This window comes from Lacerta agilis, chromosome 2 (assembly GCF_009819535.1).
Source record: "Lacerta agilis isolate rLacAgi1 chromosome 2, rLacAgi1.pri, whole genome shotgun sequence".
NCBI classification, from domain to species: domain Eukaryota; kingdom Metazoa; phylum Chordata; class Lepidosauria; order Squamata; family Lacertidae; genus Lacerta; species Lacerta agilis.
In genome coordinates this window covers 111,975,803-112,041,914 of record NC_046313.1, presented here as the reverse complement: position 1 = coordinate 112,041,914, position 66,112 = coordinate 111,975,803, and the positions used below count along the sequence as shown (strand labels likewise).

Below are 66,112 nucleotides of genomic sequence, written 5' to 3'. Positions count from 1 at the left end.
ATCACCACCGCATTATGCAACGAAAAGAATCTTAGGCAGCCGGCCTCTCTCAACTTCGCCTACGTCCCAGGTGATGAAGTCCAATGTAGGTAATCAAAAGCTCTTTAAAGGAAGGATGTGGCAGAATTTTTAAATAAGCCAGAATAACCTAAGATGAGCCCGGCTGGATCAGGCCAGCAGCCCATCTAGTCTCTTGGAGAGTGTGTGCTTTTAGGTTTAATAAAAGCTCAGCAGTGCATCCTGCATCACAGATGACGGCTTAGGGAGCTGGGTATGTTTAGCCTGGAGAATAGAAGGTTATGGGGTGATATGATAGCCATGTTCAAATATATAAAAGGATGTCATATAGAGGAGGGAGAAAGGTTGTTTTCTGCTGCTCCAGAGAAGCGGACACGGAGCAATGGATTCAAACTACAAGAAAGAAGATTCCACCTAAACATTAAGAAGAACTTCCTGACAGTAAGAGCTGTTGGACAGTGGAATTTGCTGCCAAGGAGTGTGGTGGAGTCTCCTTCTTTGGAGGTCTTTAAGCGGAGGCTTGACAGCCATCTGTCAGGAATGCTTTGATGGTGTTTCCTGCTTGGCAGGGGGTTGGACTGGATGGCCCTTATGGTCTCTTCCAACTCTATGATTCTATGACGCTGCACAACATCTGGGTATTATGTACTGGACTTTCTGTGTAACGTGATATGTATCAGGTTGTAAATCAGTCTCTCTTCGGCTTCCAGCCAGGATGGGAGTGTCTTCTCCTGGAGCGGAGCCCTTAATAAATCATCTTTTTAATGAGCCAAAGTTTGTTGTGAGTAATTGCCAGAGCTAAATACAGACGCTAGCTACTGCTTTCGTTTTCCGCTGCGAAAAAGCCCTGCTTTGAAGAAGAGAGGAAAAATACTTTTACACACGCAGCTCAAGTGTGCTGGACTTTGTGTCGCAGTAAGAATGCCAGTGGTCATGAAGGACCTTTGCATCTCATGGCTCTGCGATGCTGCGACGTTAACTTGAACGTTAACACAGGACAGTCCCCCATCCTGTTCTCACAGTGGCCAACTGGGTGCCATGTTGCAACCTCTCCAATTTCCTCTCAACCCTCCGAAGGGCACAGGAGGTTTGGTCTGCCCTCCATCTTGTTCCCCTTCCTCCAGTCCTGGGCAAGGGATGGTCAGTGAGGGGTCTCTGAAGTGTAAAACGACAACGGCTGCAATCCCGCTAACCGTGTCTCTCTTAAGTCTCAATTTGCTCAATGGGGGCTTACTTCACAGACTCGTGCTAAGCCCTGTGTTCGTGGAAGACAAACTTACCCAGCTACTAGTGATCGCCAAAGAAGAAGATTTGCAGGAAAATGAGGTTAAGAGGGCTGCAGCCGAAGGTCACAGGAGGACTGTCGGGAGGAATCCTTTGCAGCTTGAGAGTCAAAATGCAGTCAGTTATGGATCATTTTGCCCAGTGCAACAACAACAACAATGCCCAGGGCTTTTTTCCCCTAAAAAAATGTTAGGGGTACTCTCATTTCCCTACTCAAATTGAAAAAGTACACCTCAATGAGGCCAAACATAGATTCACATTATTTTAAAAAATGCTTTATTGGTTTCAGAATTGTACAACAAAAATCATCCTCAAATGGTATAAACAAAATATAAACAAACAGTTCTTCATTCTTTGTTTGATACTTGTTTGTCCACTATTTTGTAATTAAAGTTAACTTGACCTCTGACCTTCCCATTAAGTTCTCAAATTAAATTATTTAGACCCACACATTGACTTTGTTTCTCCTTGTTATTTAACTTACATTCAATTTTGTAAAATTGTCCTTCTCAAAGCACAACTCAATCAAAACCCTGCCAACAGATTTATCATTTGACAATATTCTTTAACATAGACTCTACAAATATCCCATTCGCTAGTAATTTTTTCATCTGAGATATATTGTAACGTCGTTGGAAGTCTCGCTAATTCAGCATATTCTCTTAATTTATTTTGCCAATCCGATTTGGTTGGGATATCCTCTTCCTTCCATCCTTTCGCAGCTAGAATTCTGGCAGCCTCTGTGGCGTACATAAGTACTCTTTTATTTCATTTCCCATTATTCCTAGCAGAATGGCCTCCGGTATTTTAGGGAGAGAGCATTTGAACATTTTCTTAAGTTAATTGCAGATCATTTCCCAGAACTGCCTGCTCTTATGACAGTTCCACTACATGTGGATGTATGTACCTTTAGCCTCCCTGCATTTCCAGCAAATATTTGTCCTAGATCTAAACATTTTTTTTGTTTCACAAAATGTTTAGGGGTATGCATACCCCCATGAGCCCTCAGAAAAAAACCCCACTGGTTGTACTGCAAGGGGTTTCCAACACACCTTTGGCTAGTGAACAACTCTCAGCTTCATCACCCACACAGGGATGTTGTGCCATGGAACTTTTCAGATATGGGCGGGGAGAATTCTCTTTGTCTGCCATCCTCATCCAACCTTGTAGAATTTGAAGATCGGGAATCATTTCCTTCACTTGCCGTTTCCCGCAAGCCCATCTTCCCTTCCTTCCCTCCACCTCTTCCCTTTTCACTCCGATGCAGAGCAAATTGACACCAAGGGAAGAGTCACCCCCACAATGGTGCTAGGGAATAGAATGGAGCATCTCCTGCTCCCCGCTGCCCCTTCACAAGTTACACGATACAAAGTCACTTTGTAAAAGACAGAACACTATTAAGCTCTTCTCCCCCCTTCTTTTTAATAAAATAAAAAAAATTCCTCCCACTAGCACCTTAAGAGACCAACTAAGTTTGTTGTTGGTATGAGCTTTCGTGTGCATGCACACTTCCTTTTTATTTATTTTTATTTTGTTTCGACTACGGCAGACCAACATTGCTACCTACCGGTATCCTTTTTAATAAATATTTTTTATTAATTTTCACAATTAAACAAGATCATCACAGATAAAGATAAAATAAAAAGGTTTCAAACAACTGTATTCACATAGTATTAAATTTACATTATGCGATTGACTCCCTCCCCCTGGTTCCTTGTGTTATCTCAATTTATGCATGTCAATCAAGTCTTTATCTCTGATTACCTCCAAGTAATTGCCACTTCATGAGAAGAGAAGACTCCCTGGAAAAGACCCTGATGTTGGGAAAGATGGAGGGCACAAGGAGAAGGGGACGACAGAGGATGAGATGGTTGGACAGTGCTCTCAAAGCGACTGGCATGAGTTTGGCCAAACTGCGATAGGCAGTGGAGGATAGGGGTGCCTGCTGTGATCTGGTCCATGGGGTCACGAAGTCGGACACGACTGAACAACAACAACACCTCCAAGTTTAAACATTCATCATCTTACAAGTGTTTTTAAAATCCTGCTAATATATTAGCTTCCTTACAATGTTTTTGTACATATGCAATAAACATTTCCCATCCTTTTTAATATTTGTGGTCATCTTGATTTGTAAGTTTCCTAGTTAATTTGGCAATTTCTGCATACTCCGTTAACTTCATTTGCCAGTTCTCTTTCCATTGTTGGGCTAACAATATCTGTGCGGCCGTTGAACAGATTCTTATATTCTTTAGGTATATCCATTCCTGTAATACCTAAAAGAAAAGCTTCTGTTTTTAAACAAAGGTTGTTTTTTAACATTTTTAAAATTCATTATATATCATTTCCCAAAAAGTTTTAATAACCTTGCATTGCCACCACATATGATAAAATGTACCCTCTGCTATGAAACTCTTAAGGTGGAGATGGGAGATGTAATGAAATTAAGATTGCTGGAAGAAATATCAACAACCTCAAATATGCAGATGACACAAGAAAGTGAGGAGGAATTAAAGAACCTCTTATTGAGGATGAAAGAGGATAGCACAAAATATGGTCTGAAGCTCAACATCAAAAAAACTAAGATCATGGCCACTGGTCCATCACCTCCTGGCTCCATGATCTCTGTAGATGGTGACCGCAGTCACGAAATTAGAAGACGCCTGCTTTTTGGAAGAAAAGCAATGACAAACCTAGACAGCATCGTAAAAAGCAGAAACATCACCATGCTGACAAAGGTCCGTACGTACTGTATAGTAAAAGGTATGGTTTTCCCAGCAGTGATGTATGGAAGTGAGAGCTGGACCACAAAGAAGGCTGATCGCCAAATAATTGATGTTTTTGAATTACGGTGCTGGAGGAGACCCTTGAGAGTCCCATGGACTGCAAAAAGATAAAAACTATCCATTCTTAAGGAAATCAGCCCTGAGTGCTCACTGGAAGGACAGATCCTGAAGCTGAGGCTCCAATACTTTGGCCACATCACTCCCTGGAAAAGACCCTGATGTTGGGAAAGACTGAGGGCACAAGGAGAAGGGGACGACAGAGGACGAGACGGTTGGACAGTGTTCTCGAAGATAATAATAATAATAATAATAATAATAATAATAATAATAATAATAATAATAATTTTATTATCCGTACCCCGCCCATCTGGCCGGGTCCCCCCAGCCTTCTGGGCGGCTTCCAACAAACACCAAAATACATTAAAATGTCACAGATTAAAAACTTCCCTAAACAGGGCTGCCTTCAGGTATTTTCTGAATGTCAAGTAGTTGCTAATCTCTTTGACCTCTGATGGGAGGGAGTTCCACAGGGCAGGCGCCACTACCGAGAAGGCCCTCTGCCTGGTTCCCTGTAGCTTTGCTTCTCGTAGTGAGCGAACTGCCAGAAGGCCCTCAGCGCTGGATCTCAGTGTCCGGGCTGAATGATGGGGGTGGAGATGCTCCCTCAGGTATACAGGACCGAGGCTGTTTCGGGCTTTAAAGGTCAGCACCAACACTTTGAATTGTGCTCAGAAACTTACTGGGAGCCAATGTAGATCTCTCAGGACTGGTGTTATGTGGTCCCGGCGGCCACTCCCAGTCACCAGTCCTGCTGCTCAATCTGTTAGCCGCCATCCATCCTCCAACCACCTCCAGGCACTACCAACATGAGTCTGACCAAACTGCAGGAGGCAGTGGAAGACAGGAGTGCTGGGCATGCTCTGGTCCATGGGGTCATGAAGAGAGATTGAATTGTTAATAAGATCAAGCACATTCCTTATGGAAAACATGTCACTGGGCATTCCAGTGACTGTTGGCATTTTCCTTGATGAGCAAATAAAAATGATTAGAGCAGAGTTTAATGAAATGGTGAATGAAAGCAGATTAGAGAAGGATGAAATGCCACATTTTTGTATGTATATTTTGTACAAATTGCTCTTGGAATGGCACACAAGAGACAAACTGGTCAAATCTGTCATGATACACTGAGCAAAGGACTTGGGAAAAGTTATAGAAAACGGATTTGAAATTTAGGGCTGAAAGAAAACGATATGAAAATGATGTACCGGTGGTAGTTGACTAAGCTAGCAAAAATGTATAGAACCAGTAGAAATATCTGCTGGAAATGTACTGGTAAAGAGAAAGAAGGTACCTTTTATCGTATGTGGTGGTTGTGTAAGGTAATAAAAGCTTTATGGGAGATGATAGATAATGAATTGGGGGGAAAATGTTTAAAATAAATTTTGTATATAAAAAGGAAGCTTTTTTATTAGTAATTGAAGGTACTGACATCCCAAAGGAGCAGGAAAGACTTTTTATGTATGTGACAAGAGCCACATGGATGCTACTAGCCCAGAGATGGAACAAAGACAGAATCCAGACCAGAGAAGAATGGCAAATCAAGCTGTTGGACTACGCGAAAATGGCAAAACTGACCGGAAAACTCAGGAACCAAGAAGACGAAAACTTCAAGAAAGAATGGGGGAAATTTATAATTTATTTAGGAGACTATTGTAAGCAGATGAAAACATTAGCAGGATTTTAATCTCACTTGTAATGTAACAAATTCTATGTATAATATGGATAGATATAAAATATACTGTAGATTTGATATAATATGCAGTTGAAAACACTGACATTAGGAGCCATGGAGGGCATGGGGGGGTCTCAAGATTAAGAGAAAACTCTGTACATGGAAATGTATTTGGTTTTGTTGTAAATCTATATTTGAAAAATCAAATAAAAACAGAGACTTCAGGGAGCAATTTCGGTAAAGATTGCCAGAAAATGGTGTTTAGAGGAATGAAAAAGTAGAATTGTGGTGTTGGAGGAGTGGAATGAAGCTAAGGATGGAGAAATGAAGAGACAACCTGAGCCGGCAGAGATAGAGTTGAGAGAGAAAGGTCTTTGTCTACAATTTGGAAATTCAATTAATGAATACACAATATGAAAATGATTGTGGAATGCTGTTTTAATATATAAATAGAAGAAACTCTTGTGTGGGCGAAGATGGAAAGACACTTTAACATTTAATATGGAGGAATGGTTGTTGAAGAATAGAGGCAAAGTTCATATGTTTGTTTAGAGAAAAATGATTGCTGAAATTTATTAATAGCAATAATTAGAGAACCCCTTTTGGACTTTTTGTATATAAAGGAATATGAATTAATCAGATACATTTGGGATAGAAGACTAGGAAAATATTGCCTAACAGAAAGTAGATCTGTTGGATGTCATTCTAGGGTGAATATTTTGAATAATTTATTTTATGTAACAGATAGCCGGGAGAATCAAAAGTCCTTTTCTCTTTTATTTTCTTCTGTATTGTTGTTTTCCTTTGGTATTTTCTCTTATCCGTCTCTCTTTGTTTCTGTTTTTTTTTTAATTTAGATTTGTTTCTTTTATCTTATTATATTATGAAAAATCTGTAACAAAATCTTATTAAAACGTTTCCCGCACTCCCAACATTTATGTGCTTTCTATTCCTTATGGAGTCTCTGGTGTTCTTTAAGGTTCCTCTGTGAGAAACATTTCCCACACTCTACACACTGGTAAGGCCTCTCTCCTGTGTGGACTCTCTTGGGTATAAGAAGCCCTGACTTTTCAGTAAAACATTTTTCACTCTCCAAGCATTTGTAGGGCTTGTCTCCTGTATTGATTGCCCTAGGGATGATGAGATATGCTTTCTAGGGTTCCGATTTAGTATGAATTTTCTGGTGTCTACGAAACTTCTTATTATCAGGAAAGGATTTTCCACATTCCATACATTTGTAGGGCTCTTCTGCATGGCTCTTCTGATGCATGATAAGCCGCCATTCGCTAGCAAAACATTCCTCACACTCTGTGCATTTATGGAATATCGTTCCTGTGTGGATTCTCCGATGTTTCAGAAGACTGTCTCTCCTCGAAAAGAATTTCCCACATTCTAAGCATTTGTAGGGCTTCTCCCCTGTGTGGGTTCTCTGATGAAGCCTAAGACAGTGTTTCCTAGAAAAACATTTCCCACATTCCAAGCATTTGTGGCATCTATCTACTGTATGTTTTTTCTGGTGCCCCTTAAGGGTATGTGAATGAGAAAATATCATTCCACATTCCAAACATTTATATGGCTTTCTTGGGTGGACTCTCTTATGTCTCATAAGACGTGGTGAAGTAGAAAAACGTTTCCCACAATCTTCACATTTATAAGGCCCCTCTCCTATGTGCACTCTCTGGTGTTCATCAAGGTCTGCTGGGCTGGCAAATAATTTTCTACATTGCACACATTTGTAGCGTTCCGGTTTAGTATGAGTTTTCTGGTGTCTACGAAACTTCATATTATTAGGAAAGGATTTTCCACATTCCATACATTTGTAAGGCTCTTCTGCATGGCTCTTCTGATGGATGATAAACCGTGATTCACTAGTAAAACATTCCTCACACTCTGTGCATTTATAGGATATCTCTCCTGTGTGGACTCTCTGATGTTTTGCAAGACCGTCTCTCCTTGAAAAGCATTCCCCACATTCTAAGCATTTGTAGGGCCTCTCCCCTGTGTGGATTCTCTGATGAAGCATAAGACTGTATTTCCTAGGAAAACATTTTCCACATTCCAAGCATTCATGGCATCTCTCTGCTGTATGTTTTTTCTGGTGCCCCTTAAGGGTATGTGAATGAGAAAATACCTTTCCACAGTCCAAACATTTATATGGCTCTCCTGGGTGGGCTTTCTTATGTCTATTAAGATGTGATGAAGTAGAAAAACATTTCCCACAATCTCTACATTCATAAGGCCCCTCTCTGATGTGCACTCTCTGGTGTTCATCAAGGTCTGCTAGGCCGGCAAAACATTTTCCACATTCCACGCATTTGTAGGGTTTCTCTCCTGTGTGGATTCCCTGATGGATTTCAAGTTCTTCCGGCGAAACAAATCTTTCCCCACACTCGGCACATTTATGGGGACTCTCTCCATTGTGAACCATCTGATGGCTCAAAAGGGCAGGTTTATCGAAAAAACATTTCCTACACTCTGTGCATTGATAGGGTTTCTTTCCTGGGTGGATTATCTGGTGTTGAACAAGATCTGATTTTGTGGGGAAGCATTTCCCACACTCCAAGCACATATGAGGCTTTTCTCCTGAATGGGTTCGCTGATGAATAACAAGTTGTGGCCTACAGGAGAAGTATGACTCACACTCATTGCATTTGTGGCATTTCTCTCCTTTGGGGATTTTCTGGTGTACAATAAGCTGTGATCTCCAGAGAAAACGTTTCCCACACCCATCACATTGGTGGAATCCTGTGTGGATTCTCTGATGTTTCACAAAAAATGATTGGCTAGGAAAATATTTCCAACACTCCAAGCATTTATATAGTTTCTTTGCTGAGTGGCCCTTCCGATGGATTGCAAGGGCAGTGCGCTGAGCAAACGACTTGCCACATTTAATGCACTTGTAGGGTTTCCCCCCCTTATAGATCTGCTGGCGTCTCACCAGTTGCCGCCGTCTAGAGAAGCTCGTCTCAGACTGTAAGTATTTGTGTAGTTTCTTTCCTGTGTGGACTCTCTGGTGTTCACAAAGCTGCGAATTCTGGGGGAAACATTTCCCACACTCCAAGCATTTGTATGGTTTTATTCTTGCGTGGGCTCTGAGATGCTTCACAAAATCCGAGAGTCGGGAATGTTTCGCTCCACACTCCCAGCAGTGATAGGAGTTGTCTCCTGCATGGACATTCTGATGGAGCCGAAGGACGGATCGATGAGTAAACGTTTTCCCACACTTTGCACACTTATAGGGTTTTTCTCTTTGACAGGTTCTTTGGTGGCTCGAAAGCCCTGAACTCTGACCAAAACATTCCCCACTCTCACTGGTCTTCTGGGGCTTCTCTCCTGTGTGGATTCTCTGGTGTCCGGCAATAGCCAACGTGGAGGCAAAGCACTCGCCACAGATCGGGCAGGTATATTTTCTACTGGTGTCACCTGCTTAGAGAGAAGGTGAAAAAGTTATTCTGAGTCTGGAAGAGAAGGAACCACACAATACAAACTGAATGATGGTTGTGCTATGATATGCAAGATATGAAGCTTGAACCTGTGGAAGCTCTCGCAGCCACCCATACACAAATTGCATTAAGGGGTAGGCCCAGATTTGGGCAAAATGCCCACAGCCCCTCTGTTCTTCACACAAAGTGGCCTCACTTTAGTCATCATCATCACTTTTAATTTGTATACAGTCTTTCTATCTTACAATACCCAAGGCGGTTTACAGGCTGAATAAACAATGTACACCTTATTACACTCTAATGCAATACAAAAATGTGATAATAAAACATAACTTTAAAATAAGCAACCTACATCTAATAAAGTAGCATTCAACAATCACTAGAATAGTATAGTATAGAATAATATTAAATACCAGCATATAAACATTAAACAGAAACCCACTCCTAACAATTACAATAACTTCCAAACTACAATCAATAACACAACAGCAAGCCACAGTGCATAACATAATAGAAAGACAAATTGAGAAGCAGAGACTGGGGGGTGGGGAAAGGCAGGTGGAATAAGGCCTTGCCTGATGGAGTCTCTCCCTCACAGAAGTGGCTTTTCGAGATGTGCAAGTGAGTGTACAAGGCTGCCATCCTATATCATTGGGGTCAGGTTCTCAGCAGCTTTTTTATGTTCCTTGCTGGGATTCCTTGTCATGATGTAGTGGTTGTTGTCGTTTAGTCGTGTCTGACTCTTCGTGACCCCATGGACTGTTACAATCCCACCCCCCACCTTGAAAGCTACATTGAGCCGCCCAAGGAAGGTGCGAGTGCATGGCAGACTTTGGGCTTTGAAATTCCAACACCGCCCTGTGAAATGCTGAAATTCGGTGCCCCAAACAACTCTCCCCTTTCAATGTTCCTCTTTGTTGTGGTGCCCTCAGCGGCTCCCTCTTGGCTTGGTGTTCCCCATAACCTGCCTTTGGTGAGTGTGACACTCTCCTCTGGCACAGTCTGTGGCATAATGTCACTGTCTGCATAAATTGCTCCTTATTTTTCCTTTCCAGAAGATTCCCTGATGCACAGTGACCTCTGGATTCTTCTTTAACAACAACAACAACAACAACAACAAATTTATTACTTATACCCTGCCCATCTGGCTGGGTTTCCCCAGCCGCTCTGGTTGGCTCCCAACAGAGGACTAAAAACAGAATAAAACATCAAACATTAATAACTTCCCTAAACAGGGCTGCCTTCAGATCATAGAATCATAGAGTTGGAAGAGACCACAAGGGCCATCCAGTCCAACCCCCTGCCAAGCAGGAAACACCATCAAAGCATTCCTGACAGGTGGCTGTCAAGCCTCCGCTTAAAGACCTCCAAAGAAGGCCACTCCACCACACTCCTTGGATGTCTTCTAAAAGTCAGATAGTTGCTTATTTCCTTTATATTGATGGGAAGGCGTTCCACAGGGCATACGCCTGTGAAAACCATTTAGTTGCTGACCTACCTGGACTGGGTGGGAGAGAGTAGGAGTGCTCCAGCAACAACATTGCTCCCAGGGAAAGGCACTTCTGCATCGTTCTCCTTGGCTTTCAACTGACGGCTTGGCAGAGGATCACGGTGGACATGGGGCTGCCTCTTTTTACTGCCCTGTATGAAAATAAAACTTTAGCAGTGGCCCTTCATTGGCCTATGGGATAATAATAATAATAATAATAATAATAATAATAATAATAATAATTTATTCATTCATTCATTCATTCATTCCCCAGCCACTCTGGGCGGCTCCCAACAGAATTAAAAGCGCAAGAAAATATCAAACATTAAACACTTCCCTAAACAGGGCTACCTTCAGGTGTCTTCTAAAAGTCAGATAGTTGTTTATTTCCTTGTCATCTGATGGGAGGGCATTCCACAGGGCGAGCGCCCAACATTTGAATTGTGCTCGGAAACCTACTGGTATTGACTGACCAGCAAGAATACCTTGGGGTCATAGTGAACAGCTCAAAGATTTTGGCCCAGTGTGTGTACAGAGTCTGTGAAAAAGGCAAATTCCCCATACAATATCATAGTGTCATTATACAAATCTAGGGTGCAAGTGCATTTGGAATAATCCTGGTCACCTCACATCAAAAAGCATTTGGGGCTTTTCTGAAAAGCAAAGTGAGAGGTGACACGATAGAAATTTTTAAAATTATGCATGGCAGGACGAAAGTGGAAAGGATGAAGTTTCTCCTCCACTCTCAAAACACTTGAATTTGAGGACCTTCAATGAAGCTGCATGTTGGATGATTCAAGACAAGAGAGCACCTTCGGCCCCTCCATTGTTTAAACTTGTCCAGACCTTAGTGTGTCTGACCAATCCTTTTTTTAAAAAAAAAATTCTTTTTATTGTTCATTTTCCATTTTCCAAAGAAAAAAACCAACAAGGAACTACAAACAATAGCCACGACAACAACAAAAAAACACAAAACAACAACAACACAACAACAATCATATTTAACATACAGACCGACACACTCAATATCATCGTACATAAAAGAAAAACATTACACACAGTTTATAATAAAACCAAATAGTTTCCTAGTGAACAAGACTTTGTCTATCCATTATAGTGTAGGAACAAATATAGATTTAAACTAATTTTGTTTTATCTCCTGCATCTTTTCTTTATGTCAGGTCTTGTACACATTCGGTGCTTAAATCGACTTCCCTCTTCCTATACTCCGCCACTTCCAAATATAACATATAAATAGTCCAGTTGAACACTGAAACTTCAATTAATATATCATTATATTCGTATCTACTTCACAGAAATCATTACCTTGTCCATTTGCTTTTTTTCCACAAGAGCTATTACAAAGCGAAATCCATGCTAGGGTCGCATCTCATTTTTAAATACCTCAACAACCCATCCCATTCCTCCATCACTCTATTCCTAGGGTTATCTTTTATTTTTTCAGATAGGACTGTGTTTGTCTGACCGATCCTTAGTGTTGCCATATTTCAAAAAGTGAAAATCTGGACACAAATGTTTTTGAACTTTTTTTTTGGGGGGGGGGGGCAAGTTAATGGAAATTAACCAAATTCTACACTTCTGACATGGGTTGCCGTACGTCTGGATTTTTCCGGACATTACAGCAATTTCCACCAGGACACCATTTCCGACAGCTGGCTCCTGGCTATTTCTTGGAAGTTCCAGAGCATGGCAACCCTACCCCATCCTGTCTGCCAATCTACCCACCGCCCCGCACAACCAGAAACTTCTTATGGGAAGTCTGTTATGTCCCGAAAATCCCTATTGTTTTCCTGCCACCACCAGTGCAGGATTAAACCCTGTGGAGGCCCCTAGGCAGTCAAAATCTAAGGGGTGCCTCTTGTAAATGGTATCCTAATAAGTTTTTTTTCTTTTACCAACTAACAATTTAAATAAGCCAATTTTGATCCACCACCAATTATTTCCAATTATACTGCTGCAGTCTAATAGAGCATCCACCGATTTTAGGAACAATATCCAAGGGGGCTTCACCTCCCCCTTTTCTCTCACATACACACCTCACTTTTCATGAAGGTTTTCAAGCAGAGGTTGTAATGTAATGTACGATTTAGTTGAGTTTGGCATTACAATCGGAATTCTATGGCAAAATAAAATACAAAAGAAGAAACAAAACAACAACACCAGAAATACTATTATCTGACTTCGGGAGGTTGGAGCGAGGGCTTCGGGATGGTGCCAGAGACCTGGCAACGTCTTTTATTTAATTAAAAATCCAGACAATTATTTGTGCCTTTTCCCATTACAAGTTTCCATGTTCCATTCAATTAACTCACACAATCATGGTCATCGACTTCCCTCCCCCCCCCTTCCATGGTTCCATATATTTACCCATTACAACTGCATATTCTAATTACTCAATTGCAGGGGGTTGGACTAGATGACCTGCAGATCCCCTTCCAATTCTCCAATTCTACCTCTCTCCTCTCTTTCCCTCACACATCCACTTGGAAAGCACGTGTCTGAGCAGTTTCCCCCTTGCCCCACTCCTTTCCAAGGGGAAACTTGCTATTTAGGGATAGGTTGGATCAAAGGCCAATATGGGGGGAATCTGAATTGCTGCTTGCTCCTCTAAATGAGCACCAAAGAGCAGTTTTGGGGGTGGGGTGGGGGGCCAATAGTTAATGTGGATAAGCCCATAGACGCATACCTCCCCTCTCCTGCTTCTCACCCACATTCACACTTTACATGAGTCAGCTGCAGCTTTACTTCCATGATGAACTCCCAAAGGAAATCCTGCAAGTGACCTCTGTCTTACTCCAATGTGCTTCTCCTTATCACAACAATCCTGTTCTGCCTCTTCTCCTTCCTGCCAGGAAGAATACCTGAGGGCTGACAGAAGAAAGTGCTTGTGGGGCTTCTCAAGCCTTCTTTCTTATCCAGACCCAAAGTCTTCTGGGAGATGTAGTTTCTTCCAGTGTTTCTCAAATTTGGATACCTGCCCCACAAAGTCCCATCATTCCTGACCACTGCTCCTGCAAGAAGAGGATGATGGGAGTTGTAGTCCAACAACACCTGGGGACTCAAATTTGATATACAGTACAATACAATATAAGGAGATTCCCTTTAGACATATGGAAGAACTTTCTGATAATAAGAGCTGTTCAACAGTGGGAACTGTCTCCCTCGGGAAGCTGCAGAATCTCCTTCCTTGGAAGTTTTTAAGCAGAGGTTGGATGGCCATCTGTCATGGATGCGTTAGCTGAGATTCCTGCATTGCAGGGGGTTGGACAAGATGAACCTTGGGGCCCCTTCCAGTCCAAATGTTCTATGATTCTATTAAACAAAAGAAGCGCAAGAAATATAATTATCTGGCTAAAGGAAGGCCGAGTGAGGGGCTCTGGGATGCTACCAAAGCCCTTGCACCACTCGGTCATTCATTCCTATACAGTGGTACTTCAGGTTAAGAACTTAATTCGTTCTGGAGGTCCATTCTTAACTTGAAACTGTTCTTAACCTGAAGCACCACTTTAGCTAATGGGGTCTCCCTCTGCCGCTGCGCCGCCAGAGCACGATTTCTGTTCTTATCCTGAAGCAAAGTTCTTAATCTGAAGCGTTATTTCTGGGTTAGCGGAGTCTGTAACCTGAAGCATATGTAACCTCAGGTACCACTGTATACATTACAGTCACACCTCGGGTTACAGACGCTTCATGTTGTGCGTTTTCGGGTTGTGCACCGCGCCGAACCCAGAAGTACCGGAACAGGTTGCTTCTGGGTTTCAGCACTTGTGCACGCGCAGAAGCACTAAATTGTGCTTTGTGCATGCTCAGAAGAGCCGAATCGCAACCTGCGCATGCACAGACATGGTACTGCAGGTTGTGAATCCTGCGGGTTGTGAATGTGCCTCCCGCATGGATCATGTTCGCAACACGAGCGTCCACTGTATATATAACATTACACATGTTGGCTGCAGCTTCTCTTCCCAAAACTCCCTAAGGGCACCCTGCATGTGACCCCCCCAATGTGCTTTTCCTTATCACAACAATCTTGTTCTGCCTCCTCCCATTCCCACCAAGAAGATTCATTGAAAAGGAGGGCATTATGGGGCTCCCCAGTCCTTGCCTTCTTTCTTATCCAGACCCAAAGCCTTCTGGGAGATGTAGTCTCTTCCAGTATTTATCAAACTTAGGTCCCCACCTACCCAATGTTAGACTACAAACTCCCATCATTCCTGACCACTGGAGCTGCTAGCTAAGGACGATGGGAGTTGTAGTCCAAAAACAACTGGGGATCCAAGTTTGAGAAATAATGCTTTGAGCTGAGCCCCAGGTGAGCTGCCATTTATGGGATCTGGGATGGGTGGGTGTTTTTTTGTTTTTGTTTTTTTAAACACAACTTAAAACTGTATACTGTTGAAAATTATCAATTCAATTGCACTTTAATTGCTTATTTTATTTCTTAGATTGAATCTTATTTTTTATATTGCATTTTATTGGTATTATAATTGGAATTCCATGGCACAAGAAAAGACAATCTAAGAAGCAAAAGAAACACCAGAATTACAATTATCTGGTTTTGAGGAGGGCAGAGCAAGGGCTCTGGTATCGTGCTAGAGCCCTGGCACTGCATTCTCTTAAAAAAAATTATGCTTTTTTCCATTACAAGTTTTCATATTCCATTCAATTTACTCACAGAATCATAGTCATCAGCTTCCCTTCCCCCACTTCCATGGTTCTAGATAGCTACCCATTACAACTGCATATTCCAATGGCTCCATTGCAGGGGGTTGGACTAGATGGCCCTCAGATCCCCTTCCAACTCTACACTTCTTTGATTCTACAATTCAGCCTCTCCCCACTCTTTCCCTCACACATCCGCTTAGGAAAGCACATGTCTGGGCAATTTCCCCCTTGCCCCACTCCTTTCCAATGGAAAAAAATCTGCTCTTTAGGGATAGGTTGGATCAAAGGCCAATCTGGGTAAAATCTGAATTGTTGCTTGCTCCTCTAAATGAGCACTAAATAGCAGTTTTGGGGGCGGGGTGGGGGATTCAAGAGTAAGTGCGGATAAGCCCTTAGACCCGTATCTCCCCTTTCCTGCTTCTCACCCGCATTCACCCGTTACAAGAGTCAGCAGCAGCCTCTCTTCCTTGATGAGTTGCCAAAGCGACCTGCAATGCGGGAAATGCTTCTACCAGAGAGCCCGTTGCATTGTGGGGCTTCCCACGCCTGGCGGTCTTCCTTATCCAGACCCAAAGCCTTCTGGGGGATGTAGTATCTTCCAGTGTTTCTCAATCTTGCCCCTCCCTGGATTTTTTGGGACTACAATTCCCATCATCCCTGACCACTGGACCTGCTAGCTAGGGATTGTGGGAGTTGTAGTCTAACAACGCCTGGGGACTAAAGTTTGAGTAAAAATGCTACGTGTTGAGACCCAGGTAAGCTGCTGTTTATGAGGATCTGGAAAAGTGCTTTTTAAAAAAACTACTTAAAACTGTAGTGTTGAAAAACACCCCAAATCACCATATCATTGGGCAACAAAAAGGAATCAAACCACTCCAAGATAAGATAAGATAAAACACAACAACCAATTGTGTAGGCAGGTGGGGTGAGTGGGTGTCTGTGTGTGGGGTGAGGCTCAAGTAATTTTTTTGTGTTCCGTGTTCAAAGCCAGGCTTAAAACAGGAGGGCAAAGCTGTGACCACAATCCAGGCAGAAAACTTTGCTCCTGGCATTGTCTGTTCACAGAGGAAGAGAAAGGGGAAGACAGGGTTTGCTTCTGAATCCAGCACTGTAGAAACCTCAGAACAAAGGAACATAGGATTCTGCCTTATCCAGATTCACACAGTTGTGTCACTTGAAACCAGGTCACGTGAAAATTGCTGGTGGCCTTGGAGGATCACTTAATGCCTTTTTCATCTGTTGTAAGCGGGGATGTTTTGCTTGGTGTCTGGGCAGCTGGTGAAAGAACTGAGGATTATTTATTGAGGTTTTAAATAATTTTTAATGGCTCCTTTTCCTGATTTTATTCTCTTGTATTCCACTTGAAAATCAGTGCCTTTTCCATAATTAAATTCTGGACACTTTCTTGAAGCTCATTTGAGATAATTTATTAAGGAACAAAACGCCATCGCACCAACCAGCTGTTAGAACAAACCAACCCAAAACTAAACATCACACACAAACACAGGGCTGAGCGGAATACATTTTCAATTCATTATGGTGTCACTCACCCATGCTTTCCCACAGTAGGGTAGGCATGTGTGTGTGTGTGTGTGTGTGTGTGAGAGAGAGAGAGAGAGAGAGAGAGAGAGAGAGAGAGAGAGAGAGAGAGAGATGATGGTGTAAGCCAGTGGTCGGCAACCTAAGGCCCATGGGCCGGTTCCAGCCCATGAGCTTCTTAGAACCGGCCCGTGACCTTTCCATGGATCGGCGTGGAGATTCCGTGTCTCTCACCACAGCACCTTTTTTTCCTCACTGTGGGGCCCGACTTCTGTGTTGGAAGAGCGCCGAAAATAGCTTGAGTGCACGCATTTGCGTGTGCGCACACTTCAGCCCACTGAGAGGTCTGCTGGGGAGTGGACCGGACTGGCCTCAAAAAACATTGCCGACCGCTGGTGTAAGCAGAGGTCACCTGGTGGAACAGCTTTTAGTTTTTCTAAGAAATGGAATATCTGTTCTCAGTGCTTTTTTTCTTTAAAAAAATGTATAGGGGTATTCTCATTTTGATTCAAGAAAGCCACGGTTTTATAATTCAAATCGGGGGAAATAAATACAGTAAATGGAGAAAAGTACAAAGATTCACAAAATGTTTAGGGGTATGCTTACCCCTGCGTCCCCCCTGTCTGTTCTTATCCAGAACTAGAGAACAACGCCAATTCAAAAGCAGAATTCAGAAACACGGTATATCTAATGAGGAAAAACAATGATCTAGTGACAAAAATCAGGACAGCACAAATACAACAATCTGGGACAAGGCTTCCCCCATCATTGAAAGAGGCAGAGGCAGGCCTAACATGAGACAGTTACTGGATGCCTTTGAGGGCTTCTCCAGATGTCCTTAAAGGACCTTCATGGGTCTGCACTGCAGGCCTTTAGCTACAAAGGCCTTGTCCCTCCTCAGTTTCTGCTTGTCTAAGGAAAATTTTGGATGAAGGCAGGAGGGAGAGGACCTCAACACCTGCGAATTACATGAACAGAGTAGCATGGGGAATACAGTGGTACCTCTGGTTACATACTTACTGTATTTTTCGCTCCATAAGACACACTTTTTTCCTCCTAAAAAGTAAGGGGAAATATCTGTGCGTCTTATGGAGCGAATGGTGGTCCCTGGAGCCGAATTGCCCAGGGGCCAAAAGCAGATAGTGCTTTTTATTTTACAAAGAGAAAAAGGGGTGTTGAAAGGACCCCACTCAGCAGCTGATCAGCAAGAGATCGGGAGAGAGATAAGAGTCCCGGCTCCCTTTCAGCCCCGCCCTCCACTGTTGAATGTGCTGCAGAGGGAGGTTGTTTGTTTCCCCAGACATGTGACTGGCTGATTAGATTATCTGTCTGGAAACTGTAGAAATGGCTCCCTTTCCTTCAGAAGCTGCAGAAATGTGAGTTGAACCCCATAAAAACGGGGCTTTTCCTCTTTGCTTCCCCCCCCCCTTTGCAAAAGGAGCTTTGCTTTTCCCCCTTTGCAAAAAAAGCTGCAAAACTTTTAGCTGATCCTCAAAAAACAGGGCTTTTGGAGGAGGAAAACCAGAAAAATATTTTTTTCTTGTTTCCTTCTCTAAAAACGAGGTGCGCCCTATGGTCCGGTGCGCCCTATGGAGTGAAAAATAACCTGAAACTGTTCTTCACCTGAAGCACCACTTTAACTAATGGGGCCTCCCGCTGCCCCTGTGTCGTCAGAGCACGATTTCTGTTCTTATCCTGAAGCAAAGTTCTTAACCTGAAGCGTTATTTCTGGGTTAGCAGAGTATGTAACCTGAAGGATATGTAATCCGAGGTACCACTGTAACTGTTTTAAGCAAGCTGCTAGGGTCTGACACGACTCGCTTTCAGTACTGCTCGCACCTGCAAAAGGGCAAACTGCTTTGCTCCCATTTTGCGCAGGCACCCACAGCTTCCTGCTGAAATCCGGTAACTGTCAGGTGAGGGGTTGCCCTGCTTTGGTTTACCATAATGCAAAAGCCTGTGTCCCCAACCCCACACCGAGGTATCTGGTTGCGCACTGTGAGAACAGGATGCTGGACTACATTATGTGCAAATAAAAGATAATGGAAGAGGAGATTGTGGGAGAGATACCCGATGTGAGGGGAGGGGGTGACAACAGGAGAAATACGTCTACAGTTTGCACATCCAACCTGCAAATGTCTACGTCCTAAGTGACATTTTACACTTATTTTCAGCTGCTTTTCGTTTTAATGTGAAAAGGAGTTCTGTCCCATGGGGATGAAGGGCCAGAGGGCCCCTGAACTCAGCAGGGATGGCTCACTGTGTTTTGAAGTAAATTCACATTCCCATCTAAGAAATGGAGGAGGGATATCTACCCAGAGACCAAAGTTACTTCACGGCACCGCTGATGAAAAGCTGCCCCTTGTTCCAAGATGCTTCAGAAAGGGCCCTTTTCTGTGTGGATTCTCTGATGTGTAAGAATGTTCTCCCAACCAATCAAGAGGATTCGAAAGGCGACTGTAATTACCTCAATGCCTCAATTTCAGGAGTATACAGCAGGTCTGGTTTGATCCAGCAAGACTCTGTTTTTCTCTTCTGCATTTATCCTTATATGTGAGAAGCCCCAAATTACAGCAGAAACCTTCTCCAACATCGGTCTCGAATGATTTTTAAACGTGATGTATTTTGCCCAAAACGTATTACACTTTGGGAGCAGGGTTTTGTTTGTTTGTTTTTTAAAGAGAGGAAACGTTCATAAGGTTTCAAGCCCTGCGTGGGTTTTCTGATGATGCATGAGCTTATCTTTCCGGGGAAAGGTTTTTTGGCACTCTGAGCATTTGTGCGGTTTTGATTCCGCATGGGTTCTCTGGTGTCTTGCCAGCTTCTCCTTCTGCAAGAAGCTTTTCCCACACTCAGAACACATGAATGGCTTCTCCCCCGTGTGGATCCGCTGGTGCCGGATCAACTGGGCACTCTGGTAGAAGCTTTTCCCGCACTCGGGGCACCCGTAAGGCTTCTCTCCTGTGTGCATCCGCAGGTGAATGTCAAGGTATGACTTCCTGCTGAAGTTTTTCCCGCACTGAAGGCACTCGTAAGGCTTCTCCCCTGTGTGCATCCTCTGGTGCCTGATCAGCTGCCCTCTCTGGCAGAAACTCTTCCCACACTGTAAGCAAGTGTAGGGCTTCTCTCCCGTGTGGATTCTCTGGTGTCTGATCAGCTGCCCGCTCTGGCAGAAGCTCTTCCTGCACTGCGGACACTCGTAAGGCTTCTCCCCGGTATGGATCCTCTGGTGGGTGACAAGTGAGGACTTGTTGCTGAAGCTCTTTGCGCAGTGCAGGCAATCGTACGGCTTCTCGCCCGTGTGGATTCTCTGGTGGGTGATAAGATGCGATCGCGTGCTGAAGCTCTTCCCGCACTGCGGGCACTCGTAAGGCCTCTCCCCCAAGTGGATTCTCTGGTGTGCAAGAAGGTTCTCCCTCCGGCAGAAGCTCTTCCCGCACTCAAGGCACTCGTAGGGCCTCTCGGCCGTGTGGATCATCTGGTGCACGATGAGCCCCGATTGGTGCTCGAATGCCTGCCCGCACTTTCGGCACATGTGGCACTCCTCTCCTGCGCGGATCGTGCCGGCGTTATCAGCCACGGCGGTTTCCACCTCCTGAATGGAGATGCCCCACTTCTTCATGGCCCGCTGCCAGTGCTGCCTGTCAGACTCGTAGCCCTGATCGAAGGCTTCGGACTTCACAGAAACGTCCCTGGGGGAACCCCCCGGGAACCTCCCATCAGAACTGGCTGACCTGGGGCCTTCATGATGCGTCCTGCCCATCTCACTCTCACTGGCAGTGCCATCGCCTGAAGAGATTAGAGAGACAAGAAAACACAGGCCGTGATATAGCTCCATCTGACAGGAGAGGAGGAAAACAGAAGCTACCATGGAGGCAGAACAATGGCCTCCACCCTACTGCTTCAAAACAAAGGTGGCAAGTTGTTAAGAAGCCTGAAGCTTTCTTACTAGGTATTGTAGGTACATACATTGAAAAAAAGGACATTAAACTTTTCCAATACGCAGTGACTACAGCTAGGATTTTGCTAGCACAAAGGTGGAAACAAGAAGAATTACCGACGAAAGAAGAATGGACAGTGAAACTGATGGAATATGCAGAACTGGACAAAATGACGGGAAGAATCTGGGAACAACGGGACCAGAAATTCATCAAAGACTGGTTAAAGTTTACGAATTATTTAAAAGACAATTTACAATTGAATACGCTAATAGGACTTCAAGAAGTTTTGTAGTTAATGTGTAGAAATATTATTGTAAATATGGTAGTTAGAGTAAGCAGGAATTTTATGATAATGTAAGCAATGGTTGATTAAAGAAGTATAATATTAAGATATAATTTTGAAAGCCATGTGGAAGGACTGAGGGTAGTCATGGCTATGTCAGCCAAAATTGAAAAATGTATGAGAATGTATGTTGGATTTGTTTTGTAGTAGTATAGTATAAAAAATAATAAAAATTATTTAAAAACAAAAACAAAGGTGGCAAGAGTTTTGAGGTGACAGGATGAAGCCCATTGCTTCTGATTAAAACATTTATTCTCTGAGGTTTGGGTTGTGAGTGTTGCTGCTTTTTAAGACAAAGCAGCACCATTTACACACAAGATATTAGGCTCAGGGGAACTGCAAGGTTTAGTGAGGTGTAGACACAGAGAAAAACTTTAGAAAAACAACCCAGAGGAGGCCCTAACCCAACGAACATCCACTGAGCTGTGGCACTCCTTCCTTTTGAATGCTTACTTTCACAGTACTCGGCTGCTGGGAAAATGTCATCCTGAGATCCCTCTGGGAAATCTTCGGCCGTGTCTTCCAGATGAGGGATCCCTTCTCCTGGAGGAGATTCTTCTTTGATCTCATTTGCAGCTGTGATGCAGGGAAAGAGAAAGACCAGGAGGGAAATAGGAGTCCCTCTGTCAGAAAAGGGAAGAAACTTCAGAAAATAGAGAGGTTTCTAGACTGCGCACAACCTATACTGTAGTGGAAACACCGAAAAATATATTGTAACTCTGGCTGGATCTAGAGACGTCAAAGAAGAGTTTCGGTTAAATGTGTTGTAAACTCATACAGGGAAATTGAGTTGGGAAAGACGGGACTCCACAACGTCATCTGGTGTCACCAGGGCCGTCTTAAGCATATCTGGCGCCGTGGTGCAAAGATCCCTCCGGCACACACACACACACACCATTTCCCCAGTGTTGTTGGCCTTTTTTAAGGGGGGGGAACCGATTCCTCAGGCTTGTTGTCCTTACGCATTATCTCTAACAAGCCCTTACAACAAAATAAAATGGAAGGGCAGAAGAAAATCTAATGAAGTCCTCAGTTCCAAAGCAAGACTCATTCAAGACTCAGCAGTTCTTCTAATTCATCCCCATTATTCAAATTACCACATATCAAACAGTTAAAGCAATCACCAGTTTGTTCTTTAAATAATTTGATAAAGACACAGAGGATGAAGTTCCCGGCCAATTTTTGTTTAAGTACAAAGCTGACGTTTTCAAATATTTCAAATTATAGATTTCTAAGGCATGTATGGTCCCATCACACAGGTGGGCAGTTACCTGCAAAACCTCCTTTTTCTGTTTCCTCAGGGTCTTGAGTGAATAAATCTTCTTTTCCTTCCTGCCAGGGGACGGAGTCTGGTTTGGGAATCAAAAGTCCTTTACAGAAGGGAAGAAAACACAGGAAGTTAAGGAGTGATTTCTGTCATCTCAAGTCATCTAAGCTAGAAAAACTTTCCCCTGACATGCTACTTTTCTAACTACGGGGAAATATTTCCCTGGTTTTTAAAAAGGTGAAGGAACACTTCAAAACACGCCACTGCAGAGCAGCAACTCCCAGAGTAGCTTAACTATCAGTCCCTCTCTACCAGGGATTTCTGGGACTTGTAGCCCTGTGAGGGGAAATAGGGGGGTCACCTGGCAACTCTCAGAACCCTTAACAAACTACATAGAATCATAGAGTTTGACGGGACCCCAAGGGTTGACTAGTCCAATCGCTGCAACGCAGGAATCTCAACTAAAGCATCCAAGACAGCCGGCTACCCAGCCTCTGCTTAAAAACCTCCAAGGAAGCAGAGTCCAGCACCTTCCGAGGAAGATCATTCCACTGTCAAACAGCTCTTTCGGCCAGAAAGTTCTTCCTGTTTGGTTGGAATCTCCTTCCTTGTAATAAGGATAATAATAATTCTTAAGATTTAGTGTCAGGAGTATAATGTATTCCTGGACACCGCAGAGTTAGACGCAGACTTTTCTGGAAGCTTCTGGCTGTTGTGAAATTGACTAGACAGCTCAACGCAGGAACTCAGCAACTCACTGGATAACTATATACAGTATTTATTGATTGAAGCAACTAGCATCCATAGGTTACTATTTACAGACTTTACAAATAAAAGAAACAAAACATAAAATCTTTCCTCTCTGTCTCTCTCTCTCTGCACTGACCACTTTCTCCACACACTAACCACACTAACCACAAAGCTCTCACACAGAGCTCAGTTCTTTAGGAACTCAATTGACCTATCACGGGTCGTTGCTAAGGGTATGAGAGAGAGCAGATCTGGGCTTTTTGCCAACTATTAATTGCTTGGAGATAAACAGCTGAAATTCTGCACGTAGGCAACTCTGAAATCTCTTATCAACAACAACAACAACAACAACAACAACAACAATATGCTGTTCATCTGAATATGTACCAAAGCCCCCCTACATTTTCCTATCTTTCAGTATACGTTGGAGGACAGAGTGGAAAGCTGAGCAGAAGGGGAAATGAAATGAGAGAAAAGAGGGTGCAGCCAGCCAGAATCCCAAACTGAAGTGCACTCTGCTGCAACCTTTTATCGCAGGTTCCACTTGTAAGCTAAGAAACAGAAGGGACATACAGTCGTACCTTGGTTTTTCAAACAGCTTAGTTCTCGAGCGTTTCGGCTCCCAAACGCCGCAAACCCGGAAGTGAGTGTTCCGGTTTGCGAACTATTTTTAGAAGCCGAACATCCGACAAGGCTTCCGCCGCTTCCAATTGGCTGCAGGAGCATCCTGCAGCCAATCAAAAGCTGCGCTTTGTTTCCAAATGTTTTGGAAGTTGAATGGACTTCCGGAATGGATTCCGTTCAACTTCCAATGTACGACTGTACTAGGGTCAATTCTATTTTTAAAGAATTGATAAATAGTCGTGGTTGACATACAGTCATACCTCATGTTATGATCGCTGCCGGTTACGTCTTTTCAGGTTGCGCTCCGTGCCAAACCTGGAAGTACCGGAACAGGTTACTTCCAGGTTTCGGTTGCCGCGCATGCGCAGAAGCGCTAAATCGCGCTTGCGCAAAAGCGCTGAATTACATCACGCGCGTACGCAGACGCGGCACTGCGTGATATGAACACTGCGGGTTGCGGACGTGCCTCCGTCACGGATTACGTCCACAACCCGAGCATCCACTGTACATGGAAGACACGAGCTGCTTTTTCCCTCCCCCTTGCTCCCTTACAGGCTACTGCAGAGGAGATTCTTACCCAGTGAGGCCATATTCCCATAATTCTCCAACGTGACCTCCTTGTACAGAACTCTTTGGTCCAGATCCAGCAAGGCCCATTCTTCCTCTGCAAAGTAAACCGCCACCTCCTCGAAAGCCAACAGTCCCTGAAACAAGGAAAATGTTCCTTCCTCAACGCTTGCTGTCTAGACATATTATCATTTATTGCCTTTATATCCCCTCAGGAGTTCAAGGGGATGTAATTGGTTCACCACCACTCCAGCTCATCTCCTGTTGTTATCACAGAATTATAGCATTGGAAGCGAATCCCAACCCCAGGCAACAGAGGGGGGTCATCATCTCAACAACTCTGTAAAGTGGGTTATAGGCTAAGAGACAGTGACAGGCCCAAGGTCGCCCAGTGAGGTTCATGGCTGGGATCCCCCAGGTTCTAGTCCGACACTCTAACCCAGGGGTCAGCAAACTTTTTCAGCAGGGGATCAGTCCACTGTCCCTCAGACCTTGTGGGGGGCGGGGCAGACTACATTTTGAAAAGAAGGGGGGGGGAAATGAACGAATTCCTATTCCCCACCAATAATCCAGAAGTGCATTTTAAATAAAAGGGCACATTCTACTCATGTAAAAACACACTGATTCCCGGACCATCTGTGGGCTAGATTTAGAAGGCGATTGGGCCAGATCTGGCCCCCAGGCCTTAGTTTGCCTACCCATACTCTAACCACTACATCACAACAACTTTCCCAGGAAGAAGAAGAAGAGTTTGGATTTGATATCCCGCTTTTCACTACCCGAAGGAGTCTCAAAGCGGCTAACATTCTCCTTTCCCTTCCTCCCCCACAACAAACACTCTGTGAGGTGAGTGGGGCTGAGAGACTTCAGAGAAGTGTGACTAGCCCAAGGTCACCCAGCAGCTGCATGTGGAGGAGCGGAGACACGAACCCGGTTCCCCAGATTACGAGTCTACCACTCTTAACCACTACACCACACTGGCAAGGATGCAAGAAGGATGCAAGAAGTCTCCTTGTTAGTTTACAAGAGAGGTGGGGGACCTTTTTTGACCCAATGGGACAGACCCTTATTAATCTCCACCCCGTTCCATTGGCCAACTTTGACAGGTGGGTGGGGCAACCCATCTGATGTCGTTGTGATGTCGGGTGGTTGACAGGTGGGTTGTCCCACCCACCAGCCCAAGACCCTTGGCACAGCTCCTCCCAAGCTCCTGGCAGTCAGCTGGGAACTGCAGTGCAAAGCGACTTTGCCAGTCTTCTTCTGGGGACTTCCCAGGCGCTGAACGGCGGGTTGGCAAGAGTCAGATCATGGAGGAACGTGGGACTTGAGCACAACAGCATTCTCCCCTCCTGTGCTCTCCCAGAACTGAGATTTAGAAGCATTCCTACAGTGGAGTTGTCAGGATGCTGTCAGTGGCTCCCAGCTGGTTGCCCAGGAAAGTATAAAGACAAGGAAAAGTTTCTTACTGTCCTTTTTTATTTCAGTATTACAGAGAGAGGCTATAGAACCCAGCCTCTTGGAGAATTGTGTTGTCCTGATTGAATCTCCACCCCCTGTCTCTCCCACTTCCTTGTCGCCATTCTCATCATCTCCTCTACAGGTGCTGCTGTGTGCCCTCTGTCTTTGAGCTCTTTGCTCTCCTACTTTTAAGGCTCACCGGGTTCTGGGAGATGGAGGTTCTGGGGTGCTTTCTATTGACACTGTGTCAGGATGGGGAGGCAGTCTCCACCATTCCTCCTCTGCCCAGTCCCCGACAGAAGGCAGAACATGGCCATCAGGGTTAGTAAGACGCTTTGAGATTTGTTTTACTGCAAAGTGACAAACAAATGCAATAGAGTCATATCTTGGATCCCGAATGCCTTGGAACTCAGACGTTTTGGCTCCCGAACACTACAAATCCGGAAGTGAGTGTTCCGGTTTGCGAACGTTCTTTGGAAACACCAAATGTCCGATGGGGCTTCCGTGACTTCTGATTGGCTGCAGGAGCTTCCTGCAGTCAATCAGAAGCTGCACTTTGGTTTCCAAACGTTTTGGAAGTTGAACGGACTTCTGGAATGGATTCCGTTTGACTTCCAAGGTACGAACCAGAAAAAAGCATGCGCATCCAACATCCGGCAAATTCTTAACCACATGGCAAACCACCTCAACTACATCTCTATTTCCTCTTCCTCATCTTCCCTCCCCAACCTCCACAACTCCCATTTTCAGGCCTCACCTGAGTTGGCTCCGGAGCAGGATGAAGAGATGAGCCACAGGAAATCAGAGGCCGCGTCCCACTGGCTACAAGGCAGGAAGGGATGGGAGAAGCAAAATGGGAGAAAGGCCACCATTACATTCATTTCATTTATTTCAAAAAATTATCAGGTCACCAGGCTACAATTCTACAATTATATTATTTCTACAATTAATTCTACAATTATATTATTCCATTATTGCTAAACCACTCTGAGAATCATGGCTCTGGGAGTAGAATAGGGGTCTCCCCAGGATCCATTGGGGAAGCCATGATGATATAAAGCAGCTTTAAATGTACCGGTAGGTTGTTTATGTTTAATGTTATACACATATACCTAGGTCTATGGAGGCAGTGAGAGATTTTACTTTCTTAGGTTCCATGATCACTGCAGGTGATGACAGCAGTCACAAAATTAAAAGATGCCTGCTTCTTGGGTGAAAAGCAATGACAAATCTGGACAGCATCTTAAAAAGCAGAGACATCACCTTGCTGACAAAGGTCCGTATAGTTAAAGCTATGGTTTTCCCAGTAGTGATGTATGGAAGTGAGAGCTGGACCATAAAGAAGGCTGATCACCAAATAATTGATGCTTTTGAATTATGGTGCTGGAGGAGACTCTTGAGAGTCCCATGGACTGCAAGAAGATCAAGCCTATCCATTCTTAAGGAAATCAGGCCTGAGTGCTCACTGGAAGGACAGATCCTGAAGTTGAGGCTCCAGTACTTTGGCCACCTCATGAGAAGAGAAGACTCCCTGGAAAAGACCCTGATGTTGGGGGAAATTGAGGGCACAAGGAGAAGGGGAGGACACAGGACGAGATGGTTGGACATTGTTCCTGAAGCTACCAACATGAGTCTGACCAAACTGCGGGAAGCAGTGGAAGACAGGAGTGCCGGGCGTGCTCTGGTCCATGGGGTCACGAAGAGTCGGACACGACTAAACGACTAAACAACAACATGCCCCTTTGAATTCATGACTGACGGAAACAAAACCTTTGTAAACAAGCCACTTTTGTAAAGTCTCATCCATCCCTTAACTCCTTACCAAGCAGACTGGCATCTTCATTCACTTCCTCCTCCTCCTCTTTGCATAAAGGTCCTGGCTGAATGCCCAAAATTGAGAGGAGACCCAGAGCAGTCTCCCTTTTTTCCTCCTCAGGTACCTGGAGCAACAGAGATGACATAAGAGCACCAGACGAGTATTTTGGATAAGACCAGTTGGCCCATCTAGTCCAGAATCCTGTTCCTACTAAATGCCTGTGGGGAAGGACCCCCTTGTTCAGGGCAGAGTGACGGAAGTTAGAGGGAGCACCAAAAGGAAACGGTACTATTCTAGCCAGGAGTGGGGAAACCTACAAGCATCTCCAGATATTGCTGGACTACAACTCCCATCATCCCAGACCATTGACCATGCTAGCTGCAAGGGCTGATGGGAGTTGGAGTCCATCAACACCCTAAAGGCACGAGGCTGGCAAAGCTTGATTTAGAGGAGTGGGGTGGGTTCTGTTGCCACTGATAATAAATGGGCAGTCAGAAAATGACATGAGTATTGAGTGAGCGGGATCCTGTTTAACGGGTTTTGATGTTTTGCTTCAATTGTTTAATTTGGCAGTTTTGTATACTGCTCTGCAAATGAAGAAGAAGAAGAAGAAGAAGAAGAAGAAGAAGAAGAAGAAGAAGAAGAAGTGCCCTTTTGGATATTCAGTGGCCTCACCTTCCGTTCCCATCCCTGAGGCTCATCCTCTTCCTGGCTCAGCAGGAAGTCCTCTGCCAGGGCCACTGCTTCAGCACAGCTCTCTGCGCCCCCTGCCTTGACCCAGTCCTGCATTTCCTGAGGTAGGACGGCCAAGAACTGCTCCAGGACCAGCATCTCAACCATCTGCTCTTTGGTGTGCTTCTCCGGCTTCAGCCACTGACAGCACAGCTCCCGGAGCCGCCTGCAAATATCTCGGGGTCCCTCCGTCTCCCGGTAGCAGAAATGTCTGAAGCGTTTACGCTGGATTTCGGCACTAATGTCACCCGGGACAGTTGCCCTTTCCACCTTGGCATCTCCCCGCCCTCTGGCATGCAGGCTCTTGGGGGCTTCCGCGTTGAGATATGGTGAGATTTGGGTCAACCTCTCCGCTCTAGGACACCAGTCACTTTGGCCTTCCTCTCCGATGGAGACCTTATCTCCCCATCGAAGCTGCGGATTATCCCATCCTGTTTGAGGCAGTTGCAGGCCCCTCAAAAAGTCATGCCACTGGATTTCCCAGTGTTGGGCCAAACCTTCCTCGGGTTCCTGTTTAATCTGTAGCTGTGGCGGACCTTTGGAAATGCCTTGAGCTGTCGCAGCTTGCACAAAATGGCAGCCTTTATCTCCTTGTTCTTCTCCAATTGAATAATCTGGTGCTTCTGCCTCTTCCAATTTAATTCCTACAGGCAACTCAGGAGCGAATAAAGGCTGGAATTGGAAGCCTACAGCTGCCATCCCTGATCCTCCAGACATCGAAGAGGCCTCTTTCTGTTTCACCTCAATGGAGCTGGATCTACAGATTTGGATCTACAGATAACTAGAAGGAGGCTGCTTCGGCCCTGTAAAAACGCAAAATCTTTAGGAAAGGCTGCAGGGCTAGATCTTTAGGGATCTTTAGAGGGTAGAGACGAGTCGCCTAGAAGGCGGATTCATTCTCAAGCCAGGGGGCAGGCTTCTCCCTAAAGAAAAGAAAACATAAGCATATCGGATGAAGAGTTCTGCTGGATCAGACCTGTCTTGTCCACCATCTTGGAAAATGCAACCTCCCTGGGATGGATGTAACTAGGAAGGCAGGCAGGTTGAGTCAGTCAGAGGTTTGTGGGGCAGTACCCCATTTGCCCTAGGGTAGGGATCAGCAAACTTTTTCAGCAGGTGGCCGGTCCGTTGTCCCTCAGACCTTGTGGGGGGCCGGACTATATTTTTTTCTTGGGGGGGGGTGAACGAATTCCTAGGCCCCACAAATAACCTAGAGATGCATTTTAAATAAAAGCACACATTCTACTCATGTAAAAACATGCTGATTCCAGGACCATCTGCAGGCCGGATTTAGAAGGCAATTGGGCCGGATCCGGCCCCCGGGCCTTAGTTTGCCTACCCATGCCCTAGGGCCAGCCTCCATTGCTCTTTCTTCTATACAACTATTAAAGGCGCGGGATCCCTGCCCTCTTTTTCATGGGGTAACTGTGCCCCTGAAGGACCAGGTGCACAGCCTGGGAGTCATTTTGGACTCACAGCTGTCCATGGAGGCACAGGTTAATTCTGTGTCCATGGCGGCTGTCTACCAGCTCCATCTGGTACGCAGGCTGAGACCCCACCTGCCTGTGGACTGTCTCACCAGAGTGGTGCATGCTCTGGTTATCTCCCGCTTGGACTACTGCAATGTGCTCTATGTGGAGCTACCTTTGAAGGTGACCCGGAAACTGCAATTAATCCAGAATGCGGCAGCTAGACTGGTGACTGGGAGTGGCCACTGGGACCACATAACACTGGTCCTGAGAGATCTACATTGGCTCCCAGTATGTTTCCGAGCACAATTCAAAGTGTTGCTGCTGACCTTTAAAGCCCTAAACGGCCTTGGTCCAGTATACCTGAAGGAGCGTCTCCACCCCCATCATTCAGCCCGGACACTGAGATCCAGCACCGAGGGCCTTCTGGCGGTTCCCTCACTGCGAGAAGCAAAGCTACAGGGAACCAGGCAGAGGGCCTTCTCGGTAGTGGCGCCCACCCTGTGGAACGCCCTCCCATCACAGGTCAAGGAAATAAACAACTACCTGACATTCAGAAAATACCTGAAGGCAGCCCTTTTTAGGGAAGTTTTTAATGTGTGATATTTTTGTATTTGATTTCTGTTGGAAGCCACCCAGAGTGGCTGGGGAAAACCAGCCAGATGGGTGGGGTACAAATAATAAATATTATTATTATTATTAGTATTATTATTATTATTATCCGGCTACCCCTCTCTCTCCCCTCCCTTTCTTTCATTTCAGGGGATCCCTGAAAGCAAAGTTGTGGAGAATTCCCTACAAGCTGCATTTGAGGTTAAAATTAGAACCTGCCTCCTCCTGGTGGTTTTACTTAGAAGAGGCAGATGGCTAAATAAGCACGTGTGGCTTATTCCACTGTGTACACATTAGAGAAGACTCTTACTTTGCTCCTGCTGAAAGGATCTAAAACTTGGGATAGCTCAGTCGGTAGAGCATGAGGCCCTTCATCTCAGGGTTGTGGGTTCGAGCCCCATGTTGTGCAAAAGAATCCTGCATTGCAGCGGGTTGTCCAAGACAACACTTGAGGTCCCTTCTAACTCTACAATTCAGCAACTCAGACCCTTACAACCACACCTGACAACCCCCCCCCCCAAAAAAAACTGCTACCAGAATTGTAGAAACAGCATTAGGTGGCCACCTTCCCTCCCTCTGTCATGTTCCTGTGCAGCCTGAGAGACACAGAAATTAAGCAAAGGGACATTTTTTACTGACACCACCCCCTAAATTTTGCCTTATAATGTGCGTTAATATTATTGCTGCCACCTTTTCACCCCGTCTCACTCCTGTACCTATTACAGCAGCCAGGGACACCGAAAATAAGCAAAGGGGACATTTGTTTCCTGACACCCCTTACCCCAAATTTCCCCACCTGAACTGCTGAAACAACATTAGGTTGCCACCTTTCTGCATCTACCATGCTCCTGTGTTCATTACAGCAGCCAGAGGCACGGAAAATACACATTTTCTCCTGACATTCACACTCCGCACAGTTGCCGCCTGTGTTGTGGGGGGACAACATTGAGTTGCCACATTTCCTCCCTGTGTCAAGCTCCTGTGCTTTTTGCACCAGCAGCCTGAGACGACAAGAAATAAACAAGAGAGTCTCCCCTGTCTTCGTGGTGGTGGTGGTTTGTGTGGCTTGCCTGATTTTTTTAAATAAAAACGACGAAAGCAAACCGTAATCATAAATCTTTGCACCATAGCTGTCAACTTTTCCCTTTTTTAAGGGAAATTCACTTATTCCGAATGGGATTCCTCGCAAGAAAAGGGAAAAGTTGACAGCTATGCTTTGCACCCCAGTGGAGTTTCTTCCTCTCATTCTGTTTATTTCAGACGCAGCTCCCAAACGTGAGCAATTGATGCAAACGATATTATTAATAATAATGACTGCATCCTTGCAACCTCATGCAAGGACCTGGGTGAGAGAGCATCTTCGCTGCTCCTTGCAGGCCCCTGTTCAGATGCCTTTTCTCCCTCTTTTTACTCCTCCATCCCTTGCAGGGACAAATATTCCCTTTGTCCAAAAACAGCCACCCGCCTTCCCCACCCTTTTCTTTCAACTCACCCCTCCAGCACGCCCTGCAAGCAGCACCTCTACCCCCTTCCCAAAGATCTCTCTGTGTGTGTCTCTGAGCAAAGGAGGCCTCTGCATCCCCAGAAGGGAGGGAGAGAAGGAGGGAGAATAAGAAAAATAGCAATAATAAACACAGGAAGGTCCTTTTGGCATCCCTCCTTCTCGGGAGCCTTTCTAGGAAGCTGGGCACCATCTTCTCCTTTTCCTTAACCCTTTCCAAAGGCAGAGTAGGAAGCAACCGCTGGAGGGAGAAGGAATCGATTTCACATCATGGTTCAAAACCGCACCAGGGACATTAGGAACCTGCCTTACTTAGGCCAAGTCAGACTGTTGGTCCGTCTAGCTCAGGATGTCTGCACTGACTGGCAACAGCTCTCCAGGACAGGAGACTGTTTTAATATCAGGGTTGTGGGTTCGAGCCCCAGGTTGGGCAAAATGATTCCTGCATTGCTAGGGGGTAGGTCTAGGTGACCCTCGGGGTCCCTTCTAATTCTTGTTGTTGTTCAGTCGTTCAGTCATGTCCGACTCTTCGTGACCCCATGGACCAGAGCATGCCAGGCACGCCTATCCTTCACTGCCTCTCACAGTTTGGCCAAACTCATGCCAGTCTCTTCGAGAACACTGTCCAACCATCTCATCCTCTGTCGTCCCCTTCTCCTTGTGCCCTCCATCTTTCCCAACATCTTTTCCAGGGAGTCTTCTCTTCTCATGAGGTGGCCAAAGTACTGGAGCCTCAACTTCAGGATCTGTCCTTCTAGTGAGCACTCAGGGCTGATTTCTTTGAGAATGGATAGGTTTGATCTTCTTGCAGTCCATGGGACTCTCAAGAGTCTCCTCCAGCACCATAATTCAAAAGCATCAATTTTTCGGCGATCAGCCTTCTTTATGGTCCAGCTCTCACTTCCGTACATTACTACTGGGAAAACCATAGCTTTAACTATACGGACCTTTGTCGGCAAGGTGATGTCTTTGCTTTTTAAGATGCTGTCTAGGTTTGTCATTGCTTTTCTCCCAAGAAGCAGGCGTCTTCTAATTTCGTAACTGCTGTCACCATCTGCAGTGATCATGGAGCCCAAGAAAGTGAAATCTCTCACTGCCTCCATTTCCTCCCCTTCTATTTGCCAGGAGGTGATGGGACCAGTGGCCATGATCTTAGTTTTTTTTATGTTGAGCTTCAGACCATATTTTGCGCTCTCCTCTTTCACCCTCATTAAAAGGTTCTTTAATTCCTCCTCACTTTCTGCCATCAAGGTTGTATCATCAGCATATCTGAGGTTGTTGATATTTTTTTCGGCAATCTTAATTCCGGTTTGGGATTCATCCAGCCCAGCCTTTCGCATGATGAATTCTGCATATAAGTTAAATAAGCAGGGAGACAATATACAGCCTTGTCGTACTCCTTTCCCAATTTTGAACCAACCAGTTATTCCATATCCAGTTCTAACTGTAGCTTCTTGTCCCACATAGAGATTTCTCAGGAGACGGATGAGGTGATCAGGCACTCCCATTTCTTTAAGCACTTGCCATAGTTTGCTGTGGTCGACACAGTCTAATTCTACAATTCTATTATTATTTGTTCTTACCCTCCCAGGGCTATGGTTCCCACAGAGATTTAGTAAGCCATGACTGTTTAAAGTGGCATTAAGTTGTTTTCATATGATCAGAATTGCAGAGTTGGAAGGGACCCCCAGCGGTCCTGTAGTCCAACCCTCTGCGATGCAGGAATCTCAACTGAATAATACGTGACAGGTGGCCCTCCAACCTCTGCTTTAAAACTTCCAAGAAAGGAGACTCCATCATCTTCTGAGGAAGTCCGTTCCACTGTTGAACAGCTTTTACCATCCAGTTCTGAGCACAATTTAAGGAGGATATTGACAAACCGGAACGGGTGCAGAGGAAGGCAACCAAGATGATCAAGGGTTTGGAAACCAAGCCTTATGAGGCATGTTTGAAGGAGCTGGGTGTGTTTAGGCAGGAAAAGAGGAGACTGAGAGGAGATAGAATCATAGAATCACAGAGTTGGAAGAGACCACAAGGGCCATCCAGTCCAACCCCCTGCCAAGCAGATATGAGAGCCATCTTCAAAGATCTCAAGGGCTGTCACATGGAGGAAGGAGCATGCTTGTTTTCTCCTGCTCTGGATGGCGGGACTCGAACCCATGGCTTCAAGTTGCAAGAAAGGGGATTCTTCCAAATAAACTTCAGGAAGAACTTTCTGGTGCAGATGAGGCCTAGCATATAGCGCAGGCTGAGAACTAATGATTTCCTAGAAACTAGTGACTTTTCAGAATAAACATCATGGCTTTTAAATCAGGGACATACTGGAAAACAGGGTAAACAAATGCACGTTCATCACTGAATCACAGAGTTGGAAGGGAGGGACCCAAGGGTCATCTAGTCCAACCCCCTGCAACGCAGGAATCTCAGAGAAAGCATCCCTGACAGAGGGCCATCCAACCTTCAAGGAAGGCCCACAACCTCCCGAGGTAGACCTTTCCACTGTCAAACTGGGGGAGGAAGGGAAAGGAGAATGTTAGCCGCTTTGAGACTCCTTCAGGTAGTGAAAAGCGGGATATCAAATCCAAACTCTTCTTCAAACAGCTCTTACCGCCAGAAAGTTTTCCTGATGTTTAGTCGGAATCTTATTTCTTGTAACTTGAAGCCATTGGTTCGAGTCCTACCCTCCAGAGCAGGAGAAAACAAGCATGCGCCCTCTTCCATGGGACAGCCCTTGAGATCTTTGAAGATGGCTATCGTCTCTTTAGTCTTTAGTACTGAAGGAGGAAAATGAGTGACTCCATCTGTACATTAACAGGGGAGTGTGTATTGCTGTTATTTGTTAAGGGTGCTGAGCGTGGTCAGGAGACACTCCCCTTCCCCCCAATTCCCCTCACAGAGCTACAATTCCCAAGAGTTTCTTGGGAAGAGGGACCGACGGTTAAGCCACCCAGGGAATTATGACTCTGGGCAGGGAATAGGGCATCACCCTAAGCTCTCTGCACCCTTAACAAATGACAGCACCCAGAATTCTTTGACGGAAGCTGTGACTATATAAAATGGCACCATAGCACTTTAAATGAATGCAAATGTGGCAAAGTGGTTTCATAGGTATGCCATATATCAAAGAGTGAAAATCCATACACAAAAGTGTTTTGTTTTTTTAGTTTTGCCCAAAGTTGTTGATCGCAAATCGCAAAAAAGACATTTTTGAGCTCTTTTAAGGAAAATCGGCAGAAATGGCACTGCCGACGGGTGTTGCCATACGTCCGGATTTTCCCATTTTGACGATTTCCACCCGGACACTGCTTCCGACTGCAATATTCTGGGTATGTCCAGACGTACGGCAACCCTAGTTTAAAAATATGGTGTGAAAGTGGCCGCAACCTGAGCCTTGGAAAGCACATGGAGCTGAAAGAGGAAGTGGGAAAGAATGCCCATCTTCAAACTTCCTTCTTCAACTCCATGTGCTTTTCAAGGTATAGAAGGGTAACCACTCTCTCCCCCCACCTTCTGACCAAGGGGGCAGAGGTGGACTTCATGGGTGCCAGAGGAAGACTTAAAGGGCAACATTGCACCCAGGGGGTGAGCCTTAAATTTGATTCTGCAGGACTCTCCTTATATCACACTGAAATCTTTGTTGATATTATTATTTGAGGAAACATGGAAGCTCTTGAGTAACAAAAAGCGAAAGGACACAATGAGTTACTAGAACCGAGGCTGCATTTCGCACTAACTTTTTATTTAAATAACGGATGAGAACACGACAGTTATTTTCTACTTGCAAAAACAATGATGTGGGATATCGGTTTTGCTCAACAGAAAAAGGAAGCTTATTTATATAGAAAAAAGGCTTAAAACAAACATAGCCATCCAAAGGTTCCAGAAGCGAGGAACTTTCTCCAATGTTATATATGGGTTAAAACCAGAATTATAGAGGGCCATATGAGGTATGTGTCCCAGGGGGTTGCCAACACTATCAGGCCATGTGGGCACATTTGGTTTTTTTTTGTAGTGAGCATAACTCTCACTGGTCAACTCTATCTTCAACTTCCCCACCCTGGCACCCAAAAGACTGATAGTCATCTGCTTTGTCTCACTTTCCCAAGGGATCTGAGCAAAGGTCTTGTCAAGGAGAAGTTATCCGAGCACAAAGAAATGAAAGAGGAACTGGGAAAGAGCGTCACTTTTCCAACTTCCTCAGAGGGTTTGTGGGCACAAGGGGACGACTTCAAGGGTGTCACTGCGCCCCCTGGCCCCTTGTTGGCAACCGCCAATGTATCCCAACCATGCTCAGTGGGGGACCTGCAATGCAAGATGCAGCTGCAGCATTCCAGCCTCTGCTTACAAACCTGCAGCGTCTCCTGAGGCAGTGAGTTCCACTGGTGATCATCTTCCAAGCTCAACCCCTGGCATCACCAGGAAGAGCTGAGAAAGACCCCTGCCTGAAAGCAGAGCTTCTGTCAGCCAGCATGGACAATACTGAGCTGGAAAAACCAACCAATGGTATAGTCTTTTGCATGTATGGCAGCTGTGCTGTCCCCTTCCCCAAACCTCTGGAGTGCAACATTTTTTTTAAAACGTTCAATCAAAGGCATGTGTCTCTCTCTTAAGAGCCAAAATTAAGAGAGAAACCAGTTTGAACGTGAAATAATAACAATCAGCATGGCTAATAATCTTCTGTAATAAACACGATTCTCTGTGATCCTCCCAGGTGTATCAAAGAATCTAATGAGGTCTTACTATATGTTTCCTCTCAGATGATATGGAACAAATTTCCATATTTTTGTAACCATTAAAATAACACTGTCACTTTGGAGGCATCGCCGCCTGCGGTACTGTGGTCCTGCCTGCCTTTCTGCTTAGCAGAGAAACGGGGCTGCCCCAAAAATCTATTTATTTTTATTGATTTAATAACATGTGCATACCACTTAAGTTTAAGAAATAGAGGCCGCGGGGGTTCCCGGCCCTCACCCCCAGTTCACCGTGCAATCTTCCTAAGTGTGCAGAAGCACATTAATTTGTAAGCTAAAAGAAAAAGGACATTAATAATAAAAATGAAAACCTGCGAGCTTCCAGGCCCTATGGAATGTTGAGGGTGTCTGCTGAGGGTTTGGAAATGGGGGGAAATGTGGCCTGCAAGATTCCCTAATGGATTATCTTATATATTGCCTCCGACGGCGGGCAGCAGTCACGGATAGCCTTACCCTCAGTGGATTTGCTCCACCCCCTTTTTAAAGCCACCCCAATTGGTGGCCACCTTGTGGCAGTGAGTTCCACAGTTTTTAACTATGTGCTGTCTGAAGAAGTGCCTCCTGAACCTTCTAACGTTCAGCTTTATCCGATGTCCCCGGTGTGATGAGAGAGGGAGAAAAACTCCTGTTTGCTTACTCTATATAGCATACATAATTTTATACGTCTCCATCTTGTCCCCCCCCTCCCTTCCTTACGCACCTTTTCCCTAAACCAAAAAGCCCTTAACACTGCAACCTCCCATTTTTGTACTTTTCCCAGCTGTACAACATCCTTTTGGAGGGGGGGAAAAGAGAACAGGACATTTCTTTCCTACGCTTTCCAACTGCCCCGAGTAGGAATGAAGTGCTCATGCTCAACGTTGGCAAGTTAACTTTCCCCTCCTGGCAGTCCTTGGACAAGGCTAAAAGTCCCCTCTTGAAGCATGGAATAGGAGCAGACCTCCGTCTCCAATTGTTATTGCTTCGTTTAGTAAAAGTATTTTTCACCCTGCTCTTTAGCTTAAAAAGGGGGCTCCCTGAGCAGGTTTAGCACAATCGTCCTTGCTCTTTGATCTGCAATTTTTCTATTAAAAAAACAACATGAAAGGAAAAAGGATTGGGAGGGACAAGGAAAACGAGCAGCCCAGGTACCAGTTCTTCGTTTGCAAAGTTCTTCTAAGTGTTCTTTCTAGGAGGGTGAAGCTGGTTGGCAGACACAGCCAGGTTACCTTGATGTTCTCATTTCATTTCCACTTCCCAACAGCCCTTGGCTCATAGCCCAGGCTTGTGCAGGCTGCCCAAATGGTGCTTCGCAAACCACAAGAGGGCCGGTCCCTGCCTCGAGGAGCTTACAATCTTATATCCCATACGGGTGAAACCGCAGATGGGAGAGGGAGGAAAGAACAATGGAAGTTGCATTCGTTTAATGTATTTAAGACTTAGTTGCTCTAGGCAGGGTGTAGGGACTGTGGGTGGCGCTGTGGGTTAAACCACTTAGCCTAGGGCTTGCTGATCAGAAGGTCGGTGGTTCGAATCCCCATGACAGGGTGAGCTCCCGTTGCTTGGTCCCAGCTCCTGCCCACCTAGCAGTTGGAAAGCACGTCAAAGTGCAAGTAGATAAATAGGTACCGCTCCAGCGGGAAGGTAAACGGCATTTCCGTGTGCTGCTCTGGTTCGCCAGAAGCGGCTTAGTCATGCTGGCCACATGACCTGGAAGCTGTATGCCTGCTCCCTTGGCTAATAAAGTGAGATGAGCGCCGTAACCCCAGAGTCATCTGCGACTGGACCTAACAGTCAGGGGTCACTTTACCACTTTACTTTACCTGCAGAAAGAGGTGTGGAACCGGTCTACAGAAGAGGTGTGGAACCGGTGACCAGACGCTGCTGAACTACAACTCCCATAATCCCTAACTGTCAGCCGTGCTGCAATTTTTCTTAAAAACAAACAACACGGCACGAAAGGAAAAAGGATTGGGAGGGAGAAGGAAAACTACAAACCCAGGAGCTGATGGGAGATGGAGTCCAATGATATCTGAAGAGCCAGAGGCTCACCCTCTGGACTAAGGGGCTGTTTCAAAGGCTATGCACACACTACACATTCAAAGAAAAGGATGCCTCTACAAAGAATTGTGGGAAGTGTAGTTTACCCCTCACAGACCTACAATTCCCAGCACCTTTAGCAGCCTACAGTTCCCAGGGTTCTTTGGGGGAAGCCTGTGTGCTTCAAACATGTTTTCCATGTATGGTGTGTATGCAAACTTCAAAGCACATTCTCCCTGCCTCAAGGAATTCTGGGCACTGTAGTTTTCTTCAGCGCTGCTGCGGACTGCTTCTCTGTGAGCAGGGAACTACAGTGCCCAGAATTCCTTGAGGCAGGGAGAATGTGCTTCAAACTTGTTTCAAAGGTATACGTAGCATGTATACAGCCCCAAACTCCATGGAAAACCTTTTCCAAGAACAAAGCCTAACGTTACAGATATGGAGGCCTCCTTTGTCCTATCCTTACTCGCTACATCGAAGTGCTAGTGATGCAAGACACTCAACCGAGATATTGTGTAAACAGAGATACTGCAACTTCCTTCGCACGAAGATCAGGTAGCTTCCCGTCTTCATTTTTCTTCTTTTATTTCTGATTCCATTTTCAACTGTAAAAAAAGAATGCCCTATATAAGAATTATATTAATACCATCAACAGGTAAAAGAAAACCATGCATGAGTATGTCATTTTAGGGGGTGAAATATAATTTTTGCTAGTTGCTTCAGAGACGGTCTTTTAAAATATATTTTTGGGTGTGAGGCATACAAATATGCTATTATTTTTGTGACTGGACTACATTTAGCTTGGTAAGCATCTCTTTGATGAAGAAGCCCACAAGCTGCTTTCAGAAAAGCAAAGGATTTTAATTTTACCTTCTGGACATTCTATATTGTTGTTGTTGTTGTTGTTGTTGTTGTTGTTAAACTGCAAGTATTTGGCTATGATTTTTAATTATTTCTATGCAATTTTACACACATTTTACTTTTCAGGCAAAACTAAATTGTATTAATTGAACCAATATATCTATCAAATTCCCAAGTCATGTTAAAACTTTTAAGTGCCCCTCATTTTTGGAATTTGAACGTTCTAACACACGAATCATTGAAGCACATGCCTCATACGAGCAAGGTTAACAGGCCAACCTGTTGAACTATAGAAACCAGCCATCTGTCAGGAATGCTTTGATGGTGTTTCCTGCTTGGCAGGGGGTTGGACTGGATGGCCCTTGTGGTCTCTTCCAACTCTATGATTCTATGACTCTATGATTCTAAGATACATTTTACCTACAAAGGTTTGGAGAATGCAGACGGGGGTAAGCCAGTGTGGTGTGAGAGCCAGTGTGGTGTAGTGGTTAAGAGCGGTAGACTCGTTATCTGGGGAACCGGGTTCGTGTCTCCACTCCTCCACATGCAGCTGCTGGGTGACCTTGGGCTAGTCACACTTCTCTGAAGTCTCTCAGCCCCACTCACCTCACAGAGTGTTTGTTGTGGGGGAGGAAGGGAAAGGAGAATGTTAGCCGCTTTGAGACTCCTTCGGGTAGTGAAAAGCGGGATATCAAATCCAAACTCTTCTTTCTCTTCTTCTTCTTCTTCTTCTTCTTCTTCTTCTTCTTCTTCTTCTTCTTCTTCTTCTTCTTCTTCTTTTTCTTCCCTCTCTCATAATACGAGAACTTCGGGACATTCAACGAAGAAGGAAGAAGAAGAAGAAGAAGAAGAAGAGGAGGAGGAGTTTGGATTTGATATCCCGCTTTTCACTACCCGAAGGAGTCTTGAAGCGGCTAACATTCTCCTTTCCCTTCCTCCCCCACAACAAACACTCTGTGAGGTGAGTGGGGCTGAGAGACTTCAGAGAAGTGTGACTAGCCCAAGGTCACCCAGCAGCTGCATGTGGAGGAGTGGAGACACGAACCCGGTTCCCCAGATTACGAGTCTACCGCTCTTAACCACTACACCACACTGGCTCTCAAAGCTGAGTGTTGGAATATTTGGGACGTACAAAAGGGAACAATTTGTTCCCACAAGAGGCAATGATGGCCACCGACTCTGGACGGCTTTGACAAGAGGACTGGACCAGGGAAACCTTTGGCTTTCAAGAGGTTTCTGAACTACAACTCCCACCAACCCCCGCCATTTGGCATGCTCGCTGGGGCTGGCGGGAGTTGCAGTTCAGCGGCGTCTGGAGGGGCAAAATGGCTCCCCACACCTGGATTAAGGCAAATTCACGGAGTATAAATCCATCAATGGCTACCAGCCATGAGGGCCGTGCTTCACCTCCACAGTCGGGAACCACATGCCTCTGAATGCCAGTTGCTGCGGGCCGCAAGGGAGGAGAGCGCTGTGGCCCTCGGGCCCTGATTTCAAGCTTCCCACTGGGGCATCTGGCAGTGCCGGATTTCCAAATTGGCAGAGTATGTCTATGGGCCCTTTTAGGGGCCCTGCGACAACGGATCAAAATAATATCGATGTGATCTTGAAAGAAAATTGCAATCAAGCTTTCTTAGTTCAAGGTTATACCACCAGAGCCTGCGCATGAGAAGGGCCCGAGATTTCGACTACGCAGGGTTTAATCCGGCACTGGCATCTGGTTAACCATTTCGAAAGCAGGACAAGGTGGGCCTCTGGCCTGATCCAGCAGGCGGGCTCTTCTTATAGACATGTGGGGCTGGACAGAGATATGTGAGTGGGGTTTCTAAGTGGTCTTGGCCACACTGGCTGGTGATCCCCAGCCTCAATGTCACCCGCAAGGGCTAGAGAATGTGCCTTCAGATATCAGGGACTGGGCTGAGGAGGAATGGGGGAGACGGCCCCCTCCTCAGAAAGTATTGATCTGATATGTATATGTAGAGATCTTTCCTATTCTACTTAATTCAAGAGGGTTCTGGAAGCTTCCAGAAGTTTCTCTGTGTGAAAGAAACAAGCAGAAGGTTCATAATGTTTGGGTTATTCCTTCAAAGAAGCTGAGTAGAGCTGACTTAAACTGGTCCTGTTATCTCTTCTGTCAAGGTCATACTGACTATAATAATAAGGCCAGAAAGAGCCTGGGTCTCTCTCTTTCTTTCTGGTGTGGTGTTCTGTACAAAGTATGCTTAGTGTTAAGTTTTGGTCTTATTATAAGTTATTGTACGTTTAACTTAAGTCTGTTGCAACGGGATTTCTTATGGACAGTGCCAATCCTGAAAATATTGGCTTTGTGACCATGATGCTCATTTGTCTTCAGTAGCAGTAAAGCTCTACTGGATGAAATATATTCATTGCCTCTCATCTATTTTGGGGGGAATCCCGCAATGTATTTAAGTTTTTACTCTGCTAACTATACACTGGAATCTGCTCGGGATCAATATTGAGTAGAATTCCATGACAGATCAACCGGCGCAGGGATGATGTATGATAGGAGAGATGGAAGGGGTGGGACTTTACTCGGAGCAACGCCATTACTGGAAAGGAGAGGCACTTTTCAAAGCCTCTCTCTGTGAATACTGAATAAAAGACTTGGTAAGAGCTCTTCTTGTCATCTGCTTCTTGGCTGCCCACTGTGGGAGAAGCTGGATTCCCTGAATCCTGACACCAATGCCCTGTCTTAAGAGCCAGGCTCCTCACTTGCCTTGAGATAGAAAGAGCAGCTCTCGTGATGAATAGGGTGCTGCACCACCGGGATGCCATGGATCCTGGAAAGTGGCCGCTTTGGTGCAAAACACACCCCGCACTCGAGACACTTGAAGCGTTCCTCTCCTGTGTGCGTCCCCTGGTGGTAAACAAAGGACGACCTGTCGGAATAAGACTTCCCGCACTCCAGGCACTGGTAAGGTTTCTCTCCCGTGTGGGACCTTTCGTGGCAAACGAGGGACGACCGGAAGGAGTACGATTTCCCACACTCCAGGCAGGTGTACGGCTTCTCCCCTGTGTGGACCCTCTCATGGCATATGAGGCCCGACTTGTCGGCGAAGCTTATCAGGCACTCCACACACTGGTAAGGCTTCTCCCCGGTGTGGGTCCTCCGGTGGCAAACCAGGGACGACCGACTGGCAAAGCTCCTCCCGCACTCGAAGCAGTTGTACGGCTTCTCTCCCGTGTGGCCTCTCTCGTGGTACTGGAGCGATGAGCGGTCGGCGAAATCCTTCCCGCACTCCAGGCACTTGAAGGGCTTCTCTCCGGTGTGGCCTCGGTAGTGGTAGGTGAGGGACGAGCGGCCCGCGAAACACATCCCGCACACTGAGCACTTGTATGGCTTCTCCCCCGTGTGGATTCTCTGGTGATCGTCAAGGTTCGACTTCCGGGAAAAGTACTTCCCGCAGGCCAAGCACTTGAAAGGCTTTTCTCCCGTGTGGACCCGCTGGTGTTCGATGAGGAGGCCCTTGTGAGGGAAACACTTCCCGCACTCGAAGCACTTGAAAAGCTCCTCGTGGACTCTCTGGTGACCGACGAGCTTCGACTGCTGAGCAAAGGACATCCCGCACTCCATGCATTTGTGAGGCTTCTCGGTCATGTGGAGTCTCCGGTGACCGGAAAGGTTCCCTTTCCGAGCGAACGACTTCCCGCACTCCAAGCACTTGTAAGGCTTTTCCCCCGTGTGGATGCGCATGTGCGTCGCCAGGGTGGACTTGAAATCAAAAGACTTCCCGCACTCCGAGCATTTGTGAGGTTTCTCTCCCGCGTGGATTCCCTGGTGGCCGACGATGACTGTTTTGATGTCAAAACTTTCCTCAGACTCGGAGGACTGAGAAGCTTTCTCGGCCACGTGGACTCTGTGGTGCGTCAAAAGCTCTGAAAACCCAGGGAAACATTTCCCGCAATCCACGCATTTATACGGTCTCCATGTTGAGTGGCATCTCCGATGTTCAAGAAGGACGGACATGTCAGAGAAGCATCTTCCGCACTCCGGACACACGTTTTTCTTCTTCGAGTCTCCTGTTGGGAGAAAACACACCAGCAAAATTTACTCTTTGAGTCTGGAAGGAAATGCTTCACCTAAGGATGATTAGTATTTAGCTAATTAGTATAATTAGATTAGTATTTATTATATATTATATTATATTATATTATATTATATTATATTATATTATATTATATTATATTAATTAGTATTTATTATATTAGCTAATTAGATTAGTATTTAGTATTCAGATGAGTATCTGAAGAAGTGTGCATGCACACGAAAGCTCATACCAAGAACAAACTTAGTTGGTCTCTAAGGTGCTACTGGAAAGAATTTTTTATTTTATTTTGTTTTGACTATGGCAGACCAACACGGCTACCCACCTGTAACTAGTATTTAGCTGAAATCCTTGGCACACCTAACATAACCCGCTGAATTCCCTGAGGCTTCCTTCTCAGCAGTGGTGCTAGTAAGTAACTTTTTGTTATGGACTTAATCTAGATCAGGGTTTCCAGATCAGGTCTCCAGCTGTTTTTGGACTCCAATGCCCATCATCCCTGACCACTAGCCCTGCTAGCTAGGGATGATGGGTGTACTAACGTGAGAGGCCTTTTTTTCAGATGACAAATAAAAAGGGCAGTGTTGAGAATGGATTAAATACAAGCACAGCATCCTGATTTGGTATTTTGTTTCCCTGCCGCTTTTTTTTCAAAATGGCTGGGGGGGGGGGAGAGATTACTGACATTATTGCAGATCTCTGAGCAGAGGTGTTCATGCAGGCCGGGTCTCGCTCCTGCCACCCACTTGGATGCTGCCTTGTTGGCCCATTCCAGCCGTCTCACCTGAAGTTGCCTTGAGCGCCTCTTCGCCCAGGCGCCGAAGATTAGCCACCCACGGCTCTTTCCCTCGCTCCAGCTGGCAAATCAAGGGCGGCTTGGGGTCTTCAGATCCTCCTTGGGAAATCAGAAGAAGGGGAAAAAACAAGAGGGATTTGCCTTAACTCCCATACCTATTTCTGTTTTTGTTTTTTTTAATTTCATTCATTTGCTATGTTCACGCAGGTCAGGGGTGGGGACCTGACATTCCCAAGGCCACATGCCTCTGGTGGGCATGGCCAGAGGCAAAAGTGGGCGGGGCAATTGATGGAAATTTCACTTTCGCACAATAGGCTAGTTTCTACACACGATTGTTATTCAGAGGCATTTACTGGCTCCGAAAGTGGAAGTGGGACACGGCCGTCATTGTTTTCAATTATTAAAAAACAACTACACCAAGCTCCTTCTCTTAAATAAGAGGGGAAGGGGGAAGGCACTGATCAATATATGTGATTTATTTTACTTGCAAAAATTTCTCTTGCCCCCAACGATAAAGGAAAAACATTTATCATGGGATGGACAGCGTAAAGTCAACAATTGTGTTCATAATAAAAGTACAAAACGCATCACAGAATAATAGATCCGCTTGATGCATCAAACATAGCTGGATCCCTCCACAGGGAAAGTGTGGGTGAACAGGTGAGCTTTAAGCAGACACCTGGATTCCAGTGCTGCAAATGACTTCCAGCTGTCCATTTGGGAGTGCATTCCAATTGGCCAGTTTAACTATGTAAATTAGAGATCCAGAAGAGGCAGGAGGATTGGAAACCTTTTGTAGAATATTGAAAGCATCATTGTAAACGTGTAAAAACACAGGTAGGATCTGAATGAAGAACTGCAGTAAAATGAGTACTTGGGAACAAGTGGAAAACATTGGACACAGAATAGCTATAATTGTTGTTGTTCAGTCGTGTCTGACTCTTCGTGACCCCATGGACCAGAGCACGCCAGGCACGCCTATCCTCCACTGCCTCCCGCAGTTTGGCCAAACTCATGCTAGTCGCTTCGAGAACACTGTCCAACCATCTCATCCTGTGTCGTCCCCTTCTCCTTGTGCCCTTCATCTTTCCCAACATCAGGGTCTTTTCTAGGGAGTCTTCTCATGAGGTGGCCAAAGTACTGGAGCCTCAACTTCAGGATCTGTCCTTCCAGTGAGCACTCAGGGCTGATTTCTTTAAGGATGGATAATATGTAGCGATATTAGAAAAGATAGGGAAACCCCGGAGGGTTGGAGGGGAAGTCAAACGGCAAGTGGAAATCAATTGGAAAGTATTAAACTTGCAAACCTTCGAAACTTACAAATAAGAATTGGAAAGGGTGGGGTCTGCATTCCAAGGGACAGAGGCCACCACACTAAAAGCCCTGGAGGTAGCAGACATAAGGCAAAGCAAACTTCTGCTCAATATGACATCAACAAAGTCTTCTGGCCGAAATGGGAAAGGAGGCTGCTTACCCAACGAGGTGATGTTCCCATAATTCTCCAGCATGACCTCCTTGTACAAGGACCTTTGGGCCGGATCGAGCAAAGCGGCCTGGCCCTCTGTGAAATATACGGCCACATCTTCGAAGGTCACCTTCCCCTGCAAGGACAAAGAGAACTCAGCCAGGTAGTCAAGCCCCAGAATCCTTGTAAGTGGCAAATGTAGAAGAAAATCCTATGGGTACTAGAGAGGATACTAACCCCACAAGTGGGTTAAACACCTGTTTGTAGCACTGTAGGTGCAAATAAAAAAATCAATACTTCACTGTAAAATACAGGGAAAGCGATGAATGACATTGGAATTAATTGCACAACAGTTTCCAGCTCGCAAATCGGCAATAAAACTTTTTTTGTTCCGTTTTACTGTATGTCTGTTTCATCAGTGATATTGTAAAAGCCAATTTTTGTAAGGTCACAAATTTAAGCCATACTTTAATTTTTCACAGTCTGATTTTTTTTTGGGGGGGGGGGAGTGTGGCTTATATTCAGGTCAATAAAAGTACCTGATTTGAACTTCACATCCGTCCTTTGAAGTTGACATTCCCCTTAATTTTGTGTCGTATTTCTCCAAGCAAATGGTAAGCACAAAAATGTGTATATCAGAAGAAAATGTGCATAAAATGCAGCCATTATTATTATTATTATTATTATTATTATTATTATTATTATTTGTTACAAACACCACCTGCCATTCACCAACAGGTCCCAGGGCGGGTTATGACAATTTAAGATTCAGAATTTGAAACGTGCCGGAACAAATATCAACAACCTCAGTTATGCTGATGACACAACTTTAATGGCAGAAAGTGAGGAGGAATTAAAGAACCTTTTAATAAGGGTGAAAGAGGAGAGTGCAAAATATGGTCTGAAGCTCAACATAAAAAAAAACTAAGATCATGGCCACTGGTCCCATCACCTCCTGGCAAATAGAAGGGGAAGAAATGGAGGCAGTGAGAGATTTCACTTTCTTGGGTTCCATGATCACTGCAGATGGTGACAGCAGTCACGAAATTAAAAGGCGCCTGCTTCTTGGGAGGAAAGCAATGACAAACCTAGACAGCATCTTAAAAAGCAGAGACATCACCTTGCCGACAAAGGTCCGTATAGTTAAAGCTATGGTTTTCCCAGTAGTAATGTACGGAAGTGAGAGCTGGACCGTAAAGAAGACTGATCGCCAAAGAATTGATGCTTTTGAATTATGGTGCTGGAGGAGACTCTTGAGAGTCCCATGGACTGCAAAAAGATCGGGCACAGAGCCATATTATTATAGACATCTCTTACCTGAACTGGATCTCTTTCGCCCATTTTCTTTCCAGTGGAAGGAGAGAATAATCCAGTTTGAGCCTGGGCTATGGTTCTGTACTCTGTGGGCTGAAGAAAAGCAATGAATTTTGGAGTGATGCTTTCCCCCAACATCATATATATGGACTGATAAAGATTTCTTACACGGTGGGTTACAACAATGTAATATACAGTTATTAAAACAAAGAGAACCGTAGAGTTGAAAGGGACCATCTACTCCTATCCAACCCTCTGCAATGCAGGAATCTCAGCGAAAGCTTCCCTGACAGATGGTCATCCAACCTCTGCTTAAAAACCTCCAATGAAAACCAGTCCACCACCTTCTGAGGAAGTCCATTCTACTGTTCTTACCGCCAAAAAAGCTCTTCCTAATGTTTAATCGTAACCTCCTTTCTTGTTTTTTGAACACACTGGTTCTACCCTCTACAAGCTTGCTCCATGTTCCTTGCGACAGCCAGTGTGGTGTAGTGGTTAAGAGCGGTAGACTCATAATCTGGGGAACCGGGTTCGTGTCTCCCCTCCTCCACATGCAGCTACTGGGTGACCTTGGTCTAGTCACACTTCTTTGAAGTCTCTCAGCCCCACTCACCTCACAGAGTGTTTGTTGTGGGGGAGGAAGGGAAAGGAGAATGTGAGCCGCTTTGAGACTCCTTCGGGTAGTGAAAAGCGGGATATCAAATCCAAACTCTTCTTCTTCTTCTCTTCAGACGGCTGCCGCATCACCCCACATTCTTGTCTTCTCTAGGCATACCCAACTCCATCAACCATTCCCCATCAGGCTTGGTTTCTAGACCCTTGATCTTCTTGATTGCCCTCCTCTGCACATGTTCCAGCTTGTCAACGTCCTTTGTAAATTTTTGGTGTCCAGAACTGGCACAGTATTGCAGGTGTGGTCTGACCAAGGTAGAATAGAGAGGGACTATGACTTCCCTTGATCTGGAAAAGAGGCTTCTGTTGATGCAGCCTAGAAGAACAGCATTAGCTTTTTTAGCTGCTGCATCACACAGTTGACTCATGCTAAGGTTGTGGTCCACCAAGACCCCTAGATCCTTTTCACATGTACTACTGGCAAGTACGACAAGGCTGTATATTGTCTCCCTGCTTATTTAACTTATATGCAGAATTCATCATGCGAAAGGCTGGACTGGATGAATCCCAAACCGGAATTAAGATTGCCGGAAAAAATATCAACAACCTCAGATATGCTGATGATACTACCTTGATGGCAGAAAGTGAGGAGGAATTAAAGAACCTTTTAATGAGGGTGAAAGAGGAAAGCGCAAGATATGGTCTGAAGCTCAACATCAAAAAAACTAAGATCATGGCCACTGGTCCCATCACCTCCTGGCAAATAGAAGGGGAAGAAATGGAGGCAGTGAGAGATTTCACTTTCTTGGGTTCCATGATCACTGCAGATGGTGACAGCAGTCACGAAATTAGAAGACGCCTGCTTCTTGGGAGAAAAGCAATGACAAACCTAGACAGCATCTTAAAAAGCAAAGACATCACCTTGCCGACAAAGGTCCGTATAGTTAAAGCTATGGTTTTCCCAGTAGTAATGTACAGAAGTGAGAGCTGGACCATAAAGAAGGCTGATCGCCGTAGAATTGATGCTTTTGAATTATGGTGCTGGAGGAGACTCTTGAGAGTCCCATGGACTGCAAAAAGATCAAACCCATCCATCCTCAAAGAAATCAGCCCTGAGTGCTCACTAGAAGGACAGATCCTGAAGTTGAGGCTCCAGTACTTTGGCCACCTCATGAGAAGAGAAGACTCCCTAGAAAAGACCCTGATGTTGGGAAAGATGGAGGGCACAAGGAGAAGGGGACGACAGAGGATGAGATGGTTGGACAGTGTTCTCGAAGCTACTAACATGAGTTTGGCCAAACTGCGAGAGGCAGTGAAGGATAGGCGTGCCTGGCGTGCTCTGGTCCATGGGGTCACGAAGAGTCGGACACGACTGAACGACTGAACAACAACAACTGGCAAGCCAGGTGTAGTTGTCGCCCGTCCTATATTTGTGTACTGTATCTGGTTCTTCCTGCCTAAGCGCATTTTGTCCCTATTGAAAATCATTGATTGGCAAATCAAATTACAAGAATTAGCTGAGTTGGCTCTACTAACAAATAACTTAAGAGGAAACTCAAAGCAGAAATTTGTTGGAAAATGGGAGGTCTATAAAAGATATGTGTTAAAATATAATAAAAGCTTGGTAACCATGCCAGCATTTGAGGGATAAAGGGAATAGTAATGAGTTGTAAGAAAAAATGTGGAGTAAAAATTATTTAAGAATGTACTGGAAATTATGTATATGAGATAATACTGGGTTGTAAACATTCAAATCAACTTATGTTGAAGCAAAGTGATTTGTCAGGAAGTCGGTGTAGAGGGTGTAGAAATAGAATATTTGGGGGGGAGGATTGGGGATGGGTTTTTGTTTTTTTGGTTTGTTGTGTGGGTTTTTTCTTCTTTTTTGTTTTTGTTTTTGTTCTTGTTTCTTTTAGACATCACTTTTAGTTAAGGTATAGAGTCATTAGAAGAAAGTACGATCTAAATAATTTATATAATCATAAAAGCAAATTTATTTTAAGGTGTAAGTGTTTTGGAGAATGGTTGGATAAGATGATTATATGTATTTGATATTGCTTAATGTATTCTTTTTGTTTGTTTGTGTAAATAAATATAAATTCAATAAAAAATTATATATATATATAAAAGAAAGAAGACAGCTACAATTATTTCAAAAAGCAAACCAATCACTAGAATAAAGCCGTTCGAACCAAACAGAACTGTACAGCTTCAGAAAAAGAGGTTGGTACCACAAAACAAAGTTCCCTAACTGTCCAACCGTCTCCAGTAACAAAACAAAACAAAAGCTGATTTAGGTCGTCTGGAGTGAATTGGGTGGTTTTCAACGCTAGTGGATTGTGCAACACGTTCCTTACACAATAACAGCACATTAACGGTGGATTTGTTCCGCTTTTGTTTGCTCAGCAACGGTTCCCAGATGCTGCCACACATGACTGCTGCCGGGAGGGGGGCTGTAAGTCCACAAAAACGGGGAGCGTGAACATTTGCGGTATGAAAAGTGACAGCATTTCAGCAGGAAGCTACGGAATATGAATCATAGAATCCTAGAGCTGGAAGAGACCACAAGGGCCATCCAGTCCAACCCCCTGCCAAGCAGGAAACACCATCAAAGCATTCCTGACAGATGGCTGTCAAGCCTCCGCTTAAAGACCTCCAAAGAAGGAGACTCCACCACACTCCTTGGTAGCAAATTCCACTGTCAAACAGCTCTTACTGTCAGGAAGTTCTTCCTAATGTTTAGGTGGAATCTTCTTTCTTGTAGTTTGAATCCATTGCCCCGTGTCCGCTTCTCTGGAGCAGCAGAAAACAACCTTTCTCCCTCCTCTATATGACATGCTTTTATATATTTGAACATGGCTATCATATCACCCCTTAACCTTCTCTTCTCCAGGCTAAACATACCGAGGTCCCTAAGCCGTTCCTCATAAGGCATTGTTTCCAGGCCTTTGACCATTTTGGTTGCCCTCCTCTGGACACGTTCCAGCTTGTCAGTATCCTTCTTGAACTGTGGTGCCCAGAACTGGACACAGTATTCCAGGTGAGGTCTGATCAGAGCGGAATACAGTGGTACTATTACTTCCCTTGATCTAGATGCTATACTCCTATATGATATGCATGAACCTCCAAACAACTGCAAGTGTATACAGTTTTGGGAGTGGGATTGTGTGTGGCCTTTTGCCCAGAGCACCAGGAGGAAAATCACCACAAACGCATGATAAAAAGGGTGTCTTGGGGCCTCATATGCCAAAATAACTTGCGGAGCCTTGGGTGCTATTCAGTGCAACTTGGTTGAGAGGTTGCCAATTGCCTCCCCCCCCCTGTCAAGCAGATAATTATGCTTTATATATGAAGCAAAATATAAAGACTCCCCATTATATTATTTACCAGATCTCAGTGAATAAAGCTATTTCTCTCCAGGTAAGAAAAATCAAATTAAGAAAGAAAGAAAGAAAGAAAGAAAGAAAGAAAGAAAGAAAGAAAGAAAAACAGATTTGGGCTAGGGTCTGTGAGCTAATGTGGTTTTCTTTTCTTACAAATGCAATAAATGAAACAACAAACTCAAATGCATGATAAAGAAAAGGGAAGAGGAATAACATAAAGGGAAGAGGAATAACAAGTTTAAGAAGCTGAAGAAATAATGTATAGCATAAAATTTCATGGCAGGGTACAGATTTCAAATTTATTGCAAAATGTATCAGGAATTCATAAAACATCACCAGATAAAATCACACTTAGCAGATATGTGCCAACCATGAGATTGGTATAAATCACAAACAGCCCCCCCCCAACCTGAGGCAAAATATGAGGGTGCCCATTACTATTATTATGATTTATTAAATTTCTATAGTGCCCTTCATCCAAGGATCACAGGGCGGTTTATAATATAGAAACACAAAAATGTGCTCCATAATAACAAGCGAAAACAATATGTGCTGCAATTGCCCCTGGCAGCACATATCTTATAGGATCAGTTTTCCAGAAATGGCAATGGGCACGACTTTTCAAAACCACATGCTGAAAGAGTGGCGAGATGCAGCCTTCCATTCTTGAGAGATCACTAAACAAGCGGCAAGCAGCAGGTTTCAAATTAATTAAAAAATGCTGCGATTCCTGCATTGCAGGGGGTCCTCCTGTCCAACCCTAACATACCGATTCTAACTGTTGACAAATAAGTTCAGCCTTAGCACCCTCAAAGACGGATAAAAGGCATAACTGAGCATCCAAAGTGACCCGTTTGCCAGTAACAACGTGGTTTCCTTACCCACGGTGAAATACAGCGGTGAAGAGTCTCCGACGGCAAGCGGCTTGCCTGCCCGTAGAATCACAGAATTGTAGTCGGAAGGGACACCGAGGGGTCATCTAGTCCAACCCGCTGCAATGCAGGAATCTCAGCTAAAACATATGTGACAGATGACCATCAAGTAATATATATCAGCTCTTGATCGTGGATTTGCCTTAAGGGATCTCTCCCTGGTCCCTTCTACCTTGTTATCATGGATGCTTTAGCTGCGATTCCTGCATTGCAGCGGGTTGGGCAAATGACACTAGGGTTTCCTTCCAACTCCAGCATTCTATGATTCTGTGACAGGGACCCCGTCTCCTTTAAAACTGATGTATATCCAGTCAGTTTCGAATCCCCGCGACAGGGTGAGCTCCCGTTGCTCGGTCCCAGCTCCTGCCCACCTAGCAGTTGGAAAGCACGCCAAAAAGTGCAAGTAGATAAATAGGTACCCCTCCGGCGGGAAGGTAAATGGCTTTTCCATGCGCTGCACTGGTTTTGCCAGAAGCGGCTTAGTCATGCTGGCCACATGACCCGGAAAAACTGTCTGCGGACAAACATTGGCTCCCTCGGCCAGTAAAGCGAGATGAGCGCCGCAACCCCAGAGTCGTTCCCGACTGGACTTAACTGTCAGGGGTCCTTTACCTTTACATCCAGTCAGACCATGGGTCCATTGAGCTTCAATATTGCCTGCTCGGGCTGGCAGAAGCATTTGAGGGGGTTTCAGGCAAGTGTCTCTCCAGGTTTACCCAGACAGGCCAGAGATTGGACCTTGAACCTTTTGTATGCAGAGCAGTTTCCAAGGTCCTCCTGCTCCCCCAAGCAAGGTGGAGGCTATTATTATTATTATTATTATTATTATTATTATTATTATTATTATTATTATTATACTGCATGTAATTTAAGGCAGGCTCCTGCAAGGGGGGAAGCGCACCCCTCTCCCCCATTTATTCCAGGCACTTACAGCAGGACAAGCTCCCTCTCTCTCAACAACCCAACCTACCCCAGATCTGCCCCCCTCCCTTCCCAGCACTCACAGGCTGTGCAGGATTCAAGCAGGCAAGATCCAGAGCCTACTTCTCCAATGCACCCAAAGGAAGCCCCTGCAAGCAAGGAGGGTCCTTACAGCCTTCGAGGTGTGGGGCTGCGGGGCCCCGATCTCCCAACAAAGCTGCTTCCCCTGCAAGAAGACATCGCCCCCCCCCCGCCAGTGACCTCACCGCAGCAGGATCCCCTCCCCTCCTTTGAAAATGGGGATTGAGAAAAAAAGGCATTGTGTGCAAGGAATGCTGGGACTTGTAGTGCTTCTCCCTCTACCACCCTTTCCTGACCCAAAGCTTTATGGGATTTGTAGTCTTTCCTGGCTTTCGTGAGGAAATTTGGAAAGAGGCTTTTTTCCTACATTCCCTTTCAGGGCATGAACAGTGAAGGCGGTGCTTTGCTGTGGTTTCTTGTGCAAAATACACTTTGGGGTGAATTTTTGTTTTGTTTTGTTTGTTGTTGTTCAGTCGTTCAGTCGTGTCCGACTCTTCGTGACCCCATGGACCAGAGTACGCCAGGCACGCCTATCCTTCACTGCCTCCCGCAGTTTGGCCAAACTCATGTTAGTAGCTTCGAGAACACTGTCCAACCATCTCATCCTCTGTTGTCCCCTTCTCCTTGTGCCCTCCATCTTTCCCAACATCAGGGTCTTTTCTAGGGAGTCTTCTCTTCTCATGAGGTGGCCAAAGTCCTGGAGCCTCAACTTCAGGATCAGTCCTTCTAGTGAGCACTCAGGGCCGATTTCCTTGAGAATGGATAGGTTTGATCTTCTTGCAGTCCATGGGACTCTCAAGAGTCTCCTCCAGCACCATAATTCAAAAGCATCAATTCTTCGGCGATCAGCCTTCTTGATGGTCCAGCTCTCACTTCCGTACATTACTACTGGGAAGACCATAGCTTTAACTATACGGACCTTTGTCGGCAAGGTGATGTCTTTGCTTTTTAAGATGCTGTCTAGGTTTGTCATTGCTTTTCTCCCAAGAAGCAGGCGTCTTCTAATTTCGTGACTGCTGTCACCATCTGCAGTGATCATGGAACTCAAGAAAGTGAAATCTCTCACTGCCTCCATTTCTTCCCCTTCTATTTGCCAGGAGGTGATGGGACCAGTGGCCATGATCTTAGTTTTTTTTATGTTTTTTTTGTTTATTTAAGCAATATTTCCGTACCGCTTTGCTCATGCATACTTTTCTTTTTTGTCAGTTTTCAAATTGTAAATGAAATTTCCTTCCTTGCATATTAAATTCCCTTCCTTGCAAAAGATGACTGCGACAAACAGAACCAAGCAGCAATAATAGATATGTCAAGATAGGATGCTCACCTAGCTTTACAGGATGACTGTGTCCTTCCACAAAAATATGCGCAACAGCACCGTCCAATATGATGGCTCATCTTCAGCCTTTTTCCCATCGCCAAGGGCCTTCTGGCGGTTCCCTCACAGGGAACCAGGCAGAGGGCCTTCTTGGTAGTGGCACCTGCCCCGTGGAATGTCCTCTCATCAGATGTCAAGGAAATAAATAACTATAAATAACTAAATAACTATTCAACTTTTAGAAGACATCTGAAGGCAGCCCGGTGTCAGGAAGCTTTCAGTGTTTTCATTTGTGTTGGAAGCCGCTCAGAGTGGCTGGGGAAACCCAGCCAGATGGGTGGGTGTAGTAATAATAATAATAATAATAATAATAATAATAATAATAATAATGTTCTCAGGTTCAATCCCTGGCACCTCCAGGTAATAATAATAATAATAATAATAATAATAATAATAATAATAATAATAATAATAATTTATTTATACCCCGCCCTTCCCAATTTATAAACCGGGCTCAGGGCAGCTAACATTTAAAAAATGTTTAGGGGGTACTCCCAGTTTGACTCAAGAAAATCACCATTTTATAGTTCAAATCGGGAAAAGTAAATACAGTAAATGGACAAAATTACAAAGATTCACAAAAGGTTTAGGGATATGCGTACCCGTGTACCCCCAGAAAAAATGTACTGTACATAACTGCGACCTAATAACATCAAGTTCTTATCGCAAACAACTATTTGTGCAGAAGGCAACAGTTTAACCAAAATGTCTTATAACATGTGGGGAGTCCTTTGTTTCTGTTTATAGCCACACACGTTATAACAATAATAATTTATTACTTGGCCTTCAACCTAAGGTTCCAGGGTGGGTCACAACAATTTAAAAAACAATTAATTCACAAGACCCTTAACAACTGGGGTCCAGGATACCTCAAGGTCTGCTCCCTTATATCCCTTCCCAATCATGGAAATATTCAATGGAGTCCCTGCTAGTTTCCCCCCATAACTTGGATGCACAGACCAGAACACCAGGAGCCGGGTTTTTCATCAGTGTGGACCCAATTTTATGGAACTCCTATTCCCCCACAGAGAACTACAATTCCCAGACTGGTTTAACACTCCATCCCTCTTCACAGGGAACATCTGGGAATTGTAGCTCTGTGGGAGGAATGAGTGGGTCTGCTCCCTCAACACGCTTAATGAACTACAGTTCCCAAGGGGACTGTTTAATTGGTATCATAGTGCTTTAAAGGGAATGCTGTGTCTGAGAATGCATAAATACTTTTGCACTGCATTGCAATGCTGCGCCATATATCATATCATACCACTCTTGTGGTAGAGTTAAAGCTTACTGGGAAATGATATATAATGAAATGAAAAGGATGTTTAAAATAACCTTTGTAAAAAACAAACAAACCCAGCTTTTCTTCTGGAAATTATAGGGACAGAACTATCTAATTTGTACAGAAATTTATTTATGTATGCTACTACAGCAGCAAGAATGCAGAAGTCCCAGCAAAGGAAGAATGGATACAAAAACTTATGGAATATGCAGTAATGGCAAAACTTACCAGGAAAATAAGAAATCAAGATAACAAACTTTTTATAAAAGAATGGAAATTGTTTATTAAATATTTACAGATAAATTGCAAACAGACAAAAACAATGTAATAACCTGCTGTATTATAATATATATTTAAAGTAGATGAATAAATGAGAAAATTAAATGATTTTGGATATGCAGAAGATATTTAAAAAATAAATTTAAGGAACCATAGAAAGAGGGAAAAGGAAGTCAAGTCTTGACATGTTAAAACGATTTTAAAAGTAATGAAATGTATAAACCTGAAAAGTATACTTTTTTAAAAAAAATTATTTTAAAAAATGCTATGCCATATCCATATCCATATCCATATCCATATCCATATCCATATCCATATCCATATCCATATCCATACGCAATAGCAGGATTCAGGCTCCCTTCTTGGTTAAATCCTACAGCCGAGTCTCTCAGAGAGGCAGAAGCTGAATTGCTATAAACAGCAATTCTAACGAGTACTTCCTCTCTGCCAGCCAATCCCCGCCTCAGCCTCCCAATCTCAGCCAATCAGGCTCCTCAATTGCAAACGGGCGCCGCCCCCGGCGGCCCAAAGCGTTGCTGGGAGTTGTGGTTTTCCTTTTCCCCGGGAACCTTTCCAGGCGCAAGGGTTGCTGGTATCCGTAGTCTTTGCCTTCGTCTTGCTCGCGGTGTCTGCTTTTCCTAGAGAGGCTCTACGGAGCGACGAGGAGGCGGAGGAAGGAGCGTCATTTCCGGGCCTCCCACGCCTACCGTGGGAAAGTGGACCTCGCCTTTCCCACGGGTGCAGCATGAACGAGTCCAGCGGGGCTGGTGAGTTGAGGGTGGGTTTCTCTCTCTCTCTCTCTCTCTCTCTCTCTCTCTCTCTCTCTATATATATATATATATATATGAATGAATGCTTGGCAGGGGGTTGGACTGGATGGCCCTTGTGGTCTCTTCCAACTCTATGATTCTATGAATGAATAAATTAGAATCATCTTGGCCAGTAGCCATTGAAAATCCTCCTTGAATTTGCCTAGCACTTTTAAAGCCAGCCAAGATGGCAGCCCACCCCAACATTTTGTGGTAGCAAGATGGGAAGATGCAAGAGAGGGGCACCCATCTGAAGCTGGATCTCCCTTCTCCAGGTAGCACCAGACCCAGGGTGGCTGGGAGGTGGTTGTCACAGACTCCCAACTCCCATGAGTCTCACCCAGCATCGACAACGGTCAGGGATGATGGGAGTTATAGCTCAGTTGGTAGAACATGAGCCTCTTAACCTGCGGGTTGGAAGTTCAAGCCCCACATTGGACAAAAGGTTCCTGCATTTCAGGGGGTGAGACTAGATGGCCCTTGTGGTCCCTTCCAACTCTACAATTCTATGACATCTGGAGGGTCATGAGTTTCCATGCCTTTTGCTTAAAACGTATCTCTGTCTTGAATGAATTAATTTGTGCCCTATTTTGAAGGTCCTGTTCCTTCCTTGCTCTCTTAAAATGTCACTATCTATATTTGCCAGCAGATGCCATTTGGGAGAACGAGGAGCAGAAGGAAAGAACATCCAGGGTGTCACCAGAAAGGATCATGACCATGGAGGTGGAAATAAAGATTGGGAACCCAGATGAACCACATAGATGGGATGAAACCCTACCAGAGGACGGCAGGAAAGAATCCTCTGCTTTTCAAGGTGGAGATCTCCCAGATGTTCAGGAGATGATAGACACTGAAGAGGACAGGAATAAATGTATCACATGTGGGAAAGTATTCAGAGACGACTCAAACCTTAAGCGGCATCAGAGAACCCACACAGGAGAAAAACCCTATCAGTGTTTGTACTGCGGGAAGAGTTTTAGCCGGAACACGAACCTTGCTTCACATCACAGAACCCACACAGGGGAGAAACCGTATATTTGTTCCGTTTGTAGCAAGACTTTTTGTGATAAATCGAGCCTTAACCGGCACCAGAGAACCCATACAGGGGAGAGACCGTATGAGTGTGACGAGTGTGGAAAGAGCTTTGATCTGAGCCAGTCTCTCATCAGCCACCAGAGAACCCACACGGGAGAGAGGCCCTATAGGTGCTCGGAATGTGGAAAGACTTTCAACCGGAGTCAGAACCTCCGTAGCCACAAGAGAAGCCACACGGGAGAGAAACAGCACAAGTGCTCGGAATGCGGGAAAAGTTTCGGCCGCAGCCAGAACCTTACGAGGCATCAGAGCAGCCACACAGAGGATAAACTGTATAAGTGCCTTGAGTGTGGGAAAAGCTTCCGTCTCAGCCAGTCCCTTATAAGTCACCAGAGAATTCACACGGGGGAGAAACCATATACGTGCTCCCATTGCGGGAAAAGCTTCAACCGGAGCCAGAACCTTATCAGCCACCAGAGAATCCACACTGGAGTAAAACAGTACAAGTGTTCAGAATGTGGGAAAAGCTTCAACTGGAGCCAAGATCTCCTCCGTCATCAGAGGATCCACACAGGAGAGCAACCCTATCGCTGCACGGAATGCGGGGAACGCTTCAATCGGCGAGAGAATCTTATCAGACACATGAGAATACATCTGGGAGATATCACTTAAGTTGTAATGAATAGGGGGGTGAACAGAAGCCAGTTTCTTATCATTCATCTGACAATCCACTTTTATTTTTAAAAGCATGCCATCAGAGAGATCTATGGTGCGACCGCGTTTCGAATAGTGTGTACAGTTCTAGTTGCCTCACCTCAGAAAGGATATTGTGGAGTTGGGAAAGTGTCCGAAAAGAGCAACCCAAATGATCAAGGGAATGGATTGACTTCTCTGCCCTGTGTCAGAATTTGGATTGTAAGCTCCTGGAGGACAGAGACCTATCTTCTTAATATTACTATGTAACAAAACATGCACAACAACATTTCTATTCAAATAATTTAAATAGTTTACGTCCCCTAGAAAAGATATGTTCCATCGTAAGGCAGAAGATATAACATTCACAACAGCTTGTTTAAGTGTGTGACAAAAAGTAGCTTTAAACATGCCTTGTTTTCCTGTTGGATATTTTTTGCTTCACTTAATATTTATTAAATTGATATCCCACCTTTATTTATGAACCAGACTATATGCAATGCATTGCCAGCAACAGGAGATTTGCTCAGAAAATTCTACTACCCCCATCATTCAGCCCAGACACTGAGGTCCAGCTCCGAGGGCCTTCTGGCAGTTCCCTCCCTGCAAGAAGTGAGGTTACAGGGAACCAGGTAGAGGGCCTTCTCGGTAGTGGCGCCCGCCCTGTGGAACACCCTCACATCAGATGTCAGGGAGATAAACAACTATCTGACTTTTGGAAGACATCTGAAGGCAGCCCTGTTTAGGGAAGTTTTTAATGTTTGATGTTTTATCGTTTTTTTAATATTCTGTTGGGAGCCACTTGGAGTGGCTGGGGAAACCCAGCCAGATGGATGGGTTATAAATAATAAATTATTGTTATTATTACTAAATCCCATGGTGCTTGCTTCTACACCTGTCTTTGCCAACTTGGTGGCATCCAGATATTTCAGACTAAAACTCGCATCAGCTCCAGGCAGCAGGTGAATTTGTCTGATATTTGATATGACTGAACTCATAAATTTCACTGTGCATTTAAAAACCATTCTTCCTTCTTCTTCTTCTTCCTGGGCAGTGCTCACTAGTAATAAATCCACTAAGATTTGATTTGCTCTCGGTATAATAACTTAGAAGCTGCGTTATTATGTGTAAAACCCATTCATCAAGGGAAAAAGCATAAAATACTCAGCCGTGACTAATCCCTAAAACGAGATAAAGGTATAATAAAGATATAACCCAAACTTGACTGAACACAACTCCAAAAAATGGGGTGAGGGCCCCTAAACAACTAAGTGGAATTAGACAAATATATATATATATATATACTACTCAAATGAAAACCCTCATAACTGAAACCCTAACGAGATGCCGGCTCTTCCTCGTTTCGCTGGATAAGAAGTCAGTTTCCTCAGAGGGAAATCAGAAAGTTACTAAGATTAAACCAAAAGAATAACAAGCATTGGGGGGAGAATCCTCCCAAACTATTTCATGTTATTTAAATATTTTAAACCCATTCATGGCACAAGGATCCTGGGAACTGTAGTTGACTCATTTCCCAGACTACAACTCCCATCACCTCTGGCTGTTGGTCATGCTGGTTGGGGAGGTGGAATCCAATACCTGGTGGGGGTGGGGCACAGGCTCAAATCCCACCCCACCCCACCCCCCAGGCTAAGGGGTTATACACATTGTACATTAAAAGCACATGACTTCCCTCTCCGTCCAAATGATCCTGGGAATTGCAGTTCACCCTTCACAGAGCTACAGTTCCCAGCCCCCTTAACAGGTAAAAAGGGTAAAGGACCCTGCTTGGCAGGGGGTTGGACTGGATGGCCCTTGTGGTCTCTTCCAACTCTATGATTCTATGACCCCCCCAAAAATCTGGAAACTGTTTGGTTGTATAGCCATACCTCAAGTTGCATCCACTTCAGGTTATGGTGTTTTCGTGTTGCATCCCGCGGCAACCTGGAAGTACCGGAACGGGAGTTCCGGGTTTTACCACTCATGCATGCGCAGAAGCGCTAAATTGCGCTGCGTGCGCAAATGCATTGCTTCGGCTTGTGTCCGTTCCTTATTATGGATGGTACTCCAAACAGATCCCGTCCATAACACGAGATTCCACTGTATGTTGCTTTGGGTTGCCTTGAGCAACATAAATTTAATTAATAACAACAGTAACTACAACCATAGAGAGCCAGTGTGGCATAATGGTTTGGGCGACCAGGGTTCAAATCCCTACTCAGCCATGAAGCTCACTGGGTGACCTTGGCCCAGTCACTGCCTCTTGGCCTAACCTACACCACAGGGTTGTTGTGAGGATGAATTGGGGGAGGGGGAGAGAGAAGCATGGACACTCACTACCTTTAGCTCCTCGGAAGAAAAATGTGGTCTATGAAGGTAATAATTAAATAACAGTTTTGACCTCCTCACAGCATTACAATTGCAACACCCTTAACAAACCACTGTTACCAGGATTATTTTGGGGGGGCAGAGGGTGGGGGACAACACTCTGTAAGTGCCTAGCATGCAACTGAGTTATTGTTAGAAGGCAGCTTTTAAAATGAGAGGTGATAAATACAGGATCTCGTAGCACCTACGGACTCTTTCACTGGTGTCCCTGGGCAGGTCACTCAGACCTTCCAAGTGCCCCTGTTTTCCAGAAACTCCTGGATTTCATAGAATCATAGAGTTGGAAGAGACCACAAGGGCCATCCAGTCCAACCCCCTGCCAAGCAGGAAACACCATCAAAGCATTCCTGACAGATGGCTGTCAAGCCTCTGCTTAAAGACCTCCGAAGAAGGAGACTCCACCACACTCCTTGGCAGCAAATTCCACTGTCCAACAGCTCTCACTGTCAGGAAGTTATTCCTAATGTTTAGGTGCAATCTTCTTTCTTGTAGTTTGAATCCATTGCCCCGTGTCCGCTTCTCTGGAGCAGCAGAAAACAACCTTTCACCCTCCTCTATATGACATCCTTTGATATATTTGAACATGGCTATTATATCACCCCTTAACCTTCTCTTCTCCAGGCTAAACATACCCAGCTCCCTAAGCCGTTCCTCATAAGGCATCGTTTCCAGGCCTTTGACCATTTTGGTTGCCCTCCTCTGGACACGTTCCAGCTTGTCAGTATCCTTCTTGAACTGTGGTGCCCAGAACTGGACACAGTATTCCAAGTGAGGTCTGACCAGAGCGGAATACAGTGGTACTATTACTTCCCTTGATCTAGATGCTATACTCCTATTGATGCAGCCCAGAATTGCGTTGGCTTTTTTAGCTGCTGCATCACACTGTTGACTCATGTCAAGTTTATGGTCTACCAAGACTCCTAGATCCTTTTCACATGTACTGCTCTCAAGCCAGGTGTCACCCATCCTGTATTTGTGCCTTTCATTTTTTTTGTGTAGTACTTTACATTTATCCCTGTTAAAATTCATCTTGTTTGCTTTGGCCCAGTTCTCTAATCTAATTTACAGAAGCCACCCCAGTTTCTGTTTTGATCCTGGAATGTCCTGCTTTTCAGTAGGACATCCCTATTTTCATCGGAAATGTTGGAGGGTATGGAGTCATGCAACTCGCAAGCCAAGGAGATAAGTAGGTAACTATACAACCTTTAGAACATGGGTAGGCAAACTAAGGCCCGGGGGCGGATCCAGCCCAATCGCCTTCTAAATCCGGCCTGTGGACGGTCTGAGAATCAGCGTGTTTTTACATGTGTAGAATGTGTACTTTTAATTAAAATGCATCTCTGGGTTATTTGTGGGGCATAGGAATTCGTTCATTTCCCCCCCAAAAAATATAGTCCGGCCCCCACAAGGTCTGAGGGACAGTGGACCGGCCCCCTGCTGAAAAAGTTTGCTGACCCCTGCCTGCTTTAAGAAGATATCTGAAGGCAGCCCTGTATAGGGAAGGTTTTTTTTAATGCTTAATGTTTTATTATGTTTTATATATGTTGGAACCCAGTCAGATGGGTGGGAAATAATAATAATAATAATAATAATAATAATAATAATAATAATAATAATAATAATAATAATAGAATAGGGTGTCCCTATTTTCATTGGAGAAATGTTGGAGGGTAAGCATCTAGCAATGTTAAGTATCTAGCCCTCCTAGAAAGAAAATTACGGGGGGTGGGGGAATTTGGAGGCACCTGAGGGATAGCTCTATAGTGCAGAGCCTTTCCAAACTCTTCATGTTGGCGACATACTTTCTAGACATGCATCATGTCGCGACACAGTCATCTAGTTAGTTTTACTAGCGAACCGGAGGTTAAACTAACCCCTTTCCAGGAGGAGTGTGGGGAGCATTAGCGCAACACACCTACACACTGATGCCAACACACCGAAGTGTCGCAAGACACATAGTTTGGGAAACTCTGTAGCAGAGCTTGGGACTCTTAATCTCAGGGTCCGCGAGTTCGATCCCCACATTGGGCGAAAGATTCCTGCATTGCAGAGGGCTGGACTAGACTAGAGGACCCTCGGGTGTACCTTCCAACTTCTATGATGATGATGATGATGGTGGTGATGGTGATGGTGATGATAAGGAGCATAGCTGTCAACCCTCCCTTTTTTTGCCTTCCCTTCTGGGGAGGCTGTCAACCTTCCCCCATCGGGAATTTCCAGCAAAAAAAAGGGGGGAAAGGTTGACAGCTATGATAAGGAGCCCTCGATCCCTGCATGTCTGCCCACGCAGCCGTTCCTAACCAAAAGCGAGTCCTCCAATGGGCGGCGAAAGGTGCGCATCCTCAGCGCCGGCCACTTTGGCAGCGCGGCCGCGAGCGAAGAGTTAAAACGATAGAGCTGCGGCGGCGGCGAGGAGAGGCGGCCGGGGAACGTTCTCTGCCCATCCTTAGTCCAGGAGAGGGAGGCTGGGCAGCAGAGAGCGGAGGCCCCTCGCTGCTCCCTCGCCCTCCCAGCCCGGGAAGACCCAGCGCCGCCGCCTCAGCCCCCCCCACCCGGCCAGGTCTTCTTGCGGAGCGAAGGCATCTGCGCCCGGGAATCCGCTCCAGGAGGTGAGTTGCCAGGAGGGACCTGCTCGCTTTTCCAAGCCGCCTGGGCATCGCTCGGGGGGTGTTGCATGCAAGGGAAGGGAGGGTCCGAGGGGGAGAAAGAGGGGCGAGGGACGCCCTTGACAGCCAGCCCAGCAGCTTCGCCAGATCCAGGAAGGTAGATTTCTTTCCCTGCGCCCCGCCCCCCAAGATTTTTGCATTCCTGATCGTTTTTTAGAAAAGAGTGGCTGGGTGGGGAGGATGTGGCCTTTGCATTCCCGCACAAAACCTCCCTGCCGATTCTGGATCCCCCGCACAAAACCTCTCTGCCGATTCTTGATCCCCCGCACAAAACCTCCCTGCCGATTCTTGTTCCCCCGCACAAAACCTCTCTGCCGATTCTTGTTCCCCCGCACAAAACCTCTCTGCCGATTCTTGTTCCCCCGCACAAAACCTCCTACTGGTTTCCCGAGCACCTTCCGTTTGTGAGGATGGGCCTGTGGCAAAGTGGCAAGAGGCGTCCACAGCAGGTCTCTGCTTCGATGAGCTTGCAGTGCGACGGGGTAGGAGAGGGCAAAGGGCAGAGGCAGGAAATGGACAGGAAAGCAGTCCGGGAAAATGCATTTATTTATTTATTAGATTGCAATCCCAGCTGCCAAAGAGTTTGAGGCAGCAGCATTTATGGTTTCCCTGCCATTTTAGTCTCTGTGGAATCGTAGAGTTGGAAGGGACCCCAAGGGTCATCTCGTCCAACCCCCTGCAACAACCCTGCGAGGTAGGTCGTCCCACGACAACCCTGCGAGGTAGGGTAGGCTAACAGACTGTGACTGGCAAGAGGTCACCTGGTGAGTTTCATGGCCAAGCAAGGATTTGAACCGTGGTCTTCCAGGTCCTGGTCCAGTGCTCTAACCGTGATGCCACTGTTGTAAACAAAATCTGCCGTTGAGGCCAACCAGAGAATATTGAGAAGCAAAGCAGCTAGTAAGCCTGATCTTTATTGAACTGTTGCAACAGGGTGCTTCCCTCACATGCAGGAGAAAGGAGGAGGACCTAGAACAAAGGCGTGCCTGCCCTTATATTGTTGTCCTTTAGTCGTTTCCAACTCTTCGCGGCCCCATGGACCAGAGCATGCCAGGCACTCCTGTCTTCCACTGCCTCCCGCAGTTTGGTCAAACTCATGTTAGTAGTAAGGTAGTTCCTAAGTTTCCTGGCTACATTCTCAGACCCAAAGAGGAAGCGAGCGAATCATAGAATCATAGAGTTGGAAGAGACCACAAGGGCCATCCAGTCCAACCCTCTGCCAAGCAGGAAACACCATCAAAGCATTCCTGACAGATGGCTGTCAAGCCTCTGCTTAAAGACCTCCAAAGAAGGAGACTCCACCACACTCCTTGGCAGCAAATTCCACTGTCAAACAGCTCTCACTGTCAGGAAGTTCTTCCTAATGTTTAGGATCTGTTTATAGTTGTTGCTGTTAATTATTATTTTTGTTATGTTTATTGTTTAACATGACAACACAGTCTCTGACTGAAAGCCTGTGGTCTAATAACCCACCTGAAACTGGTGGGTTAGGCCAGGGGATGGCTCTCTATGACCTTGAGGGCCCTGCAACTTGGACTGTAAAATGACCCAGAAATAGCAAGTGTAGAAGGAACTGGTTTGGTCACATCTTTGGCCAGGACTTTTCTCCTGTGTGTTGATGGATGGTTATTGGCTGAACGGCTACCTACCCTTGAGAAGGGGCCAGAGAAAGATGGGGCTGTGACTCACGCTTTTGTCTTCTGCCTGGCGGGAGGTCGGGCAGAGTTTGGTGGTGGTAGGAGTGGGTGCCATACATTTAAAGCACATGACTTACCCCAAATAATCCTGGAAACTGCAGTTTGCCCCCTTGCTGACCTACATTTCCCAGCACTCTTAACAGCTCCCAGAAGTTTGGTCACTTCCTGACAGCGAGAGCTGTTCAGCAGTGGAATTTGCTACCAAGGAGTGTGGTGGAGTCTCCTTCTTTGGAGGTCTTTAAGCAGAGGCCCAGGTGGCGCTGTGGGTTAAGCCACAGAGTCTAGGGCTGCTGATCAGAAGGTCGGCGGTTCGAATCCCTGCCACGGGGTGAGCTCCCGTATCTCGGTCCCAGCTCCTGCCCACCTAGCAGTTCGAAAGCACATCAAAGTGCAAGTAGATAAATAGGTACTGCTCTGGCGGGAAGGTAAACGGCGTTTCCGTGCGCTGCTCTGGTTCGCCAGAAGCGGCTTTGTCATGCTGGCCACATGACCCGGAAGCTGTCTGCGGACAAACGCCGGCTCCCTTGGCCTATAACCCAGAGTTGGACACGACTGGACCTGATGGTCAGGGGTCCCTTTACCTTTACCTTTTAAGCAGAGGCTTGACAGCCATCTGTCAGGAATGCGTTGATGGT

General features: G+C 45.3%; 3 protein-coding genes across 7 annotated transcripts; 1 reads left to right on the top strand and 2 right to left on the bottom strand.

Moving 5' to 3' along the window:
- Positions 1–6,793: 6,793 nt before the first annotated feature.
- LOC117042650 (zinc finger protein 91-like) lies at positions 6,794–15,972 on the bottom strand. 4 transcript variants are annotated; one of them, XM_033142223.1, is made up of 3 exons: positions 15,858–15,972; positions 10,762–10,904; positions 6,794–9,246 (listed from the first exon to the last, which is right to left on the bottom strand). In XM_033142223.1, the coding sequence occupies exons 2-3, from the start codon at positions 10,829–10,831 to the stop codon at positions 6,974–6,976; spliced, it is 2,343 nt and encodes a 780-aa protein (XP_032998114.1). In that variant the 5' UTR covers positions 10,832–10,904; positions 15,858–15,972; the 3' UTR covers positions 6,794–6,973. The 4 variants fall into 4 exon arrangements, with proteins under 4 accessions (XP_032998114.1, XP_032998117.1, XP_032998116.1 ...); XM_033142226.1 differs by having other exon boundaries at positions 6,794–9,243; positions 15,858–15,971; XM_033142225.1 differs by having other exon boundaries at positions 15,868–15,917.
- A 3,682-nt stretch (positions 15,973–19,654) lies between these two features.
- LOC117042455 (zinc finger protein 569-like) lies at positions 19,655–53,409 on the bottom strand. Its single transcript, XM_033142001.1, has 13 exons — positions 53,256–53,409; positions 47,328–47,417; positions 46,020–46,146; positions 44,534–44,644; positions 42,420–43,723; positions 39,396–39,426; positions 28,413–28,900; positions 27,744–27,861; positions 26,679–26,776; positions 24,474–24,600; positions 22,527–22,625; positions 21,709–21,831; positions 19,655–20,760 (listed from the first exon to the last, which is right to left on the bottom strand). Exons 2-13 carry the CDS (start codon positions 47,349–47,351, stop codon positions 19,664–19,666), a joined length of 3,747 nt encoding a protein of 1,248 aa, XP_032997892.1. The 5' UTR covers positions 47,352–47,417; positions 53,256–53,409; the 3' UTR covers positions 19,655–19,663.
- Positions 53,410–56,840: 3,431 nt separating this feature from the next.
- On the top strand, positions 56,841–58,718 carry LOC117042766 (zinc finger protein 501-like). 2 transcript variants are annotated; one of them, XM_033142408.1, is made up of 2 exons: positions 56,841–56,956; positions 57,648–58,718. In XM_033142408.1, exons 1-2 carry the CDS (start codon positions 56,935–56,937, stop codon positions 58,703–58,705), a joined length of 1,080 nt encoding a protein of 359 aa, XP_032998299.1. In that variant the 5' UTR covers positions 56,841–56,934; the 3' UTR covers positions 58,706–58,718. The 2 variants fall into 2 exon arrangements, with proteins under 2 accessions (XP_032998299.1, XP_032998298.1); XM_033142407.1 differs by having other exon boundaries at positions 57,645–58,718.
- The last annotated feature ends 7,394 nt before the right edge of the window (positions 58,719–66,112 follow it).

Coding starts and splice junctions, on each gene's coding strand:
- LOC117042650 (XM_033142223.1), bottom strand. CDS start 10,831: ATGCAGAAGTGCCTTTCCCTGGGAGCAATGTTGTTGCTGGAGCACTCC. Junction 9,247..10,761: donor CTCTCTCCCACCCAGTCCAG/GTAGGTCAGCAA, acceptor CTTCTCTCTAAG/CAGGTGACACCAGTAGAAAA.
- LOC117042455 (XM_033142001.1), bottom strand. CDS start 47,351: ATGGGCGAAAGAGATCCAGTTCAG. Junction 27,862..28,412: donor CTCAGGGATGGGAACGGAAG/GTGAGGCCACTG, acceptor CTGTTGCTCCAG/GTACCTGAGGAGGAAAAAAG. Junction 21,832..22,526: donor AGAAAAAGGAGGTTTTGCAG/GTAACTGCCCAC, acceptor CCTGCATCACAG/CTGCAAATGAGATCAAAGAA.
- LOC117042766 (XM_033142407.1), top strand. CDS start 56,935: ATGAACGAGTCCAGCGGGGCTG. Junction 56,957..57,644: donor GAACGAGTCCAGCGGGGCTG/GTGAGTTGAGGG, acceptor TATATTTGCCAG/CAGATGCCATTTGGGAGAAC.